Consider the following 72,089-nt stretch of genomic DNA (forward strand, 5'->3'; position numbering starts at 1 on the left):
TTGTTGCTGATTATATATTTTTTATGTTATGTTATGTAACTATGAGTTCGGCAAACAGTTTTTGAGATTTCAGGATTCCCCGATTCAATATGGCCGCCGAGTGAACAGACTTTCCTTTAAAGGGACTCTTTGAAACAACCGAGTGAATTCTCGTAGCATCAGTTGGTTTTGGTGTACCTTATAAATCACACATTTTATTTATAATGTGCTTTTCTAATACCCAAAGCGCTACAAACAATGGCAAATAAAATAAATAAAATACAGAAATAATTCAATACAAAGAAACAGTAAATCTAAAATACTAATCATTGCAATACAACTAATCAACACAATAGAATGCTAATCATCACTTTGATCTATGTAAGCGATTTTAAAAGAGAAATGCAAACTATAAAGCATGCCTGTGATGTGCAGACGTAAGAACACGTGCTTCTGAATTCTGGAGATACCGCAGCCGTTGGATTGATTTAGCAGGTAAACCAACAAATAGTGCATTGCAATCATCAATCCTGGAAGTAACGAATGCGTGAATAAGCCTGTCAGCATCAGGCAGAGGTAAGGCCTAATTCTAGCATTGTTTCTGAGATGATGGGATGCAGTTTTTGTGATTCTATTCAAATGTGAGTCTAATGTCAGATGAGCGTCACAAATCACACCAAGGTTACAAGCTTGAGTAGACGGAAATACAACACTATTATCCATAATCAAATTAAAATTGCTCCCTTTGTGAATAGCTGCTGGAACAATTCAGTTTTAAACAATTATGGTGCATCCATGCTTTTTTTTTCCTGCGAGAGGTTTGAAGAGGTGACAGTAATATCAGATTTGTAGCTATTTAATCATAAGCATAAAACTGATACCCCAAGCCATATTTCCATTATTATTTGCCCCAAAGAAAGAATATAAACGCTAAACAATATAGGACCCAAGACAGATCCCTGAGGAACACCATGGCAGACCTGTCCAACTTCAGATTTGTTGTTTCCCAAGACGATCAGTAAGGTAAGATTCAAACCATTTTACCAGTGATACCAAGCCAACTCTCTTGCCTATTTAGCACGTTGTATATATATAATGAACCCAGCCATATACATAATTATAAAAGCATGTGCACATGTATGCAGTTAGTCTTTTTTTTTTACTGAAATGTGTCACTTTGGTTGTCAGTAGCGTTTGTCATTTGTATATTTAAGATGCAAATGATCATATATAATTTCTGTTTTTTTGTACATCTCTAAAACTAGCTGTTTTATCAGAGTTTTTATATCCACTGTATTTAATAAAGTATAATAACACTCCCTTTATATAATATATTGTCAGAAAAATGAAAGCATTATTTCTAAAGGGGTAAATGTCACAGCATAGGAGGACTGAGACAGAGAGGGACATTTTCTCACAAAATAAAAAAGATGATATAATACTTATCTAAACACTCAGTATCCCTTTAATTACCTCAGTAGTAAATCACGAGGCTGTGGACATACATTTCTGCAAGACAAATGTCTGTGATTTGAGCACGAGAGGAGGAAGAACATGACTTCAGAAATCACTGTCCACATCAGAGAATGAAATTGCTCATTCCGTCCATTTTATTAGAGATATCCAAGCTTAAACAGCAAATCCCGCTAATCATTAGTGCATACTTCCCTGTTTTCCGTCTGAAGGCACGTGTCTGGTGCGTGTTTCTCCCCTCGGCCCTTATCTCTTATGACAGCACGGCCCACAGAGACACAGAGGACAGTATTATCATAGGGGTCGGCCCTGATGTGTCTATCCGACGGAAAATGTGACACTGCAGACGGAGGTCCACATTCATTTTTTTTTAGATTGGATGTGCAGCAGAACTCGTCATAGGTCAAGAGTAAATCAAAAAGAATTACACAGCTGCCAAAGCCCATTACTTCAGCAGAGCGGAGGTAAATATACTCCAGATTCAGCGCACAAACACACACAAATACACTAAAAACGCGATAAGGACTGACATTTATGATTTTTGTTTGTGTGTATTTTTCAAGAGATCTGAATGTCTCTCGGTGAGGATTAAAGGTGCTGATGTCGCAGTGTTTGACCTGTGCGCTGTTGTTATTAGCATGATAAGATCCTAAGAGCAGAAACACAGAGGATCCGGGTTGAATCAACACAATTAGCCTTCATTCCCCACAGCAAAAGACTCGAAATTGGATTCCTTTGTTCTTTGTTTCCATCCTAGAATCTGTCCATCCTCAACCAGTGAAAAACTGTTCATTACCTCAAGGTGAATCAATTTGAACAGAAGAATAATCAATATGCTCCCCCATACAATCTCAGAAAATAATTTAATGGATCAAGACCTAAATCAATGACGTGGTGCAATATCCATATCTGCATTCAATAATGCATCTTGCCATCAGGTCATGCATTATTTATGAGCATGAACAAAAGTGAAAATGATGATGATGATGATGATGATTTTTTTTAAATTAAGGTTAATGATGTTTAAGATATATAAATCAATGGGAGTCAGTAGCTGAAATTATGTAATTATACAAAAATATCACAGGGTGTTTATTACCTGAAGGAGTGACTAACATTATACCATTAATAATCTCTGTAAATATTTCCACTGTTCCAACATTAATAAACTAACAATGAAAAATACTTATGAAGAATCTCAGTTAATGTTCATTTTAAAATCACTCTAAAAAATGGTGGGTTGTTTTAACCCAATTTTAGGTCAAATATGAACAAACCTGAACGTTGGGTTAAAAATGTAATTTAAAAATGTAACCCAACGGCTGGGTTTGTCCATATTTGACCCAAAGTTGGGTTGAAACAACCCAGCATTTTTAGAGTGCATTATTAAAATCAAAAGTTGCAACTGTCTATATTATTTAATTAACTTTATTAACTAATGTTAACAAAATACTGTGACAAATGTTGTTAGTTAATGCCAGTGTTGGGTAATTAGACAACTGTGCAAATTACTCTCTTTAAAAAGTACTACATTACATGTTAAATGCTACATTAACCTCGACCAGTTGAACAACACAGGATAGACATTAAATGGCTCTTTTAATTCTTCCAAATAAATAATATAAAATTGCACAAATTATTCTTGAACTGACCAAAGTGTGTAGGGAGAGGGTTACATTAAAAACAAACATTTTAACATTAATTTTCGATGTTCAATCCACTATTGTTTAATATAGAATTGTTCTATACAGTATTTCTTAATGCAATTACACCAGCAGTAACTGTAATTAAATGGCTAAATAATCCCTTACTTTACTTCTTTAAGGGAGAAGTAATTAAATTACAGTATTTAATAAGTTATTCATGCATTTCACTGGTTAACACATCATCTAATGTTAACTAATAGGACCTTATCGTGAACTTTAAAGCTAAAGTTAGAGATAATAAAGAACTCGTCACGCTCACACATATTCACTGTTATCTATGACTTTTGTCTCAATAAACTCCTAATTTACTGCTTCGTAATAGTTAGTAGGGGTGTAACAATATATCATGTCACAATATATCGCAATATAAAAATGCAACAATAAGTATGGTGGATAGATCACAAAAAAAAATTTACTGTGTAAAAAAAAATCTAATAATGTTTAAATCTAAAATTCTTATTCTTTTTTTTTTTTAATAATGTTGAATATAATGTATAATAATGCAATGAGGGAATATGTGTGTGTCCTGATAATGGCAGATGTCTGATGTTCCCAGTAAAAGTGTCCTACATTATTATAAATATATCTAGTCAGTGACAGTGAAAGCATATTCATCTACAATAATTCAGTATTTTCATCTTCAGAATCATGAATATTGTTATTCTGGTGTCTCTATTGTACTGTGCTTTGGGTTTCAGCACCAAGTCCAAGACTATTCATTTACACACTCAATGAAATACCAAATTTAGCATTTTAATCAACAGTACTTTTTTTATAAACCTTTTATCATGTGTCTTGGAGTATCGCAATAATATCGTATTGTGAGTTCAGTGTATCGAATCGTGACATGAGGGTATCGTTACACCCCTAATAAAGCCAGTTGTGGTTATGTTTAGGTATGATCATGCAGAATAAGGCATTAATATGTGCTTGAATAAACAGAAATATAATATAGAATATAATGCAAGCTAAGCAACTGTTTGGACCCTAAACTAAAGTGTTACCCTCGTCACTCTGTTTATTATACACTGAAACATCTAAATGAAATTTGTTGTTGATTTATATGGTTCATAAACTCAAGAATGAAGAATTTAAACATTTGACCTCTTTAATATACAGTCAAACCAACATGTATTCAGACTCCTTCAATATTTCTCACATTATCACAGTTTATTCGCTAGTTTAGACAATGGTAATAAAATATGAGCAGAACTCAGTGGATATTTGACTGGTTTTGTCCGTCCTTCTGTTAGACTGTCTCACACATGAATTATGTTGAATATCTGTCAGCTGTTAAATTTAACTACACAATTAGATAATACCAGTTTAGCTCCACCAATCACCAAGCAATGCTTCATTGTGTTCAGTCTGTGTGTAAAAAGAGCATTAGCAATTAAAGACAACACACTTCAGCAAAACATGATCAGCTCAAAGTGTCCCAATCATTTTTGGCCCCAAAGTTGTACTGGTAGACGCTGTATGAAGAATATTTGGGTATAATATGTCACAGTTTACTGTATTTTGTCCTCTCCTCACTTATATAAATGAACTATAGTGTCCTGCACACACTAGTAAAAAATATATAAAAAATGATATCAGGTGTCTGAATAAATTTGGGTTTGACTGTACTTCTTAAACATGTGGTTTTCCTGATCTTTCTTACTGTACTTCAGTCTCAACTATGTCTATGTGTCTTTGTGCGACCCTTTGAAGTCGTTTGCATTCATTCGCTTATAAATAGCTCTTGAGAAAGCATGTCAGATCTGCAGATTTGTATGGAGAGGGTTAGAGTCCCTGGGGCCGCGACACCACACTTCTCACGGGAGGCTCCGGGGCCCGGGGACATTTCACCCTGATCTTCACAAACACTGAACGACCTCGAACGTCCCCATCATAACCCATAGTTCACCTGAGCTGGTATGGATTGGATGTGCGTTGACAGTCCGCTTGTAAATAATTGCACGTGTTCATCCTGGCTATAGTAAAAGCGGTCATTCTTCTGCCAGCCAATCTCTATGAACATGTGCCTTCAGGAGCACATTTGAAATCTCGAGCACATGCACAACCTTTCAGCATTTTTTCCATTATGTGGAAAATTGTCTTTTTCCCCCATTTCCCCCCCACACATTGTTCAGTTACTATAGAAACCCGAGCCGGTGAATTCACTGCAAACCGAGTGCCAGACGACCAACCTAAAGTGCCTCAAAATGGTTATTTATGTCGACTTAATGTTGCGCACACTGCACATTTGGATTTACTGATGAAAAAAATCACTGATTTTTATTTATTTATTTTTTATTCTGGAGTCTTTTTCCCCTCTTAACATTTACAAGACACTGCTAGGAAGGATTATAGCCTATATGTTTGGTTAAGCCCCTCTCCAAATTCAAGTTTGCTTTCACGTTCTGCTGTTCATCAGCATTTCATTACCTGACACACTCTCCGAGCCCTGGAGTTACTATAGCAACACTGCACCGATAGTGCTGTCCTTCACATGCATGGCTTTGAAATCCAGGAATAATTTCAGAGTTCCAGACGCGTTAAGGGAAGCTTTAATGTGAAATAAAATACTTAGGATGTCACTGGAGAAAATACTATCACGTTTATGCCTTTGATGTTGCCACTGCAGGCTTGAAGAGACTGTCGCACCAAAAAAACCCTAGCTTTTTAACAACAACATTTCTTGTGTTTGCTGCCCTCTGCTGGCTGATGTCTCTCTCTCTCTCTCTCTCTCTCTCTCTCTCTCTCTCTCTCTCTCTCTCTCTCTCAGTCTTCTAAAATGAAGAAGAACAGAGTTACAATGAATCAGAATCTGCACATTTAGAACGTTGTTGACGTTGACACGCCAATCATAAGCGGTTTTCTATTGGTCCATCCACATTTGGATAAATCTTTAGCTTTTATTATTCATTTTCTTTTCTTTTCTTTTCTTTTTTGAATCAGCATGCATTCTAAATGTTCATATATAATAATTTGTTAAGAAACAAGTATTCATTACTTCAACAAGCTCAATGAGCTCATTGTTTCTGCCTTAAATTATTACATTGTAATCATTTGTTATTACATTATAACATTTTTAGCTAACTGTGATTTTGTATATCTACATTTCTGAAATACATAACTTAGACAGTTACCTCTGATAACAGAACACTCTAAATTGTAATGTGTAATGCTTTGAAACGATGTGTGTTGTGAAAAGCGCTGTGCAAATAAATGTGAATTGACATTTTTTCCATGTAGAAATACATATTTAGTAAAAATGACCTTTTTCAAAGGTCTTTTCATCATTAAAATATCACGCTAATTTTGGTTCCCAAAGAGGAAAATTAAATCTGGACAATCCTGGAATGTTTATCAGTAGCCGTTCAGTCATAATCAACGTGACTGTCAGCAAATGTTACTGTAATTATCATAGTTTATGAAAGATAATAATGATGAGTGGATGATAATCATAGGAATAATGGCAAGTCATCGTTCTGTGAGATATTGCTAGTTAACAAAAGAGACTGAATCTTATTCTCTCAGTTTGCTGACGCAAGTCCTCCGTCTCTCTCTCTCTCTCTCTCTCTCTCTCTCTTGGCCCCGTTTCTGAGGTGAGCAGAGATATTACTGTCAGATTTGCACAGTCTTTGGTTTGCCAGCAGACATTAGCGTATGAATGAATCAAACACTGTTAACTCAGGTTCCTCATGTAATTAATTCAGCTTCAGCATCCTTACAAAATACAAATTATCTCGCCCTCCTGAGAATTTAGGTCAAGCTCTGGGAATCAAAATCTGCAAGTATTTTGTAAAAAAGTATTCAAAATAAAAAATGGAATGAAAAAGGGATATGAAAAGCGAGATCAGAGCAATGGCAGAAAGAAACATTAAAAAGTAGCTCTTGAATGTTACATTTATGGCTTAATGTTGATTATACAAAAACTTTTCACTGTACAGATTGACCAAACAGAATTGCAGAAGCCATGTGATAAATGTTTCTGTTACGGGTCTGAGGGAACAACTGGATTGCTGAATGCGAAATCAGGTGATCACTTTAAATTGTCTGAGGGAAATGTAAAAAAAAAAATCGGTTATAATTACGGTAAAAAGAAAATCTAGAAAAATACGGTACAAAATATGGTAGAAACATTTTAGGTTTTACAGACTTAACTTAAAAGTAAAAAAAAAAAAAAAAAACTTTTTCAGTATCTGATATAAAGATGTGTTACCAACCTATTGAAGTAATATCTGTATTGTATTATTGTAATACACTGATAACCACCAATCACAGCGGTGGTGAGAGTCACATGATCAATCAAAGCTCATCACAAGCAGATATTTCACAAGAAATATAATAGTAATATACAGAAGCTGCACAGTGTAATTTACACAAACACTAAACACCATTATCGTAACACACATGAAATAAAAAAAATGCTTTAAACATTAATTTAACAACATTAAATGTAACCGATTAAATGTACATAACCGAAAAAAAAAAAAAAAAAACTATAAAGAAACAGTTATTTCAACAAAAATACATCAAATGTGAAGTGTCACGCAGGGAATTGTGGGAATGTCAATTTACGTTTGAAAATTATACAATAACTTCCAAAACTGTAAATGTTAACTGTAAAACTGAAAACGGTATATTACTGTAAAATGACATTAAATGTACGGTTAGATCTATCACAGTTATTCACCGTATATAGTACTGAATCTTTCTGTTAACCAATTTAAAGTGTAGCATTTTTACAGTCTTTTACCGTAAAAATCTCAATCATTTTTTACAGCATGTTTTACTACAGCTCTGCAAAGACGCAAAAGCAGATTTTGTGACTGAACTGACTCTTCATGTCACCCTCATGTGTTTCTGAGAGCAGAACGAGTTCATTCTCGCATGATTCGCTCTCGCGTTCAAACCCAGTGCTATGGGATGGAACAGAAAGCAGCTCTCGTGTTTTTCAAAGATGAATTTCTTGACACACTAAAGTATCTTAAAGAGACAGCTTTGGTCAAGGTCACCAATGATCTGTTAATAGCTTCAGATTCTGGTTCTCTCTCCATCCTTATCCTTCTTGATCTTAGCGCCACTTTTGATACTGTCAAATTCAATCACAACCTCTTATCAACCAAGTCTTGGGTGTTTCTGAGACTGTTTGAACCTGGTTTAGATATTATCTCTCTGATCGCCGCCAGTTCGTTTTTTAGTGGATTCAGGTCTGAGATTGGCTCTGTCACTAGTACTGGTGTCCCTCAGGGTTCAATTGTAGGTCCCTTACTTTTTTAGCATTTATATATTTCATCTTGGATTGCTCTTAAAATCACTTGGGCTTAATTATCACTTTTATGCAGATGATACTCATATTTATATTCACTCTAAGCCTGGTCAAAACGTGGATGTTTCTTTTCTTTCACATTGCATTTCTGTGATATAAATATGGATGACCCAAAACTTTCTGTGTCTTAATATTGATAATACAGAGGTCTTGCTTATTGACTCAAAGACAGTCTACTAATACTCTAATGAAAGTTAGTTGACATGTAGTTGCAAAGTTACTTATAGTCAACAGAATGTTAAAAAGGGACAATCAAAATAAAGTGTTACCGAATAAAATGTGTAAAAGCACAAAGCAGAGGCTGTGCTATTTCTTTAGAAATATTGCATGGTCAGATATTCATACAACAAAATATTCTTCATAATGAAATGATCTTCAATTGAGGACCTTTTTGCAGCAAATATTGATATATGTGATTCGTTTGATATTCATGTTCTTTTACTTTTTATCCTTATTTGAGTTTAAGGAAAACCCTTACTCCATTACATTTCCTTTTCTGCATGTTTCTGTCCGTCTAACACAATTCCTGTTCTCTGTGAACTTTGCTGAGCTGAAGGGCAGCTTGTGTGAGACGCTGGGACAGACTCGTCCCGCTGACCCTCTGCCTGCTTATCATCTCTGCTGGATGTCATTTGCATTCCATTAAAGCTCACTCGTTCTCCCTTTCTCTCGCTCTTTCTGCCGCCAAAGCCTCATCACTCGCATTATGCAGCAGAATCATTTCATACGCCTCTGCATACGCCAGCCGCTCCGAATACGCAGTGCCAAATCAAGCACATGTTTCCGGAGGAAAAAAGGGAGGAAATGCTCTGATTAGCGATTATGTATGATTAGAGCCTGGATTTTGATGCATGCTTTTCAGTAAAATGTAGAGTGAGCGTCCTTCCTGAACACAAGTGACAGACATTTAAACAAAGAAACACATAGGCCTGCTGAATAAATCGAATGCAGATGCATATGAATTATTTGTTGAAAAATACAAACCTGGTTATAATATCAGATGTTAAAGATATACTGTAGTTCACCCAAAAATTCTGTTATGGTCATAGCTGACCCTTCAATCTTTTCTTTAAAAAAAGAAATCAAAGGGAAAATGTTAAGAATTGGTCTCTCTGGTCATATTGATCGCACAGGTCACTCTTTTCCATGCAATTAAAAACAAAACAAAACAAAACATGGAATCTAGAGTTTAAGCTTCAAAAGGGATGCAAAGGCACAATAGGAATAGGAAATAATTGTATTCCTTGTCTCTTGAAGCCATATAATTGCATCGTGTGAGAAACAGGCTGAAATTGGAATATTTATGAGGACGCAAATTGCCAACAACTTTAGGCAATACGTTGGGAATTGTCAGTAATCAATTGGTGAAATAGTGCGATAGTGTGTGAATGATATGTTTTAAGTCTGATGCACACTGACTGGAACAAGGAAAAAAAATGCATATTCAAAAATGTTTACATTCTCACAAAAAGGGAGACACGTATGCTTTATCGCAGAAAACCAGTATCACCAACACCCGATTGTTTAAAAGCAGACAATGATCATGGCTGACTGTACCCTGTCAATCAAAAAACGTGTCAGACTGCAACTCACACTGTGTGTGAAGAAACTGTCTCTTATGTTGAATTTAGGACTGTCAAAGTAAACGCGACAATAATGCACTGTGTATCATGTATCATGTAATCAGTGTTTCAACCGCGGAAAGATGGTGTGAACTTAACATTGCATTTATACCTTGTAATATTCAAGCCGTTTTTGCCAACTCATCTGCTATTTCATTGGTAACACTTTATTTCGATAGTCCACTTTAGACATTCTACTAACTATAAGTAACTTTGCTCTAGTAAATTTGTAGACTGTCTGCTTAATATCTGCTAACTCTTTATTTTGTTGGTCCCCCAAAATATAGTATACTTACTATAAGTAACTCCTAACAGTCTAGTGAGTCTACTAATACTCAAATGAGAGTTAGTTGACATGTAGTTAAAAAGTAGCTTATACTTAGTAGAATGTCTAATGTGGACTATCGAAATAAAGTGTAACCATTTCATTTCCCAAAATCCCCACGTGAGCAGGAATCCACAAAAAGAAGACTTTTATTCCTAGATCTGGGAACAGGGTCTGGAGGGTCTCTATGAGAATATCCTGTCTTGAGTCGGATTGTCCATTTTTAAAGCTTATAAGGCTTGATAAAGAATCAGAGTAAATATTCAAATGAACCTTTCACCCATTGAATGGCCAATTGAGTTGCATTCGATTCTGAGGAATGTGTTAATATCATGTTTCTATTTTCAGAATTAGGTGGTTTTTATTTTGTCCCATCCACCCAAACCCAATTTGGGTGATTGGGACAGTTATTAAAAGCTTTGCTAAATAAGAAAATGATTAACCTGGCAACAGATTACCATTGTGTGTGCTCTGTATGCTCTAAACTGGTGCTTCTCAACTTCTTAATCTGTGCAACCCATGACAGTTACACATTGACCATTTAATGCATTCCTAACTAATCCTGATTAAGTTAATCTATTGCAGAGTAGAATTGCACCAGTGAGACAAGAAGAGAGATGCAAGAAGACACCAAAAGGAAGAGCAATTGGAAAGAACAAACACACAGTTATAAAAAATACAAGAAGTTACATTGAGGAAAGGAGTGGCCATTGAAGGGTACAATGAGATAGTGGAGGCAGGGACCAAGGTAAGGTTCTTGGCCAGAGCCCGGAACATGCCAAAATCAACTTTGCAGGGAGTTGTAAAGGGCTATGAGCACAATGGTGGAAGTAAGTCCTGCATTCCCCAAGAGGATGGTCCAGCTAGCAGAGCTGGTCAAAGAACTGAGCAAGAGAGGGTTCCCCATGAGAAAACCAGAGACACAAGTTCTTGCAACCCAATTTGCAGAAGCCAATGGACTAAAAGGCCTTGTCCCTAGAAAGGCAGTTAACTACTGGTTTCAACACTTTCTAAGGAGAAACCCAGGCCTCAGTATGAGGAAGCTGGAGGTCCTCTCTTCTACCCGAGCACTGTTACTGTGTGAAAATAGTTTGCTTCTGATAGCGATTATTATTACTGAGCTTGGTATCCAGGACCTTCCAGGACACATCTGGAACTGGGATGAAACAGGCCTGAAGGACAACTCTGTGTCTGCAAGAGTTGTGGCTGAAGTAGGATCGCCATGTTTGGAAATCACTGCAAATGAAAGGGGAGAAACAATGACACAATGCAGCAGGAGAGTATGAGCCGCTACTTGTCATATTCCAAGGCAAAAGGCTTCGGGCTGAAGAGTTTTTTTGGGGCACCAATCAATGCCCTTGTCAGAATACCAGACAATGGATGGACCGACTCTGTAGTGTTTTTGGACTGGGGAAAATAATTCATAGCTCACTGCCCAAAGAAAATCGCTGTCCACATGTGCTTCTGCTTGACGGACACAACAGTCATGTGTTTAACATTGACTTCCTTCATCTTAATGTCAGGGTTAAAGACTTATTTTTTGCCACTAGAGGCCGGCATTGCGTCTGTTGGTGGTTTTCAGTCTCTGTCATTACGTCATATTGTTGTCACCTGTGTCTTGTTCCCTTTTTGTGTATTTAAGTCACCCTTCTCCTGCATACTGTGCACAGTGTTTCCTGTGCCATGACCATGTATACCCAGCAAACACGTTTACGTTGTGGCAACGTCTATGGCACATTGCATTTCTACTATGCTGTCCAGGTGCTCGCAACATTGTAACAATGTAGAATTGTAAGACGCGACAGGGCTGTAGCAACGTTGTTTTTATGCTAGATATAGACACCCCTCATTTAGCATGTTATGTTTTGTGGTCAGATTAGTCAGATAATTATATACTTTTAAAATATTGTTTATCCTTATTATTATTTAATGGGCCTAATAGTAAATTAATTATAATCAGCACCTGCAAGTGTACACTTTGAAGAGTAAAAATGACATAGAAGGTTGGCTAATTCAACTTTCAACTTATTAAAACTGCATATTGTAATCAAATTGCACTTCCAGAAGTCATACATTTGTGATCAGAACATTTTATGAACAGAACCGATAAAGGTCGGTAACCGGAATCAGTCCAAAAAACATCAACAAATCCAGAGGAGCACAGAAATGGATGAGACTAAATAGCAGATAAATCAAAGGAAAAAATAAACTGGTGTGCGAGTGGTTACAATATTATTTTTTTTCTATGTGCATTTCCAAAAAAGGAAAAAAAGTAACTTACGCGCTTAAAGGCCCTTTCACACTGGATGCGATTTTGACGCACGAATAATTCGCGCGATGGTTTTATTTTTCGATCAGCTGTGTGTGTAATGAGTGCTTCCACACCGAACGCGAATGTGCTGCGGCGAAAAAACGACTTTTATTTTATTCGCTTCGATGTCGATTTTTTTTTACTTTTGCGGCGACAGAATAGGCTTCAGCCAATCATACACTACAAGGACAACGATTTGAAAGACAATGTGTGGCGTAGCATTGCCAACCAACTCGGTTATCACGACTGTGAGTGTGTTGTGTGATAGTTTTAGTCATTGTATAGTCCTGTGCTGTGTAGGCTAGCAGGCTAAACTACATCTGGGAGAGAAAGCTAACACTATTAGCAGCTACGTCAAAGATAGAGACAGAGACCGTGTTTACTTTGAACATGTAACAAGATGTAGTGAGACTATGCTGCTTTTAGTATACTATACATTCTTTGTGTGATATCTACAGTTTCTAGTCGAATGATTTTAACTTGTTGCACACACACACACACACACACACACACACACACACACACTCGCTCACTCACTCGCGCACACACACACACTCGCTCACTTCGTGTGTTACATGTAATGTGTAGTGACATTACAAAACGCACTGTGTGAAGACCTATTTTTTACAGTCTATGGTGAAGACGCAAAAAACTGCACATAAGCATACTCCCCTTCAGACTCTGTTCTTTAAGATTGGTTGCACCCAAAACCTTCTTTTCTGTCTTTTAAAGAAAATGAAAAGCTCGTCTTCACTGGATGATGATGATATTGATGATGAAGTGTCCATGTTTTCTCAGCTGTCAGCGCGAAAGTTTTGGAATGTTGAAGCTCTCTGAACGTCACAGACGTCGCAAATTCGCGTCGCGGCTGATGAATGGTTTTGACGCGAACTATTCGCACACAAACTATTCGCTTTTTCGTTTCGCTTTTTCGTTACGCATCCGGTGTGAAAGGGCCTTAAGTCACTGTCTGTTTAAGGAGTGCTGAAATGTCAATTACTCATCATTAAAGTAATTTTGGCTTCATTATGGCTGATAACTTTTGACATAAAGTTAAAATATTTGTCATACCTGACCAGAAGATTTTCCTTTCCCTAAGGGTAAGGATTAAAGGATTAACGTTAGCAAGCACTAGTATTGTAATTTACACAAGATCGCAAACTCCATGAATTATCACCAGCAAACATTATTATGTCCCTTCAGGTAGACTGAACAAATAAATGTCACATTAGACAACGAAGTTGTAGGTTGTTTTTGAATAATTACGTATCTGATTTAGCTGAGGTAAATTAAACGCAATTCTCTCGTATCCATGCTCGATGAAGAATGAGACAAAACAATGAGCTCAAGTCTGATTGGCGCTTCAGGGCAGTGACGAGTGCATATGTCGTCCAGTGGTCGTCCAGACACCATAGGCACAGCCTTAAGCAATGGCCCTGAACTGGTTCAATGTCAACATTGTGACAACGCTGTAACAACCTTCACTACACAACGTAGTTATAGTAACCTTTTGGCCATGTTGTTAAAACGTTGTTAGAAGGTTGGGTACGTTGTGGTTTGCTGGGTAGGGCATTCTCTTGTGGTGCATTTTTGATTGATCTAAAATCTACTTCATGTTCCTGGAATGGTTTCTTTGTTTTGTTTTATTGACATTTGCTTTTTGAAAATGTTGGAGTTTACACACAGATCTTCTTTGTGAACTTTTTTGAATGCCTTTTGGATTGGCATTGTGAACCTTTGAGATCTGCCTGCTGGGACTATTCCTCTTAAATTTTTTGCATTGACTACTGAGAACATTTTTTGTGTACCTTCTGGATTTACTTCGTGGACTTTTGGGATTGTTGGGATTGGGATTTGGAACTGTTGTCAAACTCTTTTGGAAGTTTTTGCCGTTGACTTTTTGGATTTATTAAAGATCTGAAAACGTTTCCCCAGACCTGTCATCTTGGTTTATCTGCATTTGGGTTCAGCTTTTTGACTGTTCACGTTTTCACACTAGTCCTATCCCTGTGTTTCTGACACTTATGAGAGACCACCATGTGCATGTTGTGTGCTTCCCTTCTCATACAGCACATTCTCCAGCCAGCTGACAGGGCATTCTTCAAAAGCCTGAAGTTTCACCTGGAGGGCCAGATCTACACCAGAGAGAATAGTGGAAGGAAGCCTCAGAGACCACTTCTTGCCCCTGCTCTCAAAGGACTGGAAAAATGCAGCAAAGCCACAGAATGCACAGGCAGGCTTTAGGGGTAATTGATCTACCCACTAGATCCCATCCGCAGAGACCAAGCTCTTTTTTCTCTTATTTTGGCATCAGAACAGAATGCAGCACCTGAGGCCTCCAAAACCCCTCATCATCCTCACCCAAGCGTTCTCCAAGCCTTCGTCCAGGTAATAACAAAGTCCCTTTAAGACAAGTCATTTCACTCGGCGGCCATCTTTGAAACGCCTCTAGGGCATACAAGTGCAGCTCCTATCTTTTTGAATGGGGAACAAGTTCTCCAAGACTGTTCGCCAAGCTTAGAATTAAATTTCATATTTGAAATCACCAACGAAATTTGACAACAACTGTTTCTAAACACTCGAATCATGACAGAAAACGAACATTTTCAGGCTGGATCAAGCTAATGCGCATGCGCAGTGGACGCGCATGTTTGACTAACGCGATGACTATACCAATCTGTGATTGGCTCTTATTTAGAAGGCGGGACTTATTCCGCAGTTTTGAGCGTTGCACTTTTCCCCATTCAAAACAATATGAGTGACGCGTCTTGTGTAATTCTATAGTCTTTGGTAATAGACTACTTCATCAAGTCCTCTTCCAAACCCTTGTCAAAGCTCTGTGCAGAGGCAACACACACTTTGTCGACTTGGTTGACTGACATGTTTTTAATTTATTTTGGACCTGAATAAATTATTTTTTCATTTATACGTTTTCAATGACTTTTGGACTTCAAGTCTTCTTTTACCTCAATTATATTTTTTCAATGAAATTTGGGGGAAGAGAATTAAACATGCTTAATGACATTTGGCGTAAGAGAATTCACTGGAATGTATGTTTTGTGGACAGATTTATAAACACTGAGTAATAAAGTTGACCTGAAATAAACATCATGCTGAACAGAAAACAAAATCTTTCATATGCAATTATATCATCCTCCATGTTGTCATTGTCATGTGACCAACTTCTAAATGACATCAAAACATCTTTTAGCAGCTTTTAGCAAGTAATTGACCTGCTTTTATCATCTTCTCATGAAAATTGGTTGGCAACGGTGGATAAGATTTCCAGTGAATAAAAACTTAAATTCTGCTCTGTATCTCATACAAAACTATTATATAGCACCAGAGAGGACTGCGGATTAGGAATGGGACTAGCAGATCAAAATATATATTTTTAATGTTTTTAAAACAGTGATTTTCCTACTCATTTCTGTCCATTATGTTTTAGATATCCTTTATATATTAGTAATCCAATGACTTGATACAGTATATGGTTTAACCGACTGGTATGTGGTTTAAATCTTCATGTTTTTAAAGGCACTGGCTGGGACCTTATGGGTGAAAATAAGGTCATGTGACTATTTCTATTTTCTAGTGTTTTAGGGGTTCACTGGAGAAAGCATGTTGAGAGAAATAAATACACCACCATCTAATACACTTTCCCATACGTCACTGCAGAAACGACTGGTGTTGACTTTAACAGCAGCGGAAGTGAATGAGACACCCGAACAGATCTGTCCCTTTTTAACTTTTATTTTTAAAAATGAGTAAGCACACAATTCATATGTTCTGTGAATACCAAAATCTGTGTAAACAGTACATATAACAATTCCATCATATACCTAGAACTTGATTGTTGAATGACATATCAAAAGTCCTCAGAGAAAGGTTTTTTTTTTTTTTTTTTCATCAAGAAATAGTACACAAAAAACTAAAGAAGTGTAAAAATATACATTTATCTGAAAAGTTAACCGGATATTAAAACACTCACAAGTTTACTTGCACAAACTGATGATGTCACGATGAAACAGACCAGACCAAAGATTGCATGCATGTGCACAGGGCTCACAGTGAGTGAACTACACACACAAGTGCTCTTCACTGAGATAGTGCATCACAGATCCAGTGCAGATCGATTAAAGGACTCATGGCTGTTGAATTGCATGGGTTATTCGAACACATTTCCACTGCTTCCTAATGACTTCATAGACATGAAAGAACTACACTGCAAAACACTGATTTCTACTTAAAACAAGAACAAATATCTGCCAATGGGATCAACAAAATAATCTTGTTTTCCTTTTGGATCAAGCTGATTTTCTGACCCCACAGGCAGATATTTGTTCTTGTTTTAAGCATAAACACTTAATTTTCACAAGAAGAAAATGTGTACTACTTTGTGACTTTGTACTCTTAACGAAAGCGCTAGCATCCAATTAGTGGCCTTTTATACTTTGGATGGTATCAATCTTTCCATAGCAAATCTATTTATTACTACATTACAAGAACATTTGACTCGAATATTCTCTACATTGTCTTCATGTACTCACCCTTACGTCTAGCCCACATTTGTGTACGTTAAATAATGGGGCATCGATACCATTTTGTCATTTTTAATCTGAACGTGAACGCAGACTAGAGTATCAGTGAATATAGTGAGTTGTCTGGTTTACTTTCATGGTACCTGAAAAGAACTGTATGAACTGTTTAATACGTGCACTTTTGCGTTCCACGGCAAGCAGTACGACCCCTTTCATGTTGTCCTCACATGCAGACCATCAGACAAATACACATCACACTATTAAGACTAAATGTTCATGAACTTTAATGAGGGGTTCATGATGAGATGACTCTCTGGATCACCAGACTGAAGAAGAAAAAATCATAGTGATAAACTGTTTGGTCTGTCACCTTCAATCAAACTCAGTTTAATTGGTGTGAAATGGCCAAGAATTCGAGCCGCGTAAGACAGCGTGGAGAATGTGCTCGCTACGTCACGCTCGCCCCGCGAGTCAATGCTAGCTGAAGGACAGCGAATCACAGCGTATCTGACAACACTGAGCCTCATCTACAAACATACAGCCATCGTTTGGAGTGGTCATCAATACATCTCCTATCCATTAGAACAGAACTACAGTAATCTGCACTCAGCCGACAGGCAATGTGTAAAAACATTTCACAGCACATTATACCTCGGCTTCATTCTACACGTACAGAAATGACTAAAATGACAAAGAGTTACGCAATACGACAGTTTCATCTAGATTTAGATACACTCTTGATACAAATCATGACGTTAAATTGTGATGTGTTACCTGTTTGTGCAAAAAAAGCAACACTACAAATGTGATAATAGTTTTCTCTCTTTAAAAATAAAGGCAAAGATATTTGTTTCTTCACATTTCTGTTTGTTGTGCCGGTGATGTCCGTGTCTTGGGTTTAGAAATGTGTCTCCTTCTCTGTGATGGTGGAGATCTTGCCATCGGCCCTCATTTTGGCATCAGCATCATTGATAGCGCAAGGACCCCTGGAGGCGACGCGTCCCCTCATTTTCAGATCAGCGCTGGGTGTGGTCAGCTTCTTGATCCTCTGCAAAATTACACGCGCATTATAATAAGCAGTCTGAGTGCATTTGAGGAACATCTAATCACAGTTGGGTCACTGTCCTCTACTTACAATATACTCTAAAAAGGCATCAGTAGTTCTGTCATAAAAACTCTCTGAGTGTTTGGCATGGTAATGGATATGACAATGTTGATTCGATGTTTGGTCTTGGCGGAATAGATCTGCTACGCTTCTGCTGCAGAGCAAGAACGGGACTTGAAAACCTTCAAAGTTCAAACTTTTAAACCTACTAAACTAAAACTTAAACTAATTAAAACTGAAACCCTTCAAACTTCAAGCTTTTAAAACTACTTCAAACTTTATGGCTAGGCTTTTTCAAGCCAACTTAAAGTTTGTCTACAAACCTTTTATGTCGAGACAAACTTTAAGTTGGCTTGAGAAAGCTTGAAGTTGAAATATTTTCAGTTTGAAGTAGTTTAAAGTTTAAAGAAGTTTAATGTTTTGAAGTCAATAGATACATGACACACTGCTGCTGTACAATACAGCACACATGAATAACCCATAGCTGAGATATACAGGTGGAGCTGGGGAAGGAGGAGGGTTTCTGAAAGATGCTGCAGCAAACACTGACCAAGTATTTGAAGGTTGAGCATCGAGCTCATTGGCTACTGATACAGCAGGAACCAATCAGCTGAGCCCTATAGACAACGACGTGATTGCAATGCAAGCAGATTGAGTGAAGGACCGATCAGCCAGCGCCATCTAGAGTTTCACAACAGAACTTTGTATTTCCATGAAGAACCTTCAACATCTATTACACCTTTCCATTATGCAAAAGGTTCCATGGATTTTTCAAATGTTCTTCACACTGAAAAAACAAACAAATATGTTCTTCTAAGAACTGATTGCTGAAAGTTTCTTTGGGGAAAATGGTTCCTCTATGGCTCATGTGTCAAACTCGGCTCCTGGAGGGCCACTGGTAAACCCAGCTCCAAAACGCCAGCCTGCAAGTTTCTAGTGATCCTGAAGACTTTGATTAGCTGGTTCAGGTGTGTTTAATTAGTGCTGGAGCTGAACTCTGCAGGACAAACACCCCTGTAATATATGGCATCGCTGTGAAAACCCCTTTTTGAACCTTTATTTTTAAGAGTGTCGTAACTAACATTTGTGAGTTGTCACGAGAATATGTTATGATATAAGCAAGGGTCTAAGGCAGGGTTCCCCCAATCTGGCCACTGTCCTGAGTTTAGCTCCAACCCTAATCAAAGACACGTGAAGATAAACAAGATCTTCAGACTGTTTACACGACACCGTTTTCAACAAAAAACGTAAAACTTTTTATGCATTTTGGCCATTGGTTCACACGACAACTGCGTTTTGGGTGCCTGAAAACACAAACTTTGAAAACGGTCTTCATGTAAACAACAGAAACGTGAATCTCTGAAGACGATGATGTCATGCATATGCGTATTATGTGTTCAGTCTATAGTCATCTAATGGCCTGGCTGCAGTTTTTAGTCGTTTTCGTGGATACGTGTGAATGGGGATGGTTTTGACACTGGTGTCGTCTGTACACGGAAAGCTCAAAGGAAAAACTTCTCCGTTTTAAGCATATCGTTGTCATGTAAACGTACCCTCAGAGTCCCTGTCTCAATCCCCACACTTGTGCTCTTTGCTCTTGACAGCTTGTCTACTTGCATGCCACATTTTCGGTATTTGGCCCAAGTGTTCAAGTGGGCACAAAGACTGCAAAACCGCAACTGTTGATTACCAGATGGTACACACTTATAACATAGAGTTGTAAAAATGGAAGAGCTTTATTTACACATTTAGATTTTTAATAGGCTACTCTTTCAAATAAGCTTTATAATGTCAATTCAGTCCCTATGTAACAAACACAATTTAATTGTAGTGCTTCTAATTAAGTGATGAAAAGCAGTTGCAAATGCTTAACAAAATACACTTCCATTTTCATGTTCTTGTTTCATGTCTGTCATGTGATCTCCTGTTCTAGTCATGTGATCCTTCCATGTGTTCTGTGTTGTCATTGGTTCATTGTTTCATTGTTCACCTTGTCTAGTCATTAGTCTTGTGTATTGAAGCCCTCATGTTTGCCATGTGTCTTTTGTGTAACCACTGTTTGTAAGCGTTCTGTTCATGTTTTTGAAGTTCATGCCACGTCATGCCTTTGTTTTATGTTTGATCTTGTTTTGATTATGAAATAACTGCACTTGGGTTCTAGTGGATTAATTTAACTTACACTGGAAAGTTGGGGCATGTAAGTTCCTGAAGGCGATGAATGATGGGATATGCTCTGAAGCGCCAGTTGAGATTTAGTGGGCATCAAGTGAACTGCGCTTTGACATTTTTCAGACCTGGGAGAGTCTTGCACACTAATGCGTGCACACAGTCTTAAGTAGCCAAGACTGCAGGTGTGGGTACTGGGACAGACCATGAGTAACCGGTAAGTGAGTTTGATCAGGGTTTGAGGGCCGAATTTGAGAAACCCTCCTGGTGATGCTGTGATTCATTTTTGGGGGGAAATAATGCATTTTGCATTGACTTTGACGTCACAATTTAGGATTTTCAGGGTTTAAAACATCATGTGTCCTGTCTTTAGTTTTGTCATTCCATTTTCCTGCTACTCCAGAGTAATTCAATTACATGAAATGAATGGCTAAGGAAATGGGCCCAAAATTTTGTGGTCGTCTAAGCAAAGATGCCAGATTTATGCCGGATTCAAGCACCAGCTGAGCGACTGCCGGCAGTGAACTGGAATGCTTCTCCAGGTATTATAGACCTACTTGATTATTATTGTTTCTTTTTTTCGACAAATTTTTTTTCTTCTTGTTTTAAGAAGAAAATTGGTGAAGGACATCAAGCCGGCCGTACCTACACACATGCTGGCAAAAGTTTGTTCCCTGACAACAAGTTGGATAACGTCAAACTGTGAAGAGCTTCGCAACGCAGAGCGAGGGACTGCGTTGTCTACGATTTCACTAAGACGTGGTTAAATCAAAACATTATAGACGCCACAATACAGCTGGAGGGCTATCGCTATACAGACCGGACCGAATAACCTCGCAAGCCGGTAAGCTCAAGGTGAGGCGGTCTGGCTGTGTACGCCAACAAATCGTGATGTCAAGATGCCGTGGTGGTTTCTACTTTTTGCTCTGCGAAAGTAGAGCTAATGACTGTAAAATGCCGACCCTTCTACATGACAGCAGTCATCATAACGGCTCCCAGACAGCAACATCGTGTCGGCCCAGATACGGCTCACACGCGGCCCAGATGTGGGCCGACACCATGTTGCTGTCTTTGCTGTTTATGTCCCACTGAGCGCTAATGTGAAGGAGGCAATGCCAGAGCTCTACTATAACATCAGTGAGCAGCAGACAGACCGTCCTGACCCTTTCTTCATTGCAGCTGGAGATTTCAACCAGCCAAGTCTATTCTACTTAAATTCTATCAGCACATGAATAGGAACACACTAGATCTAGTGTAAACAAACATTAAGGTCTCATATAAAGCCCATAAAGCTCATAAATAAAGAGAAATTAGGCCTCAGGAAGCCATTTCAGCAATACAAGACTGTTTTGAAACCACACAGTGGACATTATTAGAGAGGCAGCAACACAAGGTGGCATTACTGACCTTCGGGAATATACAGAATCTGTCATTGGTTATGTCAATAAATCCATAGATGATGTGACCGGGGTCAAGCCCATCAAGAGGCGTGCCAATCAGAAACCATGGCTAACTGGAGAAGTCTGTTCACTGTTGAGCCCATAATGCTGCATTTAAATCTGCAGCATACAGACTGGCAGGGAATAATCTGTCCCGAGGGATCGGGAAGGCGAAGAGGCTGTACGCACAAACACTAAACAGCCACTTGATGAATGACAGAGACTTAGGCGGTTGTGGCAGGGTTTTCAGAACATCACCCCTGAAGGCATACCATAATGACTGCTCTCTTCCAGATGAACTAAATGTAACCTGAGCGCCGTGTCATGAGCGAGATGCTGCAGGACGTGAGCGATGGTTAAAGACGTCCGTCTAGTGCATGTTTACATCATAGACTGTAAACAAATATGGACGTGGTGTGCGTGACGTGACTCGTAGTGTTTCTGAAGAGCATTTTTGAAGCTCAAAGTGGGCGGAGCCGGCCGTCGCCATCTTGGCAGCGTCACTCCCGAAAATGAACGAAAATGTGCAGCGAGGCGGATTAGCTGAGGTGACGTGACACTAACAGACAAAGGGCTAGTAGTGACATCAGCTGCAATCCACCTGTCACTCAAGTGGCCACGCCCTTAATTATGCACAACTTTTAAGGCTTAATATAATTTAAACGGATGAGTTATATATAAAAAATCACCCCCCTCACAGTCGTCATGAAGGGCAAAATTAGCTTTATAGACCAAAACCACTTTTTGCACCAGGCTGTACACATATTTTTTCTGCTGTAAAGTTGGGTATATTAACATGCGGGTCTATGGGATTGACTCTCTCTTGGAGCCGGTCTCTAGTGGCCAGTCAATGAACTGCAGTTTAAGTCACTTCAGTGTTAGATTCAAGACAGAGACCGGAAGGTTGCCGCTTGGTTTACATAGAAAAACAATGCAAAGGTAGTGCAGTAGAATGGAAAAACGCATTCCGCGTGACCGGCCCCTTACTCAGTGTTTTGCTTGTTTCTTGTTTTAAAGCTGTTCAGATATGTTCGTGGAAAATTACTGATTAAGAAAAAAATGTCTGCAGTGTTGTACACTAACCTCATCACACAGCTCTGTATGTTTTCTGAAGCAGACACAATCAATACGACATGGCACAATGGGGTCACGTCAGGGCACACACTGTGCCATCAAGTCTGCGCTTCGCTCTCTATATCTCTACACCGCAGTGCCAGAACTACTTTCATCTTCGGCATGTCACGGCACCTCAAGACATGTGATGTTTGTTTCTCAAGTACAGGCGGAAAAATACTTTCTACCTCCTATCTAAAATCATTGGCAGAAATATGAGAGGTTGTTTATCAGCAATGTTGAATATGTGCTAAATAAACAAATTGAAGAAACCATACTCATAGCTGACAGTATAGCTTGACTTGAACATAATAATAAATAAAGAAAAACTCATTTAAAATGTAAAAATTTTAAAACCTGAAAACAAAGAAACTTTACGGAGTGTCTATTTACACCAAGGGCAAATCGGCCGCCTGGTTGGCAGAGGCTATTTATACTGACTCCGCCCACTTTTGTCTGATTGAACCAGATACAACTACAAAAGAAACCTGTCTCACACACACAAACACACACACACACACACACACACACACACAAAGACCAGGTTCACAAAAAAACTAGAAAAAATAAATAAAAATGCTTTTACCTCACGGAAAGTTCCTTTCGTTTTCCAGATCTGGACTACGATTCCCACAGGAATGCAAACCATAGAGGACATGGCCATCATCCAGCCGATCCCATAACCCCAGTCTGGATACGTGTACACATTATTATACTTCAGCGGTTTGTATTTGATCAAGAAGAACAGAAAGATGCCCTGAAAAGACAATCGTATGACCAAGAACTTAGCATTTATCGCTCGCAGACCGTACATATCTCGACTCTTGGTACATGGAGTTCAACTCACAGCACAGATGCCGGGCGTGAAATACTTCCAGCACCATTTGATGAAGAAGATGGGCTTGTATCCAATCATGTCCTCAATGTTTGAATAAAACCTGTCGGCACCTGAGGATAAAGATCAATCGTATCAAAAATATCTCTCAGCAAAAATACACTGAATGCATTTATATACTAGACATATAAAACTTATATTTAAAGGACTGTGAGATGGCTGTTTCTCTCTGCTTGAAAACATATTTCAATGATTCATTTCATGCACTGTCTGACTCTTGCCAGCAGGTGGCATTACGGTTACAGGAATCTGATGATACTGTAAACATTGACATTAATAATTCAGGCAGAAAAGCATCTGCTGGCACATCATGCATGTCTAATAATGACAGATTCTGATGGATTACAGTGGCTCTTGCTGCATCGTGTGACACTGTCTGATAGAAATTTAATGGATTTATTATCTCTATAGACCTTGTTTCTGTGGGAGGTCATTCATAAAGATATGCTACACATCACTGCAAAATTAAGTGAGTGCTAATGGCCAATTATGCCAGTTGGGTCAGAAAAAAAAAGTTATTTAAAAGATCATTTTTCTTGATCTCCTTCTCAAGTAAATGTATCTTGATTCAAGAATGTTTAGATATTCGTACTGGAAAACAAGACAAAAATACTGAGGAAGAACATTGTTTTTGCAGTGTAACACTTACCAGGACATTAAATACCAGATAACGCTTGGAAGTTAAGGAGTAAAAACTGCATTAGAAAGAGATTTTTCTTTAAGTTTTTGTTGTGTACTACAATGTGAGTTTGTACTCTTAACGAAAGCGCTAGCATCTGATAAGTGGCCTTTTTCTATGTTTGGATGGTATCAATCTTTGTTTCTGCTCTGTAACACTTAACTACCAGGACATTAAATACCAGATAACATTTGGAAGTTAAGGAGTAAAAACTGCATTAGAGAGATAAGATGCTTAGTACAGAAGATGTGAATATTAATGGCTGAATATTGTTATAGTCAGACACGAAGCAATGTCTTACCATAGATCCAGCCGATGCAGATGGACTCAAAGATGGCCACGAACAGCAGACACATGCCACTGGCTGCATACGCGTCGAAGAGCTGGAACACGTACATGCCACCCTGACAGAGCAAATACAGGACCAACATGAAACACAACAGACCACAGCGGGTGTAGCGTGATATGTTTAGCACACAACCAAATTCTGTGATGTTGCAACGGTAATGCCAAGATGTGCATAAATTATACAAATGTGGATAAAAAACATATGGCGGATAAACATTGATGCACTTAAACTACGATGGAAACACATTTACCGAATAAATCCCTTGATGCCTCAGCAGAGGCTGTGATTGGATAACTGGACTAACCAGCGGACCAATGGCATCGCAGCATCTCAAATGTTGATTTGGTGGTTCTGAAACGCCTGAGTCAAACCCTTCATCCCAATGTCCATACTATCCATCCTAAATAGTAGCTATGTGAGATTAGAGGAAGTGTGTCCCAAAGCATAGTATGTTGAATAAAGTATGCCAGAAGCTCCCGGATCGTCTACTGTTACCGGGCAATTATATTAGAGTGGTGGCATCACATCACAAACCAAAAAATTTTTAATAAAAACATACATTAAAAACAATCATATTCCACATACATATCTTCATATTACAACATTCCAATGCACCATACTTTTTAATAAAATTCACACAAGGAGAAAAGAAAAAAAAAACTCAAGAATCCTCAAGAAAATTCGCATTACAAACACGAGTAAAAAGTGTTACAAAACATGGCGGATTCGCGCGACCGACGGTGAGAGGTTTAGATAACGGTTTGAGTGACTAATCAAAGTTTAACATGATAAAAAAAAGTATTTATTTATTTTATTTTATTTTATTTTTAGTATTTATTTAATGTTATCCGTGTTATATTTCATCTGCAATAACACTGTGGTCTTTTATAAAGATCCGTTTGGCCATTAACTTTTAAATGCATCAATATGCAGTCTCCGCATGAAAGACCGGCGACTGCAGATCGACGAGCTTCTGCATTTCTGTGCGATACGGTGGAAAATGAAATGTGGAGGATTTTAACTGTGACGTGATGATTGACAGGTCAGTTTACTTGAGACTGTAGTGTGTCCCAAAGCTTGTCTACTCTTTTGCTACACACTCAGAAGTATCTACTTTACCCTCCAGAAGCGTCTCACACGAGTGTGTTCCCGAACATGACAGCGTTTACTGTGTTTCGTCTGACGCTCGAGACACACTCGTTTATGATGGAGGAAAAAGAGTCTGATTGCAGAAACTTTTGCACCAATTTCTTAATTTGTTCTCTTGAACACATGGGATGGAAACGCTGCTTTATTCACAAATGTTTTATGCGATATTCCAATCCTGCCAATTTCGCAGCTTTGGATGGAAACACAGCTAGTGACAATATCACAAAACCATCATATGCTCACTGTATTTTACAGAACACTGAGAGCACCACTGCCATACAGAAAATGGCTTTCAAAGCATCTTCATCTCCCTCTCACCCTAGTAACAGAGAATGTCACACCGGAGAGGCTTCGTTCCACATGGGATGGCTTTATTCATGAAACGCCGAGTGAAAGCGTTCACCTGACTGCACATTACTGGTGGAGAGCGTCCTCCGGTCTATTTTTACACTCACTCCAGCCATAAACGCAAGCAGAAACATGCCAGGTGCCGACCGCAATATGCAAGGACTCTGTCTCTGTCATTACAGGGAAAATCCACTACAAATCTCGCTTTTTTTACACATTAAAAACGGTTTACCAGCATCAGGGGGTTTAGGTTAACAATTAACTAAATGAACCCAAGCATGTCAAACCAACATGTAAACAGCAAATCTGCTTGTCCTTGATGAACAAGACACCTGGATTTGTCATTATCATGTATTAAGATTAATTATTGTGTCGAAGCATGCTTACAACGAATCTACGTTCATCCATCTGTGATGGAAGATTCCCAGCAAGCAATTTTGCGTTTAAAAGACGTCTAATAGCCGTCCAAACACAGCCCAGGCGTCCGGCTAAAACAAGGAAAATTTGGGCTGTCAGTGAAAATGTAATAGACGTCTAAACCATCGCCCGAGAATAGACTAGTCATCAATTAGACAACATGTCAAAGAAATGAAATCAAACAGCTTGTAATCACTGTTGACTTTGCTTTCATGATGGAATATCACACATCTCATCTCGCAAGTTATTTTGGCAAAAACGACATGTAACCAAATTCTAGGTTATTTTGTCTAGAAGTGTGTTGCTCATAGCCGGACTGTATCGGGTCTATAGTTAACCTAGACGGAGAAATGACGACTATTGCTTGCTGGGTTGTGTCGTACTAAACATCAGCACAAATCAAAGGATATACTGACACCACTGGAAAGAACATAAAGTGATGACTTTACCTCTGTCAACATTATTAGACCCAGGAAGAAGGAGACCACAGACATTCCCAGGATGAGAAGCTCTCTCCGATATCCCACACGGAAGGTTTTGGGATACATGTCGATGATCGCGGTCACAAGACTCTCCACACACACAAACTAGACAGAGAGGAATTATTATCATTAACTAAAACCAGAACATTTCTCCTTACTAACGTCACTTTCTGAAAAGTGTTTCTGTTATCTTTTTTTTTTTTTTTACAATAACCGATACTTGTTTCTGCCTTAAATTATTACATTGTTTAAATTAGTACATTTTCTGAAATACATAACTAAGACAGTTATCTCTGATAACAGTTCACTAACTTTCTGTAAAGCTGCTTTCAGACGATGTGTATTGTGAAAAGTGCAATACAAATAAATGTGAACTGAAAAATGTAATTGTTTTGATATTTTGTATAGGCCTATAATACATTGATATTAATTATGTGGGGCGACAGAGTCCAAAAATGTTGGGTCTCTGTGAACAACAACCACAGCAGTTTTACTGCAAAAATTAGAAAAAATAAATAAATAAATACTTATTAACAATATCAAATCTGAAATGTTGTAAATATTAATATTATTACCTTGTTTTCAATCAACAAGCTGATAATGGCAGCAATTTTATTCTCAAGTGAATTATTAAAGGTTAAAAATGTGTGTATTTGTGACCTGACTGTCGAGTCCGAGGAAGATGAGCATCATGAAGAAGAGGCAGGCCCACAGTGGAGACCAGGGCATCATGGTCACAGCCTTAGGGTACGCTATAAACGCCAGACCAGGACCTGGAATACACGTCACCATACAATAACTAACACTTTCTGATTTTAATTAAGTCGGAAAGATGGAAAGTTAGAACAAAGTTGGTCCTATTGAGGGGTAAAAACACTGACCTTAACCTTCACGCTCTGTTTGGGTTCTAAGAGAGCATGCGTCAAATTTAGAGAGGTCCTGTTATGCTTTTGTCTTTAGTGTGTAATGTTGCTGTTTGATCATGAAGAAGCTCCAGTTCTTCTCTATATCAGTGTCAGTGTTTCTGAACTCCTGAAACGCCTCCATTGTAGTCTTGAGTTTCTTCCTCATTTGAATAATTCATGCAGAGAATAAAGGGGCGGGGCCTGGTTGAGTTAGTTAGTAGTGTGTTAAACTGGCGGTTATGGTAAGGGGCGGGACATTTCCCAAACACACTCGCAGCGCTCGACCAATCACAACACACTGCTCCAGCCGACCAATCAGAGCACAATGTGCTTTTCAGAAGGAGGGGCTTCATAGAGACAGGAAATAAACAGGGGTGAGTTTCCAAAAACACCGTTAACCAACTATGGTAGCGAGTTCTGTCGTTATCATCATAGTTCAACGAGTCTGTGTTTATTGAAACCATCGTTCTAACGAACATTCGCAAACAGCATCGCAGAGTTGAGTGTTTGGAGCGACAGATCTCGACCTGTGGTTAGAAGAAGAGTTTCTAGTTTTCATGACATGTGGACTCAATAAATCCTGATCTTGAGCAAAATAAGCAAGCTGACATTCAGTGCAATCTATATCTTTTATTTAGAACACATACAAATGTCATTTACGTCTTTTAGTTTGTCAAGAGATTTAAAGTGTCGTTGTTGAAGAGTGCGCATGTGTGAACCAGCTCTAGTGTAAGAACGAGCCTATGATTGAATCTGGAAATAAAGCAAAATAACTGAGAAAATAAGAAATATTCCTCAGATGCCATGTTCGTAATTTATAGCAAAACATCTCGCGTTAATTCCATCTCAAACAGATTTATTAAAAGTATTATCACTCCAACAACTGCGTGACGTCATTAACCAACGTGGCTGAACGACCAATTTGCAACAATACGGTTTCGGGAAACAGTCGAGACTAGCTAGATGATTTCTTCAGCGATGCATCGTACTATAGTAGTGAAGCAGCGAGTTACAGCGTTGTACGGGAAACACAGTCAGAGCGTTACTGACAGACTGGGAAGAGAGGAGCCGCAACAATGGAGAATATGAGGAAAATAATCAACATTCAAGCAGGAAAACCTGCTCTAGTAGAGCCTGAAAGCAACTTTGTAAAAGGGCATAATAGCTCCTCTTTAATTATCTCAGTGACGGTCCTGGTGAAACAACGATGCCATGTGGCTTGGCTCTGGTTTTACAGTACAGAGACACTGTCCAAAATCAGCAGGCCAAGAGCAGAGATCACTGTGCCATAACACTAGAGTAATATGCTATAATATGAACTCAGAGCTGTTCATTATATAATGCCATGAGTGGAGCTCTAGTAAAAGCTCATTGAACAAGGTTTAGGGATTCATTTTTGAAATGATAGCGGCTGAACACTTTTGTTTATATTGTACAGGAACCGGTTTGAGAACCAATACTCTAAAGTTGTGGCTCAACAGCTGAATATATGTTTTGGAATAAATAGCAAATCAAATATTTTTCTTAATAATAATGTCAGATGATTTCTAAACCCCTTCAAAGTGTGTTTCAGTCACTTCCATAGTCAGTCTTGCTCTATTGTAGTAAATAAGTAATGCTGAATTGTTGAATAAGTCATACAATAAAAAGCTTTTCTGAGAAGTGCTTTAAATTGCATGGGTCCGAACACACTTAGCCTTAGACATCCAACTGTAGGTTACTGTATATCAAACATAAACTCAAACGAACTCATACACATATTCCTTTTCTATATAAAAGATATACGGCTAATTAGAATAAAGTCCAAACGAGAATCTTTGCTGACCTGACTCTGCCACTGCCTCGATTGGCACATTCTGTTCATATGCCATGAAGCCCAAGACGGAGAAGATGGCAAATCCCGCCACAAAACTCGTGCCACTGTTCAGACAGCACAGCATGAGGCAATCCCTGCAAACACACAGCAAATGCAAAAGTGTTCACCCCTCTTTAGACTCTCAACATTGAACCACAGTGGGCTAAAGTGATTAAAATATTAACAAATAAAAACTAAATTGATTTCATAAGCATTCAGCCCCAATAATATGACAGCTATTGAGTTTTTGGAAGTCACACAAACATTGAAATGCAGTTTACATGTGCGTTTCAATTCATTGTAGCATGAACACACCTCAGGAATATGGAACACTGTTATTTCAGTGTTATTCTCAGTATTTGTGGTATTTTTTTCCCAACACGAATATCTAAACATTCTTAAATAGATGCATTCACTGAAGAAGAAAAACTCAAAACTAAATTTTTCAGAAAACAAGACGTTATTTGGTAAGTAATTTTGCTTCTCAAGTAAATGTATCTTGATTTAAGAATGTTTAGTTCTCCATCAGACTCAGTCACGCTCGATGTTACGTCAGAACTGAACTGACGAATCGAGATCCCAATCGTATAGTAACCTAGACGATATTTGTACGGGAAAACAAGAAAAAAATACTGCGGAAGAACATCGTTTCATTGTTGTTGTTGTTGTTGTTTTTTGCAGTGGATGTCAGTTGTTGTTTTTTTCAGAACTTGAAGAAAACAGAACACAAAAAGACAATGGATGGATGGATGCAAGACAATTTCCAAATCTCCAAATCTGAATGACTGAAGAAGGTGAGGTAAGAGGCCAGAAAACCAATGAAGGAGAGACAGAACAGACAATTATGGGAAAGTTTATGAGAAGGGTTCTACACGATCCCAGCCGAGGAATAAGAGTCTTATCTAGCCAAACCATCGGCCATTTTCAAATAAAAAAAGAAACATTTATAACATTTACATACTTTTTAACCACAAATGCTCGTCTTGCGTTGCAAGGTTGAAAGGTCACGCGTGACGTAGGCGGAAGTACCGACCTAGTGTTTACAAAGCGAACGTGCAAAGACGATGTCAAACGCCATTTACAAAAATAAATAAAAGGTAAAACAATGATGTCGGACAATTTTGAAGTTGGAGGAGAAAATGAGATGGAGTTTTTCGCCCTACTCTACATTTTCTGCTTATGTCACGCCTAACCTTTCCAGCGTGATTACGTTACGCATGAAGTCGTGGACGTGCAAGATGAGCATTTGTGGTTAAAAAGTACATAAATGTTTTTTTTTTTTTAGAAAATGGCTGATGGTTTGGCTAGATAAGACTGTAGAGCCTTTGAAGCTGCACTGAAACTGACATTTGGACCTTCAACCCCCGTTGGACCCCATTGAAAAGAAAAATCTTGGAATGTTTTCCTCAAAAAGCTTCATTTCTTTTCGACCGAAGAAATATAGACACGAACATCTTGGATGACGTGGGGGTAAGTAAATTATCATGACATTTTAATTCTGAAGTGAACAAGGCCTTTAAATGTGTCATATCTCAGCAACCGGGATGTGTGGGATGAAGGTTTCTATGGTCTGATGAAAGCCAAGTTGATCAACTCCAGATCTCAGTGCAATTATGAGAGGACAAGTGAAAGATCTCCATATAACCTGAGTGAGCTTGAGCAGTTTTGCAGAGAGTATGTAGGATGATAGTAACCAGAGCAAGGCTGATCGATACACGATTGACAACAGAGGATACAGTTTAAACAGAGAGTATGTTTAGACAAAACACACTGACTTGACAGACTCTCACCTGTAGCAGTTGTTGTTGTAGCTGTTGTAGCTGCCGAGAGCCGTTAAACAACCCAGACATATAGCATACGAGAAGAAGATCTGAGTGCCGGCATCCACCCACACCTGTGTAAATTACAGATTAATTACACGACCATAACTGCTCTTATTCATCAATATACTGGCACTGAAACAAGATCCTAAGACACATGCTCTAGTGTCTTTGAGTTCATTAAGTAAGGGATAATGTACATCCAGCCGGTTGTTATCTCAGAATAAACCCTGACAGGGTGATCAGGATCAGGTTTTCATCAGCCTGAAGGGGTTTATTCTGAGATAACAACCAGCTGGATGTACATTATCCTGCTTATTACACTGCTACTTGCCACATAAGAATATAATTAGACACAAAATATTGAGCTGAGTTGAAATATTTTATTAGGTCTTTAAACGCAGAGCTTCTGCGGAGAGAGCAGTTTCAGCGGCAAGATCAAACTAGACGGACATTTAAGAGATACGGTACAGTCATACCACTTATTACACAGCATTTCAACACAAATAATTGTGTTCTGCTTGTCTCTATATAATGGCAGTGAATCGGTTGAGCAGAATCTCCACAGAATCTTTTACAGTTTACAATTTTTTACAGTAGATCTCTATCTCGTGCTTGTGATTCTGATGCACAACTCTTTCACCTTCAACGGGCTAAAATGTTCTCATAGCGCTCGAATGCTCTGAATGGAGTTATTTTGCCCCATAGAGGGAGAGAAGTGTAAAAATGTGGCCATAGGGGATCCATGTGAGTCGGAGGAAAATGAGCCAGCACCTCTTTAAAACGCTCTCACATATCCATTGAGCCACTAATCTCCTTTACTGGGAAAACAATTGACAACTGGCAGTATTTGCTTCCTCCAGCGAGTAACCGGGGAAACCCTTCTGACCTCACAACACAGAGCAACTTCCCTCCAAGAACATCCAGTCATTTACGTCTCTTCTGTTTAACATTGGGCCGGTGCGAATGCTCTGGTTTGGCATTACTCGGACACGCCGCTACATTCTTTAAAAGCTGCTCATTGATGTTGTGGCTAATTTGGAGGTTTGTTTTGTCTTGTTTTAGCCAGGAAGTGCATCTTAAAGAAACATTTTGATTGCAAACTCGCCTCTAGTCATTATTTCCAAATCTTACAAAAAACGCAACTTGTCGTTCATTATAATGAATGACAAGTTGCGGTTTTTGGAAGATTTGGAAATTTGGAAGATTTGGAAAAAAGTTGGGTTCTTTTTTTTAACCCAACCATTGGGTTACACATATTGGGTCACTCTGATGGGTCATTTTTAAAATCATTGGGTAATTTCTAGTAATAACCCGGCTGTTGGGTTAAATACGTATGTTGTATGTTCACTTGTGTATTTTGAAATTATGTACACAATTATGTGTGTTTACAGTCAATTCTAGACTCCCCAATATTTAGTTTGTAATTTAAATATATATTTGTTGTGACATATGTATTGTTTTATGCAAGTGTATTTTATTTATTAAAATAATGTCATAAATAAAAATAAATAGTTAACTTAACTGTTAGATTACTTTTAACCCAATGCATTGGATTAAAATAATGCACAGTTGGGAAGGGGCTACACCACCCCATAGTTGGGCTACTCGTTATTAACCGTTAATAATACAACTTTATTTATTAAGTAAGTGCAATTCTAATACTAGACAGTCATCAATGAGGGGGAAAAACAATGCTAAATGCATTTAATAAAAAGACTTATTAACTGTAAAAAAAGAAGGATAAAATGCCTTCCTTTTTTTTATGTCAAAGGCTTTGTGTCCAATACTATGGTACTTTGGCATAAATTCATCTCTCTCTTAGAATCAAGCCAAATCACACAGATGCCAACATGGACAGGTTGTTAGGTATTTTGCATATTACCGAGTCTTTGCAATTCGTGACAATATTAGTCAATTTCAATGATGATATTTGTCACCCACAGTACCATAGAAATCACAAAACACCAAAAAGATGATTTTGTCCAAATCAGGCATAGATTTCTGTTCTCTAAACATGCAGTTTCAAACAGAAATGTAAACTCTCTGGCACAGAAAACTGAATTGCGTGGTGAGATTGTGAAGGAAGATGGTGAATAAAACAACGGAGCATAGAGAATGTGAACAGACCTCTTATTGTGTGGCATGAAAGCTAATTAAACATTGGTGTCGGAGGAGCCCCATCACCAAACACCCTTTATCACCCTCTCTCTTTCACTGTGTTGCTTTATGTCGCTCGCTCTCTCAGGCTATCGATGCTACTTCACATACATTCCTTCAGTCCTGCTTTCTGTTCACTGGGATGATGAAACGGTGGAGCATGACACATCTGAAGTTTAGCCATCCTGTAATCCCACCAAATGACCTGAGAGTTCCCTGCTTCCGGAAAAACTTGCCACTGATTCCTTGATGTTCGTCATTCTAAATCTCTGTTAGACTAGGAAAAATATTTATTGAAAATAGCAGTATTTTTCTTTGCACAGTGTAAAATTATTTTTTATATGTATTTTTTTTATTTTATTAATTCATTAATTAAATTTTTTTTTTTTCTTATTTTGAATGATAAATCTTCACCTGAGAAGTTTTGTTTTTGGTAAACTATTCATTAGTGCATCTCATAATATAGTAAAATGAATGCCATTTAAAAGATTTATACTTGTGTTACTTATCTCCAGCTAAACTAAATCTATCGTTCCCTTTCGAGGGAACTCGGACTGCGTCGACTGTGACACTTTGGAGGGGCTGTGAAGCTTTAACAATCTGAGTGCTGCGCTCTCGTCTGGCCATTTTTGATAAGGCTCGCGAACCCCGCGGTCCTGCGTCCGTTGAGGCGGTGCGTCGGCGTTCATCATGGGGCTCGCAAATGGACTTGGCAAGGAATCTTGAGACTGCTAAGGCACTTTCTCAGGATTCCTCTGCCAGTTCCGATGTTCTCCCGCCTCGAGTGGAAGCCCGCACAGCGGCTTCTTCCCCACGAGCGGAGAACCCGATGCTCTAGTTGTTTGCTTCAGAGGAAGTGGACGTGCTCAGCATCGAAGGCGTCAAAGGCAACGAGTTGTGTAAATCGTGGAACAAGCCATATTCCACTCGTATTTCCAACCCCCCAGTATTAGATTACAGCAATATTGTGGGGGCGAGAGAGAACGGTTATGGGACGATGCCTCGGGTGGAAGAGCCATTGGCCAGTTATCTTTCCCCCGACGCTGCGTCATCCCTATAGACCCGGTGCTGCCCACCAAACCCTGCCGTGATACATCTTCTTTGGTGGGCAGGGCTTATATGGCAGCGGGTCGGGTTCTTCTAAAAGAAATCGATGAGGGCAAGGGACCAACTCCTGATGATATTGCAGAGTTAAGAAAGGCTGCAGACTTGTCTCTCTGAGATATCGGCCCGTTCCATGGCGGCTATGGTGGTCTCAGAGAGACATTTATGGTTAAATCTATCATTTATGGGCATCAAGGAGAAATACAGGGCTTCGAGAATCGTTTTCGATTAAACCCTGCCGGGAATCCGCTTCAGGGGGTTGACAATGAATCACGAACCTGGAGAGGCTGGTTCCCGTGGTAAAATATTTCGATGCATTCTCTGTGGGCCCTGCGCACCATTCAAAAGGGGTACAGACTGCAGTTCAGTTTCCGCCCACCGAAATTCAACGGGGTGGTATGGACTGCAGTCGACCCAGAGCAGGGTTGGGTATTGGAACAGGAAGTAAACTCCCTGCTGGTAAAGCAGGCCATACCACTCCGTGTGTTCCTCCACCGGACAGGGAGTTCAGGTTTTACAGCCGCTACTTCATAGTTCCCAAGAAGGATGGGGGGTTGCGTCCAATATTAGATCTGATGCACATGAATCAGTCTCTGAAGAGGTTCAGGTTTAAGATGCTAAAGGTGATGATACACAGGGCAACTTTTTGAGCAATACCAAATGCATGGATGCAGCTCTAGCTCCGCTGAGGCTTCAGGGTATCAGGATGCTAAATTACATCGACGACGGTTTATTATGGCCCAGTCACAAGAGCTGGCAGTTCAGCATCGAGATGTCGTCCTTGCCCATATCCAGAGCCTGGGGTTGAGACTACTGAGAACCACGTTCCTGGGAGTAGTGCGGGCACAATTGTCTCCTGCACGGATCGGGTCCATCCTGGCCACGGTGACCAGGATAAAGCTAGGCCAAGCCATCACTGTAAAGCACTTTCAAAAAGTGTTAGGGCTCATGGCAGCAGCATCCAACATCATTCAATTCGGCCTGCTGCACATGAGGGCCCTGCAGTGATGGTTGAAAACCAAGGGGTTTTCCCCGAGGGGGAACCCGTTCCACATGATCAGGGTTATGCGCAGATGCCCTCGTTCCCTATCTCTGTGGAAGAAAACTTGGTTTCTGTCCCAAGGTCCCGTGTTGGGAGTGTCATGTCGCCGGAAAGCCGTTTTGACAGACGCCTCCCTCACGGGCTGGGACGTGGCCACGGACGGCGGCTTTACGAGAGGTCTATGGCAGGACCATCCTCTGCCACATAAATTGCCTGGAAATGTTGGCGGTGTTCCGAGATCTGGTGAGTTTTCTGCCCGACCTCATAGGTCACCACGTCCTTGTCAGGTCAGAAAACTGCCCACTGTGGATCTCCCTCACACATCCAGCCCCGCTGGGGTAGCCTGTTGTGGCTGGCCCGAGTAACCGAGTATGTTTTTTTGACATTATATCGCTCCTAGACGGCCCTCCATGGGAGATTCCCATCAGGAGGGACCTGCTAACGCAGGCAGAGGTCTCAATATTTCACCCTCAGCCAGAGCTGTGACAACTGTGGGTCTGACAAACTTTTCACCATTTGGTGCAGAGAGCGTGAGGTGGACTCAGTTAACTGCCCTGTGGCTTCAGTGCTGGAGTTCCTCCAAGATCGCTTCTCGGCTGGTCTTACCCCGTCCACACTCAAGGTGTATGTGGCTGCCATTGCGGCTTTCCACACTCCTCTGGGTGATGGGCCCCTGGGGAGACATCAGCTGGTCGTACGTTTCCTCCGTGGGGCTTGGAGGATGAGACCTGCGGCTCGTGTCAGAGTTCCCACATGTGATCTGGCAGTGGTTCTCAAATGGCTGGTCGAGGCCCCCTTTGAACCTCTGGAGTCGGCTGAGGCCAAGAACCTTTCTTTCAAGGTAGCCTTCTCATTAGCCATTACTTCTCTGAGGAGGATAGGAGATCTTCAGGTGCTCTCTATATCTCATGGGTGCCTGGAGTTTGCTCCAGGCGACATTAGATCTATCTTGCATCCCAGGCCGGGCTATGTGCCTAAAGTACCATCTAATGTGGCACGGCCTACGGTTCTGTAGGCATTTCATCCTCCACCTCACGTGACAGTGGATCAGGAAAGGCTTCATTTGCTCTGCCCTGTCAGAGCTCTAAGAATTTATCTTCAAAAGTCTTCTTCATGGCGGAAGTTAGACCAGTTGCTGGTGTGTTTCGGGTCGCCCAAGAAGGGGCTTCCCGCGTCCAAACAAACCATCAGCAATTGGATTGTTCAGGCTATATCTATGGCATATCAGGTGTGCAGTTTGCCTTCACCTTTGGCCGTGAGGGCTCATTCTACCAGAGGCATGGCGTCCTCTAGAGCCCTCCTTTCAGGGGCCCTTATCTAAGAAGTGTGTGATGCAGCTGGATGGGCCTCCACTCACACTTTTATTAGGTTCTACAGTCTGGACATCCCTTCTATGCCAGGCACTCTAGTGCTCTCGTCCTAAGTGTGCCTGTGCGCAGCTTCACACTGGGACAGGCAGGGCTCATTGTAGCATAGTGGGTACTCGTTCCCCAAAGTGTCATAGTCGACGCAGTTCGAGTTCCCTCGAAAGGGAACGTCTCGGGTTACGACTGTAACCCTTGTTCCCTGAGAAGGGTACGAGACACTGCGTCCCTTCGCCACGCCTTCCCCTGTCTGGGAGCGACTTGCTTCATCACAGAAGCTGACGCTGTTGTGTGCTGGCGTCCCTTTGTAGCTTCTGTGTATGCCGTCACACCTTCTCAGGGAACAAGGGTTACAGTCGTAATCCGAGACGTTCACTGTCATACGCTAATGTAAATTAAGTTTTCAGGGGCTGAATTTCTCTTTCATAAATGCATTTGATAAAGGAGAGATTTGCCCCCTCCATAACCTGCTACATCTGATAATGATTGAGCACAAAGTCTGCATGTTTCTCACAGGATTTCGTGAGAGTATGATGGATGGACCTCGAAGGCGATCTAGGGGCATGTGCATCTCTAAGAAAGAAATACATTTCTATTGTAAAACAACTGCGTTGTAAAAGAAAAAAATATTTCATAATAAGTATAGTATTTTAGTTTACAGTAGTAAAACTACAATACTGATAAATTAATACTTGCCAAAAGCTTTTATTTTGGCGTAAACTTGACAAACTAAATGACAATCTGAATAAAATTGAATAAAATGTTTCATACCTGAGGATCTGACAGACGAGACATATCAGGGTACAGGTAGAATTTAATTCCATTAGCAGCTCCTGGCAGTGTGATTCCTCGAATAAGAAGGATCAACAGCATGAAATAAGGAAAAGTTGCAGTGACATACACCACCTGCAGAGGGAAAACATGTGCATGAATAAAGGTCGTCAAGCTGCACCAACCACATGTTCACATCTTTGGAGACGCTGAATCTATTCTAAATCTATTCTAGTCATCATTTATTCTTTCATGTAATTCCAAATCTGTATTACATAGTTTTTTTACATTAAAAAAAAGAATACATTTTGAAGAATCATCATGCAGCTATTTCGATTCAACAACAGTTTATAGTGACCACATGTGACATGTTCCAAAAAAGGACAAAAAAATTATAGTACTTTATATGATATAAAGTACATTAAAGTACTTTAAATCATATAAAGTGCTTTAATGTTATCACTCGATCAAGTGAAAACAACAGATGCTGATTCTATTTCATTAAAACTTTATTTATATTCGAACACACTGCGGCACTGATATATCTGCAACACTAAAAAATACAATATAGCCAGATCTGGAGGCTCATTTATAAGGATGTGCCAAAAGCCGAATACTATGATTGGAAAGGATCTATGGCTCTATCTACAGACCCCCTAATGGAAAAAATGTGAGATGGGAGGAAAAAATATATTTCAGTACTTTTACGTTTTCTCGCAATTATATAGTTGGGTAATTATATTGTATATCATTTGTGGGCATCAAGGAGCCTCAACCAAAATGCGGGGTATTGAAATCACTTTTCAATGCATGCTTGTTTTTTACTTTCACTTTCCAATTCACGATCATGCGTACAAGTCAAGTCACATTTATTTTTATAGTGCTTTATACAATACAGATTGTTTCAGATTGATCATCTGGAAAATAATGATTCAATGATGCAAACATAGTTCAATTGTAGCTCTGTAAAGAAGCTCTAAAAAAAGAAGTGTAATTGTTCAGTTTAAGTCAGTTCAGTTCTCCTCTGGCCAAACAAAACAACTTGGTGTGGTTTAATTCCAGGCTGCATTACAAGTCAGAAGTCAGATTGTGGATTGGTATCATTCAAAATATTTAATCCAGTTCCTTCTGCTTGAAAATCGGATTTATCATGTCGGTATGGAGATGAACCTGGCCATCGGGATCTGTGCAGGGGATTGGTTTGGTTCTTGTTAGTCCCTCATAGCAAGACCTTTAGACTGACGGCAGAAGGTTTGGATTCCATAGCAGTTTTCAAGGCCAAGGACCGCCCAGAGGCCGTCTGACTGACATGTAAAGCAACCAATCACAATTTGCTTTGTTCATGGTCATGTTTAGGGGTGTGAAAATGTAAAGTTAATGTTGCTACAATAACAGACCGATGTGTAAAACTTTCAGATGTATTTTAAAGAGTCTATGCTGTGAACTTCACATTCTTCAAATTGTTTCGAAAATCCAGCATTTAGTTGATCCTGATAAGCGCTAATTGTCACAGTAGTAAACACCATGGCTTTCTTCTTCCATTGGGCGTTTTGGCATCACGGCAGCTTTTTCAAGGTCGTGTCTATGTGCAGGTCCACATCTGATCTAGATATGGTCCAGATCCGGCTGACTATGGTAAGCTCGGGACTAAGGGTAGCATGTACAGGATGAAAAGAAACAGTCCTAGTACTGAGCCTTGTGGTACTCCATACTGACCAAACTGATAACGGTTAGATAAGTATGATTTGAACCATGCCAATGCAATTCCATAACATCTTTAAACTCTATGTATAGGGAGCGGTGGTACTGACCAAACATTTTACAAGATAAGATATTTGTCAATGACGCTCAGGATCAGTTGCGCACCATAATCGGAATGTGAATAGATTCACTGTAAAAGTCAGTTACATTTTGGAAAATGGCTTAAATGGCTTCAGAACAAAATGGTGCATAGTGTTCAGGTCCTTTTTTGGTCATTGGTATGGTATGGAATGGAAAATAGATGTGGAAAGATTCTTTAAAAAATTTCCTTTTGAGTTCCACAGAAAAAGTGGAAGCATACACCAACAAAATATTCATTTTTGAACTATTCCTTTAAAATTAAGTTAATGTGTCAAATTGTCTGTGATCGGAAGACCAAACACATTTTTTACCCTATTTTGTGATGGGCTATCATGTGCAAATCAGATGTCTTACTAGTATACCTTTCAAAGAAAGGGATTCGAGAGAATGAATGATCGAGTGAATGAAGCAGTGCACTTAACGTGAAGGGGTTACAGAATGCTCTGAGGGTCTGCCAGAGGGGGCAGGTACTCTCCCAAAGCCTTAATTGAGCGCTGATTGAAAGAGTTACTCTAAGGGGGAGGAAGGGATGCAGGTCTGAGCCAGAGGTTTTGATGGAGAAAACACTCCACAGTGCAACACAGCACATAAAAAAAAAAGACAAAAATAGAATAGCCAGGGCACCATCGTGTTGTGACTTGTCAACATCATCTTCAGAGTCTTGAATTATTACCAAGTCTCAACCAATCAGTGTAAGAGCTTTGTCTCCCAAGACACACAGAGGCTGGAATCCTCAGCGCAATCAGACCGAGAGTGTTATAAGATCACGGCGTGATTCTTCTCTACTATACTTTCAAGTTCGAGAACCTAAAATGCTTTTGCAAAATGGCATTCACAACCCACAGAAATGAGTTCAACATTTTGAAGCTCTTTCAATCCCGTGAACAAAACCACCCTTGGGGGCGGCACTAGGTTCTTGTTCCTCTGGCACCCGGTCAAGACCATACGAGGACAAGACAGGGTTTGGACACAAAAGCTTCTACCCTGTTTCCCTCCAGAAGGAGCCCAACTGGGTTGTGTTGGCAGTGTGGGAAAATGTGTGGCACAGAAACTTAAAATTGCAGATGACTTCAATCTGACCTGGGTAATTTACTGTACTAAACGACAACAAACGCATATTCACATTAATGAACAAATGCGTTGCCCTTTGTGACAGGAAGTTTTGGACCTTAACAAACAAATTCTTTTTCGTTTGCGCCTAAATGTATTGAACTGCAATATGATAATCGCTGTACATTTTCGTAACGTTTCTTAACCAAGTAATCCAATGGAATAAACAAACCAACTGTGTTAAGCACAGATCTGTAAGAGTATAACACAGGAGATCCTTTAATCCCAATGCACCTCACAGTATGAGCGAGGCAAAGCTCGTCCAGCTCACTAATTCACATCCTTTTCAATTAGTCTTGTAAAATGATTACATATCCACATCCAAAAACCATGGCCACTGCAATGAGCAAATCCCCCCACTAGGCTTTCAGATGCATGCGTGTGGTTTTACTCAATGAATGGACCAATGTTTAAACTCGGCATGAAACTTTAACGCACGCTGACTTTCTCCCAACTCTCCCTGGTCAAACATTTAAGCCCCACATTCACAGGTCAGCCCCATGCCATAAATCTACCGCTGGCTTATGGGAGAAGCGCAAACAGCCACAAAAGACCTGCGATGAACAGCTTAGCAAATGTCCTGAATGCTGCAATCTGTATAGCGGTCAAAGGAAAGGAAGAAAGCAGTTTGCTATCCGCCAGACATAATTCCTCACAGAAGAGAAGAGGCGAGTGGAGGAACTCTGCATGCTCCTCATGAACGCTCCACTTTCCCCCTGTGAATACAGAAATCAATCTTGGACAGGCTGCTAAAGCCTCGCCATGAAGGAGCATTCTTTCCCCTTGCTTCACGGCCAAACAAAAGCCACTTCAGGAGATATAGGCCTTGCTGCCGAGCTTTTCTCCTGGACCTGTACAATGTGAACCCATTTATTTTTCCCCACACATCCCTCTTCCTTTCTTTCCACTTTCTTTCTGGCTCATTGAGTCCGTTAGACTTTCTTAAAGGCTGCTGGAAGAATAGAATCCAGAGGAAGGCTAGTGACTGAGTTGCAGAGATTGGCAGAGGGACACAGGCCCTCATAATGCAATGGATTGTGGGTACAAGGCGAAGGTAGAGGAAGGCCAGAGCTGCATTTTGTGGTCCAGACACAGGAATAATGCAAACTGTTTGTTTTCCAAAGGCACTTTTTCACAGTAGTTTGGTTTGAGTTTACCAATAAACCATTTGGTTATTGTGAGGATGAACCTTTGTGCAACTACATTTCCGTTCGGCTTCTGGAACGTTGCCGGTTTCTGTTCAATGGCCTTTTTGATGCCTGATATGCGAGTCTGTAGTTTTGACAGCTGACATTCTCTCAATATAGGTCTAAAGCCTCAACGTGTCATTGTGCCCTCAAAGATTTACCACTTTGTGTGCAGATAATGTTTGCATTTGAGCCTTTTCAAATCACTGGATCCACATTGTTGCTGGACATTGTCACATACTGTATTTGCATACCATTCCACATGTCAGAGTTACGCTGATGACATCTCATGCTCATGTCCCACTCACCCAATTGATTCTGTGCTGAATTGACTGCATAACATTAGGGTGTTAAGTTCTCCTATTCATCCAAGTCTCTCATTGAGACATCTCCAACTCAGCCTCTCACTCTTTGGTTAACATCTACACACATTCAACACCATTTCTGGTCACTGGACCTTTTGTTTTTACCTTTCCAGTTGACTTTGGACCTTTCCAAATGCAGAAATAGCATATGATCCAAGCTAGAAGTAGACAGAAAGCGAGCTCCCAGCGAAGGCTGCCAACTTCTTCAATTCCAGAGGATATCTTGAGAACACGGCGTCTAGAAGGGAAAACATTCTGAATTCATTTCTTTTCAAGCAGGAATGCAACATATGAACACAAGTCAAGAGGACAATTACGTACTGCAAGGTTCATTTGAGCAGGTTTCTAATGTTGCTCTAGGGCTTGACATTAACTTTTTTGCTCACTTGCCACTGTGGCCAGTGGTTTTCCAAAGTTACTAGTCACTCAGCATTTTCACTGGCCACAATTGTGACATCGATACAATGGGGAAAACCTGCCATATATATCTTTTTTTATATGATCTCATAATTTAGCAGCGGGTATGATAGGCTGATATCACTTTAAGACCTAATGCACGGATCCATTATATTGTTATTATTGTTATATTGTTATATTGTTACGCATGCGTTTTCTTTCTCAACTTCTTTTTCTCAACTTCTTTCTCAACTTTCTTTACGTTCACTTGACTGTGTTTACATCAATACTCGCCATGACCGGCATTTTGACATCATTGTGTGTGTATTTGACTGTTTACGTGCTATAAGCAGTGAAAAATAACTCATTTTAGTACTTAGAGTCAGCTTTATGAAACGAATAAATGAGGGGAGGTGGGTTTGTGTGTCGACTCGCTGTCGCTGTAAAAGACTATTACTGAAAAAATGAATATATCATATATAAAATCCAACATATGTAACACCCGCATTGGACTAAACTGGATACTTTCTGATGCTCACAATGTGCAATGACCCCAAAACATTTGGTACAGGTACAATGATAACCATCAAAATTCCAAGAGCCTCTGACTTCCAGGAGAGCCAACTGCACATGCCCAACTATTTGTCCAAACTTTAAGGTGGTCTGAAGTTTTGTTTAACACTGACTGGTCGTGACGCAATGAATTGCAAGTTTGTGAGGAAAAGCCACAATTCTTTCTTGCACTGCCATTTATCATCTTTGACATGTTCTTGGGTGACATCCACTGCCTAGGCCATGCCCCCTTTGAACAAACCTTCACCATTCAACCTCAGAACTGACAGCTTCTGTGCCTCTCAGTACTAGAGTCCTGCATGCTCAATGTGTGAGGCTGAGGCCAGCAACATGCTAGAACTGTCTGACTGCTTCCTCTGTGTTTGGCCTTGAATATGAAAATGTGTTGAAAAAAACAAAGCCAACTATGGCAAAATTTGTGTCCATACCATTCCTAGCTGTGCAAGTGCCCTTTTGATGCTTGTTGACAACAGCAATGCAAAAAGAATGACAAATTATCAGGGAAAAAGATTATGGATTTCCATGGATTTCCAGTAGTCGACTGCTCTGCAGATAAACTGTGCATATTATATATATTTTTTTTTTTACAATTGCTGGTGATCCCAGAGATCCCCCTGATCTTCATAAGAATTGGCTCCAAACAGCAGCTGATGTTTCTGGGAATATGTACAGTATTATGTATGTAACGCTGCTAAACAGTCAGAATCATACTCACTCCCAAAACTCAATGACTGGTGATGTGGAATATGGGTTGGTGAAGTTGGCAATGCTTTCATTGTTAAAATCCACACAGTTTTCTAGAAGGCAATTGTTAAAACAATTTTGTCAGTTTTTCATTCATGCATTACAATGTTTTACTCAATTCTTATAAATGCTTGCTTCTATCCTCAAATATACCAACCCGTGTTCCAGTAGTGACCACACGACGCCCAGGGCAGCTCTGATGTAAAGCAGTTGAACAGGTAGAAAATGGCCCAAGCCAATATAACCACATAATAAACATTCAGGTGGGCTTCGATGACTTGGGTTGCATAACCAATGCCTATAAGAGGAAATATAACCATTGCTTAAAGACAGGAAACCATGCAGTTTTACATCCTCTTTTTTATAATCCACTGTTGATGTATGTTCAACCTAATGAGTAGGAATGTAATAATGAGACAAATGTGAACTAAGCCTTACCTTCAAAAAGCGGGCAGACTTTTCGCCAACATGTGATGCCCCCTTCACTTGTGAACTGCCCTAGTGCTGTTTCCAGGAAGAAGACTGGGATCCCACAGCAGACGAAGAAGATGACATAAGGCACAAAGAAAGCACCTAAAAAATGGACACATACAGTTACACCGCTCATCCCATGGACATAAACATAAGCCATCACATTTATTTAATAAATTCATGCAAAGTTAACCTATAGAAACAGTTGAAACCTGTAAAAAAAAAAAAGCAAACTCTGCGAATAACAAATCAAGGACAGGTGTCATATTCAATGAAGGAATATTTGAGAGGATCCATTAGTTGCTGGATGTTTCACAGGCTGTGTGGTTTAATAGTGCATTGTGCGCTAATATCTCTCTATAAATTATTTGGAGCTGCTTTTGCACTGTTGGCTCAGCTATATCAGCTGTATGCATATTCTGACTTTAGTAGTAAATCACATGGCCACAATAGCTGTCTTATAGCTGCCCTTTTAAAACACATTGCAACTAAATCTAAAAAGTACCATGGCATTACCATATAACCTATTTTCTTTTCATGTTTACTTATAATTCATTCAACACCACAGAAGTTAAACCAATGTGCTATCTAGCAAAACTTTAAAAGCATGGATGGAAATAAAGATGAAATAGTTGTGGATGGACTTTAAAAATACCTTAAGAGTTTTAAGGTTTACAAAAAGGAAATAAGAAATATCTGTTGCATAAAGAAGCATGTTCATATTAGCCATGAAGGGCAAAGAAGAAGAAAAACTCCATCAGCCTTTGACAGGAGTTGGTGAAGTGTGTCATTGAATGAGAATGAATGAATAATCTCTTACCTCCGCCGTTCTTGTAACACAGATATGGGAACCTCCAAACGTTGCCAAGACCGATAATCTCTCCAGCCACTGACAGCACAAACTCAATCTTATTATTCCACTGTCCTCTCTCATTCACCACCTTCTTATCATTGCTGCGCACTGCGCTCGGGTTGGGCGCTTCGGGGTCCATCGTTTCATCTGCTTTTCCATTTATTATGGGGATCGTCTTTTCGGCTGTCATGACGTTCTCCAGCCTGAAACATATGGATTACACCTTTAGCTGAAGCACATGTCAGCAATGGACGCGGAACCATTTCAAACAAGTTTCCGAGCATTGACGCGTATTAGGGCCCGTTCTTGTGTTCATATGGAAGAGAAAACAAGGAACGCGTTTTTATATCAGCGATGATTTATCAGGAAAAAAGCCTGGGTTATAATCTCGAGTCATCGTTAATGGTAGTGTTCTATTTTGTCTCGCCGTGTCAAGTTTAAGAAGTTAAAGTTTAAACGCGCGCCTGGACTCAGCGTTCCGTTCATTATCTATTCTAATGCACTGCATCTCGTTGTTTATGACTGCAACTTCGCGTTCTGTGTGAACAGCTTCTAAACGGATTCTAATGGACTCGTTAAATGTCACTGAAATGTATTTGTAGAGCATGCCGGGTTGTCGCGTCACGTCTTGATTGAAATGCAAGCGTTCCAGTTTGTCGCGTCGCGTTATTGTAACGGCTGCGTTATGTTCTATGTGTTTTGGCTATTGCACACGGCGTATTAATGGTTTGAATAGCAGATGTATACCGCACATTCACCGAAAGTAATTCAGCGAATTTAGGTAAACAACATGTAGTTTAATCTCAGAGCAAAGCAACCCCCACTCACTCCCAATCACAGTGAACGAGCTAAAGCTCACTTACCGGTTTAGGTGGGACAGTGAACCTCCTCAGATCACCCAAAAGCCACCTGCTTTGAGGGATGCTTCAGTCTGAACCCGTTTGATGGAAAACAAAAAAAGACAAAAAAAGAATAAAAGTGAAATCCCTGATGGATGTCACAGTGTTGTGACTGTGGCAGTGAGCTGTTCACTACTGCTGTGATCCGAGCTCAGATGATCTGATCTCCACCGCCTCTCACTGGAAAAGAGCCATGAGTCTACAGTACAGATCACACCTCCTCAAAACACTCACAGCCAAACCAGTCTATACCTACTTATTATAATATTACAGTGGTTAGTGTTTTGTTGTCTATTGTATTGTCTATATGTATGAGAAACAGAGAAAACTGAAATCTAATTTACCTACGGGTATAGAATAAAGGAACCTGAATCTGAACCTGAACTGTGTGTTTGTCAACTATGTAGGCCTATATAGACTGTTCATCAGTTGGTTGTAATATGAGTGTTTGTAATATTATATTTTGTCAATGTTCCATGAAATTCCATTTTTGAGCTCAAGATAATATTATTTATTGGTTGCGTATTAATTATTATTAAGGTTTTATTATCTTTATTTTAGTCTCAGGATGTAAATGAGAAGGATTTTGACCCATTGTTCTCATTTTTATCCCGCTTTTTAACATGACATTTACTAGGTTTAGTAGATTAACAGTAGGGTACTACGGCGCACCGGGGTAAAAGGCCTGTTTGAGTTTATTCTCTTTTAAACCACTAGATGGCACAAAAATTCAGCTCAGCGCTTTTCTTAAAGCCCCCCTGTAGTCAATAATTTTATCCCTGAAAACGTATCTTTCATCACCAAAATGACATATTTAAATGTTTCTTCCTTGAAAAAAATTTGTATTAATGCCTTAAAATATCTTGAATGTAACTCGACACCCTTGCCTCATTTAGTATACACGGGTCTCTTTAAATGCAAATGAGCCCCGCCTCCACTCACTCACTCACTCAGCTCAGAGATCCACTGGTTGACGATCACACGTTGATCTGATTGGTTACAAGGTAGTTTGTGACGTCAGAAACACCAGCGATTTCAAAGCGTGTTTTTGAGACTGTCTTTGGTTCACTGCAGTTTTAAGGAGGAAATACTCAGCAATGGTGTCGACTTATGAATTTACACATGCTTTGTCTTAAAGCAAATTAAAAACACCACATAGACACATAAACAACATTAAAAGCTGGATCTTCACCACAGGGGGACTTTAACAACTGCTTTTCAAGATGCACGTGGAAATTTGGCTGATCCTTGACACGATCGTGAACAGCAACGCAAAGTTGATCCTGTGCTAATTAAATTTTTATTCAAGGTAATTAAAGCGGTTTTTCCAATATCGGAAGAATATGTAAATGTATGGTATATTTGGGGAACAAGGCGCCCCTGCTGTTGGAGCGAAAGACACAATAATTAGATAATAAACAGCTACCTGACTTTTCCATTTGTTGACATGACATTAGATTCAGATGGTGAATATCATTTATCAAATCGGGTGTCCACCTTACATATAATCACCATATTTATAATGAAACCATCATATTTAAAAATATGATATTAATCATATCATATAATAAAAAAAAACGTCTGCAAAGTGCAAATCCCAAAACCCTTCTGCACATTTTATTAAACATATTCAAATTCAGTAAGCAAATATAATGCAAAAGCTATGGTTGTAACTAATTATGTTAGCTGCGTACGGTACCAATATAATTTGTGTATGTGCAATTACTTCCCAAACTAAGTGTTGTATAACCAACATTAGAGCAGTGATGTGTGAACTAAATTTGGTGTGTTACAGTGAAGTTATTGAATATTTTTCATGATATAAAAACGTGTAAAAGCAGTGTAGAATGACTCCATTAACGTACGGAGCTCTCTCCTGCCAGCGGGACATTAAACTGTCACTCTCACAACAGGTTCTGCGTGGGAACGCAAATATCTTTGCGCGGGAATGCAAAGTTTCTCGGGGGAACGCAAACGTTTTTCCACCACCACGTCCCTTTAGGGGCTCCGTACATTTTCATATATTATCCTACAGATATTGTGTCCCTGGTGAATTCAGAATTGCTTTGAAACATTGAAGTTAAATTGCTACACTGAAATGGTGTATTCTGTGACAAGGCCTCTGTGTTTCTCATTCACTATTACTGCCTTGACTTGGTCTGGTAATTCTGGAGAAAAACTACTAGCCTCGAGCTGCAACCGCTACAAAGGCTTTCTCCATGCAGCTTAATGAGTCTCATGGATATTTGAGCTCGGTCTCTCAACAGGAAGAACTGCTTGTATGGCGGGAGCTCTTAGTTCCCCTAGTGTTCTGAGCAGCATGGAAAAGACTGACCCACTCACTAAACACCCCTCAATTAAGGGTCAGTTGTCATTTTAACTTGAATGAAGCAGGACGCTGCATAGAGAGAGGCCACCAAAGATGCTGGCAAATGCTCTCTTGAGACGCTATTAGCTGATATTTGCATTTTTGTAATAAGTAACCTATAATTATTATTTATTTGTCTTATTTGTCTCTTAATTTTTTCCAGGAACATCTGGATTGATATTGTTGTTGTTATTATTAAATAACCATTATTGACATAATCATCCAGTAGCTTTCCAAACATCCATGTCTAAATGTGGCCCCTTGATTTTTCTAATCATAATTTATGTGCTCCTATATCTACGAACCAAGGCCAAAACTTAAGTAATATGTATCTTACTCAGACCAGTTCACAAATGCGTATATATGTAACATATTTCAAAATTTGTTTATTGATTTATTTTCTTGTATCGTATGCTGTAAGCACAGGACATAATAGAATGGACCACAAATGTGTAACATTCTGTCCAGTGGGTTAATGCAATCATTATGAATGCTTCAAATGTAAAAAGGGTCATGAAATGTCTGGCAGTGTGACATGCAATCATTAATCTAGAATTTCTAACATTTGTTCATAGTTGTCATACATACATTTTTATGAGATCATAGTAAATGAGAGTCTTCATGGAATATTTGAACTTCATGTGTCAGCGCATGACTATTTAAGTGAACTGTAAAACAAATGTGATTAAAGGCTCAAATGTGATTAAAATAGTGTCATAAAAGTGACCAATGGTGGCATCTCAAATATACACATTAACAACCTCAAATCTAGATTTTGAAAAAGAAAAGAAAAATCATATTTTTTGCTACACCCAAGTGTACACTGTAAAAACAATTCGTAATTTTAACGGTAAAAAACTGTTAAAAAGTAACGGAAAAGACATGTTAATTGCTTGACAGTATGTACCCTTACTATACACAGTGAAAAACTGTAATAGCTCTCATAGGACATTTCATGTAATTTTACAGTAAGATACTGTTAAATGTACAGATTTTGGAAGTGCACTGTAAAAAAAAAAAACCTTACCACTGCATTTACCATACCTTAATGTAAAAAATAGTAGCACTTTTTAAGTTTTACATCATTGAACTTAAATTTATGGTAAAAAACTGGTTGTCAGTACTTTAATGTAAAAAAAAAAAACGGTAGAAATATTTTTGTTTTACGGCGTTGAACTAAAGTTTACGGTAAAAAACTGGCAGCTGTGGTTGCCAGTATTTTACCGTAAAAAAATACGGTAGTAATATTTTAGGTTTTACGGCAGTGATCTAAAGCTTACTGTAAAAAAACTGGCAGCTGGTTGCAAGTAATATTTTAGGTTTATGGCATTGAACTTCGGTTTATGTTATAAAAAAAAGACAGCTGTGGTTGCCTGTAATTTAAAAATATTGTATTACAAATCAATTTTTCATAAAAGTTATTATTGAGAATTACCAGAGGTTCAGACGTTGATGTTTTATTGCAAATAATAAAGTTTGAAGTCACCATTATGGAGATTAGTGTTTGCATTAGTTGGGCTCTTGACCCTTGACTTTCTAATGTTAGATTTTCTCTGACTGCTTTAACTGTGTGTTTGTAAAACACATTTGTTATGGCATGAAAATCAGAGAGAAAGATGTGATCAGGTGTTGTTGGCTATGTATTGATGATGATATAATCGTCATGTTGTGGCCTGATTCACTGATCTCATAAATAGTATTATCTTTCATTGTTTGAGGAATATATTTCACATTTTTGAGTATAATAGCTCTGTGATGATCCTACCACATGCGAGCCAGCAGTGACAAACAGATGATCTGAAGAACTTTAAAAACACATGTTGAAAAAAAAAGGTTTTGGACTACTGAACAATTTAGACCAACACAGACATCAAGAATCAGCGTATGAATCTCAACAACGGTGACAATCAACAAAATAATCAGATAAAACTCTGAATATCACAAAGCAATCTACTGAAAAGTTGCAACAAAAACAACAGCAAAAATAAGCAGATAATAATAATAAAAGAAAATACTGAGGCAATTCAGCATAATTTATTCATTCTGCAATGCATGCTGGGAGATATTGATGAGTTTTGATAGATGACTCCCATCATGCACTGCACTTTTATCACCGTTGTTGAGATTCATATGCTGAATCTTGATGTCTGTGTCTGTCTGAAAGATACAGTAGTTCAAACCTTTATTATGAACAATGTTTTTAAAATTCTTCAGAATATCACAACACTGATGGATCACGTGCTGTATAATCATAGGGTTATTACGATCAATAATGTAAAATTAATGACCCATATAATCAAAGAAAAGACTCTATATGAGCTCAGTGAATCAGAACACTACATGATGATTATGTTCTCATCAACACATAACCAACATCACCTGATTCAATTTCTCTCTCATTTTCCTGCCATAACCAGCGTGTCGTATAAACACAGAGTTACAGCAGCCAGAGATAATCTAATGTTAGAAAGTCAAGGGTCAAGAGCCCAACTAAAGCAAACACCGATCACCATAATGGTGACTTCAAATGAAACAATAAATCATCAACATCTAAACCTCTGTTAATTCTCAAACAGAACTGTAGACGTCTGACAGAAATAAAGTCAATCTGGTTAGTAAGTGAAGCTGGTAATGATGTTTGTGGAGTTCTTGAGAGATTTGATGTTTTTATCTTCAGTTGATCTAAGGCTGTGTCTGAAGTCAGTTGTAGTTCTTGTGTTTCTGCTCGTCTCTTCTCTTTTTCTGTTCTTGTTCTTGTTGTTTCTCTAAATTGACATTCCCAGAATTCCCTGCGTGACACTTCACATTTGATGTTATTTCAATTAAACAATTATGTTTCTTCTTAGTTTTTGTTACCAGTTATGTACATTTGGGGTTTATATTACATCATATATTGTTTAATGAATGTTTATGGCATTATTTGGAGTAATGTGTGTGTCACCATGATGGTGTTTTGTATTTGTGTGTATGACTCTGTGCACCTTCATTATATTAATATGTGCCTCACATTGAGGAAAACTAATGGTGGTGAACTTTGAATCATCATGTGTTTTCATTTTTACTGCCTGTATTATTATGGTGGTTATCGGTATATTACAAAGGTATAAAGCAGACTTCAATACTTTAGTGAAAATGAGTGATAACGTTTATCGCTTAATGAATGTCTTAAACTAAATGTCCCCTGAAAACTAAAAGGTTACCACTGTATTTTTAATGGTAAAGTACTGGGAACCACAGCTGATGTTATTTTACCTCACATTTAAGTCCTGCTTTTTTTTTTGCTTTTTTTTTTTTTTTTTGCCGTAAAAGTCCAAAGTAAGGTTGCTACCATATTTTTTATGGTAAAATACTGGCAACCAAGCTGACGTTTTTTTACCGTAAATATCACAGTTTTTATTTTTTTCATTGTGTTTTTTTGTCCGTAATTTTAAGTCCCATAAAACATAAAAGGTTCCCACCATATTTTTTACGGTAAAATACTGGCAACCAAGCTGACGTTTTTTTACTGTAAATATCACCGTTTTTTTTTTTACATTGTGTTTTTTTTTTTTTTTTTTTTTTTTGTTAATTTAAGTCCCATAAAAACATAAAAGGTTCCCACCATATTTTTTACGGTAAAATACTGGCAACCACAGCTGCCATTTTTTTACCGTAAATTTCACAGGTTTTTTTAACAGTGTAAACTGTGACGTCAGATAGTGATGCTCACATTATTACAGAAATTAAAATATGGGCAATTGCATATGTATCCTATATCCTATTGTAAGCTATTTTATTATCCAAGCACAAACTAGGTGAAAATGTCCCACTTTACTGATTGCACTGTCGCAATTTACCAGAAAACAGCTATAGAATGAAAATAGCTTCTTATCTTTTTTTAATTTATAAAAGAAATACACCCATATTACTTCAAAAACCATAGTTGGAGAGACATGAGACATTGAGCATTTGTTTAAAACATTAATAGCATAGGTAGAGTAGATTTCTTTGTATTTAAAACACATTTTACAAAAAAAGTGTCCCAATTTTGCTGACTTCACCCCTATATCTGTATTGAAGTCATAGAACAAATTAACCATTCAGATGAATCTCTATTACTGGGATTCTGCCTTGTCTGTCATCAGTTATTAAATTTTTCAGCTAAATTGTCAGTTATTAAATTTTTCAGCTAAACACAATGTTTAATAGAACAGTTGATTTAATATTTTATATTGATGACTCTTAGTATAGTAATGATAACAAAAGTAATTTATACATCCATTTATCTTCCCTAGTAATAAAATAATCGTGTGCAATAAAAACTAAATAAGCAAAAGTTTTTATTTTGTAAACCTTAACACACTGACTGATGCATTATTGTCTGGCACATGCTATACATATCAAAATATATTACAATTTAAAAGTAAATGCACATTGGTCTTCCCCATCTAACTGGAAATTACTTTATATATAAACAATAATGTTTGATTTGTTTGCCTTCACTGTTTTAAAAAGCTGCTGAATTGAATGGAACAACTTGAGTTAATTACTTGATAATTTAATTACATGATTGAAATGAACAGTTTATGTACTAAAATTACTTTTACAGCAGAACCCCCATCACATACACAGTATAAAACAGGTTAATGTGAAAATGATGCATGTGGTGCTGCTATTATTTAGTTAGCTAATATATATTATATATATATATGTTTTTATCCCCAGTAACATTAACATATTTTGTTCATTGCCACCGTTGCCCTTGAAGTCCTAAATGAGGGTCTTATGGAAGTAAAGTCATTGTTACTGTAACACTGTCCTGTAAAGCTGCTCTGAAACAGTCTGTGAATAGCACAAGACTGAATAAAATCAAATTGACTTGCTTTCTTGTTGTATGTAGAGTAATGAACGTGTGTGGTGCAGTTATGATTCACAGATAAACATTTGGTAGAGAAATGCATTTAGATGGAGCAGTTCATAGCATGCATTAGCAGAATGAAATGATCCTGGATAAAGCTCCGGGAAGTGTCACATCTCTTCTTCCTCCAGGAGGCGCTGTAGTATTGTCCATCATGTAGTGTCCATGACCTGATGCAAGAAGCCCCTGTTTCCAAATAGGAACTGCTATTCCTCTCTGATGCAAGAGAGATAAAAAAAAAAAAAAAAAAAAAACCTCCTTAAAATATTCTGTTTGAAACTACACTGTAAGGTGAAGGGAATGACTTATTGCCTGTGGTTTTGGATAATTTAGTCCTTTGGAAAATGCTAATCAAATATATATTTTTTTTAATCTTTATAGTCCACATAGCCGTTATGATTAGGCTCACATAGGTTGGCTCATAGGCTCACATGGATTTAAACATTGTAAAATGTGTTTCATGGAGCTGTGAGCTGGCATTAGTAGCTGAAAGCAAAGTCAAATTAACCAACATCTGTAATAAATAAACACACCGGGGCATCGGACGTGTAAAACTTTGTGAATGACAATCAGTGTCATGTGTAAATCCACATAGCTTGATCATCTGGACACACAGCTCATTGTAGCTGTAAAATGCAATACCTTTTTCTTCTTTGGTTGCACATACACACAACGACTTTAATCAAGAGTTAATTTTGGTACTATAAAGCAGAATCCCAGATCGCATACATAATCCGGGCCTCATCTGGGCCAACTATGGCTCAGTTCTGGCATGTGGGCCGTGGACCAGATACGGCCCATATGACATTTGCCGATGTCAGAACTGAGCCATATGTGCCATTGCTGGCCCAGATGAGGCCCGGATATGTATGCTATCTGGGTTTCTGCTTCATGATTCATGAATCATGAAGCAGAAACCCAGATAGCATACATATCCGGGCCTCATCTGGGCCAGCAATGACACATATGGTAAGTAAATTTGCCATCTAGGAATCATGTGAAGCATGCCAATTATAAAATCCCAGATCTGTACGACTGATCAATAGGCTTTTTCCTTTACGCAGCACTTGCACAGATGGTTAGTGTTATGTGACTTGGATAATAATTTGTGATCTTTTCTAAAAGTCCCCGGGCCCCTAACCTGTCCACTGAGAGAGATGGACGTCATCAGCCGTAAAGTTCTGTCCCACAATCAGATGTAATTAGGGACAATTACAATTTGGACGTATCTTCCTTTCATTGTGTAACCGAGCCCATGAAAAGGATGGACGGGAAACACACATATATCACTGCGACATGATGTATAAAAGGTGGCCCCTTGCTAAGCACTCAAAAGAGCTCCTTTGAAGGCTTTGGAGAGACACAAAGCTGAAAACAAGGTTGAGCAACACAAACAGTGCGAGTCTCTATGGCAATGTTGGTTCCAGGGAGGAGAATAACTAGCCCTTGTGTTCTCTCATTCTCCCAGGCTGTTAACGGGTGGAGGAGCGAGCAGAAAAGGAAGTTAAACGTCAGGGAAATGTGTGTGTTCTCAGCGCAGAAAGCTTGAGATAATGATGTCTTCTCGCAAACAACTGGACCATAGAGCCTTAGTCAACAAAACGCACTTTAATTCTCATAAGGAAATGTCACTTTTATTCTGCCACACAAAAATATCACTCTGATGTTGTCCTGATTTTTCCATGTCTTCCCCAAACCCATATGATGTTCATGTTCACACATGCCATGCACGCATGTGAACAAGTGCAGCACACAAAGTGTCAAACTTCATTTATGATAATGACAATGGAGAGGCATATTTACGAATAATGAGAGTGAATATTTATGAATAAATATACATATATTGAGCTATCTACTTTCTGAAAGATTAAGTTTGCACGTGTAATATTCACTGCAAAAGAAGAAAAAAAAAGAGAAAAAACAAGATTATTTGTTAAAATAATAAGGCAAATATTTGTTTTTGTTTTAAGCACACTTAAAAGGTGTACTATGCAAAAATAATGAGTAAATATACCATCAATCCTTGTTCTAAAACGTGTTTTTGTCTTACCTTACTTCACTATGGTAAGGGTTTTGGCGGTAACGAGACAGAACTCGTAATAAAACAAGAATCAACATCAGCTTGGCTTTATTAAACAGATAAACTCATACGTATCTCTCTAACAGAGTTCACTGTAAAGCATTATCTGTTGTGAAGATCGTTTCATTACGGTTGCTGTGCTGGAGTTTATTAAAACTACAGTAACTCTTCAGCTTCAGCTTCAGATCTTTCATCTAAACTGGTTATATCTCTAGCAGTGAATGTTTTTCACTGAAGAATCATATTCATCCGCTCAGAGCCGAAGCACGACCACAACAATGTTCTTACGCAAAATACATGCAGTTTTGTTTTTTCACCACTAGAGGGACAAAAGTTACACGTTTGATCTGATTTTCAGTAAACAAGAGTTACCTAATATCTTATACAATGTATCTTGTAAATTTAAAAAGGTCTCGATTTAAGAATGTTTAGATATTTGTACTGGAAAACAAGAGGAAGAAAATATAATAATACTTTATTCAAAAATCAGAAAAAATCCAATCTGTTTATATGTACTCTATATTTTGCACTCCGGATCAAATATTAGTTAACAAGTGCATTGTTGAGTCAGTCACGCTGTAGCACAAAATCAATCTTAATGATTCCTAAAATTTGGCAAAAAAGTGTACAATGTGCAACCGGTTTACGCCAATGAATAAACAGTAAGGTTTTTTTTTTTTTTTGAGAATAAATTAGGAAAAAATTCTTATCTGCCATAGAATATGAACCCTCAGGAGAAATGTAGGATGATACGATCAGTGGAGATCAGTTGTTATTCTGGATGGCCATAGGACTGTCAACAGATACGCATATATTACATTTGAGCTTATATGCATAACAAGTGTTTATAAAAGGCTATTTAAGAAACTGAGCGGATAAGAGAGTTATATCTTTTTTTTCTGAACAGCTATGAACATGTTTGTGGTGTTGCGCTCACTTCAGTGGGATTGCACTATTCCATTATACAGAAGTTCATTTGTTCTGTTTGAGGGGCATTCTGTAGGTTCAGTCCTGTTAGTTCGCAAACATGTAAAATTAGAGTAGAGATTCCCATAGTAACGTCTTTATGAAAAGCTCCATCCATCCATCTGTGTATTTTGGGTCAAAATATTTACAACTGAGGTCTGATTTGCAAGAAGACAGTCAGTATCTGTGCTATTGACAAAGCAGAGCACTTTTGATGATTAGTTCAGTAAGGATTTGCCCCTGTAGTTTCATAAGGCTGTCATTAGATATCATTGTCCATGCTGTGTGTAGTGTGAGATGTGTGTGTGTGCAGTGGCAGCTTGCGTTCAGCAGGAGGTCTGGGCATCAGCTGTCGTGTTTCTCCTCCCTCGTGAGACTGACGTTCACCTGCAGATATGATCACTCATAACCCCTCAGGGGCTTTCGTCATTACTCAATAACACAAACACAGAATATATTTCAATTTCAATTTATTAATGGATAGCCCCTTGAGATGCAACATCTCATTTTCAAGAGGGTCCAAATACACATATTCATAATACAACAGAAAAAAACAAAACCAAACAAACAGACAAAAACAAATGCTCAAAACAGTTGAGTTACTAGGCAGTTTCCACCGTCACCCCAGACCAAAAACACATCCTAGCTCAGACATGTTATAGCTATCTCAATAAGCACATAACATTTACCTCATTACACAATTATTATTTCTATATTTCTAAACAATGTCTCTGTTACTTTTAAGAGCTATACTTCAACTTCAGTATGGTGTAGTGATCAGTGTCTTGGAAAGTTATTTGTAAAAGTAATGTATTACAATATTGTGTTGCTCCCAAAAAAAGTAACTAATTGCATTACTTAGTAACTTAAGAAAGTAATGTGTTTTGTTACTTTTGCTTTACTTTTTCTCACCTGGGCTGGGCTTGAATTTTTTTTTTTTTTTTTTTTTTTTTAATAACAACAAAGTTCTATTTGTGGCAAATGTAAAGGCCCTTTAACACAGAGATGAAATGAATAAGCCTCAGGCTGAAGGAAATACGACGCCGCTCAAACAAACCTTTCAGCTGTGATGGTTTTCTATTTTTGCAGTGAAGAGAGATTTATTAGGTCTGAAACAGTATTTGTTTACAATGAACTCTTATATGTCAAACGATCAAAATGTCTTAACCCTTTAAAGAGTTTTTGAGGATGAACCCAATCGCAGGGAGTTTACTGCAGGAACGAAGGATGGTACCGACCAGTCGACTGATGAACATTGCAGGGATTTTTAAAGTCAAAGACAGTGGGCTTCCCTTCTGACACCTTCTCCTGGATGCTTAATAATTGCAAACTTTGCAAATGTTGAAATCTATTGTACCTTTGTATTTATAATAGTATGCAATGCCAAAGTAACCTGTCACTATGAGAGAAGTTTGTGCTTTACATTGCAATGGAAACAAGTTTTATGCTTGACAAATGAGTGTATTTCGATCTTTTTTTGACTAATAAATCTAATCAAACCATATCATATCCACATGCAGCGGTTGGGTGTTTTGAGTCGCGGTTCAGTCTGTATGATGAGATGATGAGAAACGGCTTGAGCTGCTCTGAAACAATCACAGAAGAGGTGAGAGATGATGAAATCTCTGCATTAGGACCGTTTCAATGCATTTCATTTAATTACATTTTCTTTTACCACTCGGCATGCCTCCCCTGACACACTCTGGTGAGAAACAGAAATAGAAATGAGAAGCACCCAGAGTGTTTTGTGTGAGAGAGGTGAGTATTCATGCAGTCCTTGAGGAATGAGAGTGATTATCAGTCCTCGGACGGTGACTGGGATGTAAAACAGAATACTGTGCAATTACTTCATGTCAGTCTATAACTGTTGTATCTACGACAGCTCACCTCAAGCCCACGTAAAAACAAACAAGCTATGGTTGGTCACTCTGTGTGTCAATAAGACGTTCAGCCCCGACAGAAAGTTGCAAAACGTTTTGGTTTCCGGAAACGGTGGTGCGTTGAACACCCTGTTCTGATGACGCAAGAGCTGCAACTACGGCAGCTGGGAAGGCCATTCTTTGTGTAAGAATCTTCGGCGGTATAAATACGTGTTTAATACTGCAAAATACGCTCGATGTTACAGTCACTGCCCTCGCCGTCCAGAAGAAAAGAGAACATCCCAATCGAGTGAAGGGATTTGTGGACACTGTGGATCCTAATGATTGTGATCCAACATTTGCCTCGCATTTCAGGATGAAAAGACAAACATTTCAGGTGAAGGATAATCCACTTCTCAACTCCGAGACTGTGTTATGATCTATATGACCGTATCATTTTTATTGTGAGTATTAGGCTTATCATTATTGCTGATCACTGTTGAAATGCTATATTTTTACTATAAACTCTTACGATAAACATGTCTTCTAATATCTTCAATGGTTGCGTATACCGATCTGCAGTGGACACATTTGTAAGCGGGGTATTTACCTGGACCGATTGTGTGAGCTGTCTCTTTAATACCGTGTGGTTTATACACAAGTTGCTGCTGTTTGGGCTGACATTTTTTGACATGATTTTCTCAGCTTTTTGTTCTAAATGCCTATTCAAGTGTTGATAAATAAGATATGCATAGCTACATTTATTTTTTAAGAGGCTCTGTTCTTTCTTTTAATATACTGCATGTTAAGATATTCATAACAAAATATTCTGGGGTCCATTAAACTTTTGTGGAAATGATAAAAAATGCTAGTGCTGGGTGGGAATTTTTTTAATAATATATTATTAGATGACAAAAATATTTCAGATTTAGCTAAATCCAATGTGGAAAAAGTTAATAATATATTATTCGATGACAAATATATTTCAGATTTAGCCAAATCCTTTTGTAACCCTTATGAACTAGCTTGTAAAATCAACTCATTTGCTTGAAATCCCTCCTCACTTTCTTTTATCATTCTCGTCCTCTAGCGCAATAGCGCGCTACTGACTCTTCAGCGCAGGTTTTAACTCTACAGCCATACAAAAAAAACAGAGAAACTACAATGCAAACTGGATGCAAAATTGCAACAGGATTCTTGAAAGTGTGACTTTGTTTTTCACTCTCTCAGTTTTGGTTGGTGTAGAGCGAGCGAGCGAGCGAGGGAGGGAGAGAGTTGTTAGGGCGTTCTCTTCTTTTCCCATGTCATTCCTACAAACGGGCTTCCCTAACAGGAACCATAGGTATGCTGATCTCATTAGAACAATTACTAAAGGCCTGCATTTTCCAGCCCAGCCTTTAAAGACCCCAGGGCAGTGTAATTTCAAAATCAATCCCTTCCAAAAAAGCACCAGTGTTGGCACTTTCTAAAGGACTGTCAATTACTTCTCTCTCCATTCTGCAAAAGGAAAGCAGCATGATTCAACCAGGCCCAGATAAAGGCCCATTCTTCGGGGAAATCAGCCTGCGCATGGACTTGAATTCATTCTGCATTAATCTGCGACCGCCTGTGGGAGCTCACTAGATATTCATCAGTAGTGCCAGGCACATCACTGCATGCAAATGAAGCGTTCCTGATGTGGAGATCCTTCAGCTTTCTCCCTCTTCCTAGAGTACTCCATCTCCCTCTCTCCGTTGCACAAACTTCGCAAGTTTTTACTGCTTTGGCATTCTGAGAGTTTTACTACCACCACCTTCAATTATACAAAAACTAGATGCAGTTTGTAGGTCACCTCAAGATCCACAATAAAAGCTGTTTAACTAAGAGATCAGCAGCAAGGCATGATGGGAAAGCTAATAGTCTTCCGAGGCTAAACTTATGTAACGGTGGGCTTGTGTATTTTAGTACAACATGCCTTTAACATTTTGCCAACCGCATTGTCCTGATGAATGATAGAAAGGAAACTGCTGTGTTCAAGAACATATAACGTGCACCAGTTTTTACTGCGGTCAGTTCGAAGCATAAAATGGTTACATAACGAATCAAATTTTGTGAGAGTTCACAGTACTATTAAAACATATTATACGTTTCTGAACTCAAAATTCCCAAGCAGCCAAAATGACTCTTTTTCTACGTTCACAACACAATAAATGAGAACATCAGCGCATGACGTCCTCCACATGAACACATCAATGCATCCTTTGCCCTACACTGGCACCCACATTTTACAATCGCTAAGACACATTTCTCAATACCTACAGGTCTCCTAACCAACGTTCAGCTTGACACAACAGTTCATTTCACATTCAAAATGCACTAAAACGACCAAAACGCTTAATTCGTGTCTCAAATCAACTCATTCTTCCATAACACTAGTAAAAGGTTTCACCCGACAAACACCTGATCAGTCTTAAAACAATGGAAAACACACACCAATAGCTGTCATGCTTTGGTTGCAAATTAAAGATGAGTGAAAGAATTTAACTGCAGAAGTTTGAGATTTATTAACAAACTAAAAGGTACTCGGGAATATATAACTTCAGACACTGGAACAGAACAACCAGCTATGGCACGACGAGAACAGACGATCCACTGAGAGAAACACAGGGCTTAAATACTCAAATCAATCAACGAAATGAACAACAGGTGTGCAAGTTAATCAAACAATTTAAACCATTTCAACCGTGAAAACCCACCCAAACATACACATCCCCCCCACCCATCCAGTAGATGCTACACGGTCCATATTTACATTACAGTACGAAATTATTCCATAGTTTCCCCTTTTGTATAGATGAAATTAAATTGAAAGACGTACACATGTGTAGGCGTTCAGCTTCATCTAAGTGCATTTTTTAGATCGACAAACTATTTCAATATGGTATTAATGTAAAAATATAGTAAAGTGCTGGCTTATGCAGTTTTGTTTTTAATATTTTGAAAAGGATATGTAGCCTGTAGGTTCATTGAGTTTTACTGTTTTTTGTGTCAAAGTGAGAAAATTATTTATGTAATTTGAAAGATCGTCATTGAATGCATTTTGTGCCAAGCGATGATAAATAATCCACAGTTCATCTCACATAGACTGATGTTGTGATCACTGCACTGTAAAAAATTTGTAACACTCCCAAATCAAAAATTTCAATTGACCGATAACATCAACATTTTTCAATTGGCCCAAGTGAAATTCTGTAAATTCTAAAATTAAATGTACAGATTTTCACTTGGGCCAAATGAAAAATTTAGATGTTATCGGTCAATTGAAATTTTTGATTTGGGAGTGTTACAAATTTTTTACAGTGTGGTTTAGACAATTTAGAGAGATTCAAATCTTTAGAAGAGATCTGCTATAACACTGCAAGCGTTGTGCGGCTTTTGCTGAGGAGACTAACAATGCCTTTCACATGATTCCAACATTACCAAAGATTTGCTGAAATTTAGGAAGTTCGGATCAGGTCATTTCAGTATTTAAATTTATATAAATTGGTGTATTTATTCCTTCCAACACAGTTTGCGTCAGTGGCACAAAGGGAAAACGGTATTGCGAGCTCACACTTGACAAACGCAGAAAAAAAGGACACTAGAGAGCAGATTATTTACTGTTAATGATATTTATTACACGGCTTGGTTGAATTCTAATGTAGAGTGCGGTGTGTTACTTCTTGATAACAGACGCTGCGAAGTATAACACACCGTTGCCATGAAAAACAGAGCGTTGCTATGGACGCAGGATTCTAACCGTAGAGACGGAACGGACTATTTTCTTTAGCGGAAGCAATACAATCGTTTTTAAATCAATAAACTCCTTTTTAAATCAATATTTTGTGTCAAATTATTGATTTATTTGGTAGCCATGTAATAAGCGGGATAATGTAGAGCGAGGCGGTTGTTATAGCGAATACAACCCCTTCAGGATTCAAGCTCCGCTTCGCTCCGGGCTCCTGATCAGCCTGTCGGGGGTGTATTCGCTATAACAACCGCCTCGCTCTACATTATCCCTTACGTATATGTTTGAATAAATTTGTCATGAAGACAAGAGTTTATTTAAACTACCTTTAAGTGCAAATGAGCTGTATATAAACATTTCAGTTTCAGTTATATCTGAAAATAAACAGCAGTTGAATATAATAGTTTAGGCTCTGATGTTAATTGAACCTCTAATATTATAGTAATGTGCCGAATGAGACGGTTCCCTGTATAGTTCACAGCATTAGTTGGGAGAGATTTTCCATAAGAGCATACTGGTATCCGTAACGGCAGATATCATTCTGAATAATCAGATATTGGTATCAACAGAGAAATGTAGTATTGGTGCATCTCTATTTAGAAATGATATTTAAGGACGCTTATACATCCCAGCAAGGACAAACAGACCATAAATATAAAATTTAAATGACCAAAAATGTATGACCATGATACTCAGTAATTCCTGAGTGTGAAAATGACATTATCAGATAATCACGCTGCCGAAAAAGAAAATGGACAAGCAAACAAATATTTGAATTGCACTTTACATTCCACAGACATTCATTTGTGATGTAAATTGTTCTCAGCGTCAGGATTGCAAAGTATATGCAGTTAAAAGCTACAACAATATAGCAAAGACTTACAACATGTCACATATATGACACAAAGACATATCACGTATATGAGAGAGGGAAAGTTGGTTTTGATCACAAGATTTGTTCAATTCATTGATAAAATTCATACCCAGGCGATTGATGGATTGTCACAACTAGAATTTCTTTTCAGATCTACAGATGAGGAACAAATGATTTCCAAGAACGACGGCAAATATAAGGGTTCCTGTTTCAGCCTGAAACTAGTGATCATATAATCATGTGGTTTCATTCATTACAGAAAGAGTCAAGACATCATGCATTTCACAGAGAGACACTTACAGCCATCAGATTGTCTCAGTGCCATTCCTGAATCTTAATCATTATTTGCTGTGAAAAGTCACTGTTAGTGTCATTGTTGTTTAATACTCAACACTGCTCTCTTGTGTTCTCTCTGTGAATTCCAGCAGACATGGTCACATGATGTCAGTGAATTAAGAAATAAGTTGGTAGAGAGAAAAAAGGATTCAACTCTTTATCATGGGAACATGTCTTACACTATAGCATTTACTTTTCTAATAATTTGAGTAATAATAACATTATTATTATCCAGATTATCTAGAGATAGCACGTAATGCTCAAAGACTTGAAAGTGCACACTGAGAAAATTGTCAGATTGACAAAATGTCCGATTGGAAGAGATTTGTTTAGAGGGATCGAGACAGACTGCACAACATCAATGGACTTTATGTCGAACTGTACAATATACATCTTAGTTAAGACTAGTCATGATTGATGGTGTTGACTGGCCAATCTCTGTCTGTTTATCCTCATTTACATATGAAATACAACTGGAGGCAGACACATCAAACATTAAAGGGGTCATATAATGGTACATGCACTTTTACAAGTTGATTGTACTGAAGTGTGTGTTGGCAGTGCCTGTACACAACCATCATAAAATGATAAAAATCCATCCAGTTTTTTTTTTTAAATCTCCTTGTATGTTTTCCCCTCTCTCAAATCAAGCCGTCTGACCGTGTGACGTCACAAGATCGGACGCCCCTCCCATGATTGTTGATTGACAGCAGCGTTTCAACACAGACCCGCCCTTGCTCGTGAGCGAGCTGTCAATCATAGTCCGCATTGTTGATACGCTGGAGCACTGTCTATGAGCAGAATGGCGTCTCAGTGATTGTGGTGTTCTGTTCTTGGGTGTAATAAGGAACACAGTCATTTTGATGTTCCTAAATCCGAAGCGCTGAAGACGCAGTGGCTGAGTGTGTTTTCGAAGGGAATATTCCCCACGATCAACGTCAATGCTTTCATGTTTGCGCGAATCATTTCACACACCAGACTGCTTTACAAACGAGGGTCAGTATAAAGCTGGTTTTGCTAAGGATCGGTACCAACTATTCGTGTTCCTGCTGCACCTCCAGAAGAAGAAGTGAGTGTAACGTTTTATTAACCTTTATATTAATATTTATATTAATCTTTGCAAATCGCTTGCTGCACGCTTCACGATGAATGCGGCTGTTTACACTCAGGGTACATTACTGCATGTTTTCTATGTACGCCGTTCTCAATATAATTCATAATCCCACGTTTATAATGAACAACGCGTTATGGTTATTGTGTTATTATTACTAACGGTGTACGCACAGAACAGAGGGGCGGGGTCAGCAAAGCTCATTATCATTTAAAGACACATGCACTGAAACGGCGTGCTGAAAACAGAGCTGTTTTTGACCAGGTAAAATGAGTGTTTTCTTACAATACTAATGAGAATTTTTAATTAAAGTGTATTACAAACTTTTCATTTAGACCCTAAAGAATCATAATAACTTGTATAAAAATGCCATTATATGACCCCTTTAATGTTGGAAATTGGTCTCCAGCTCCTTTTACAGTATGAGCATACTTGAGGTCATTTTATAGTATAATCATAATGCGGTCCTACATTATATTAGGTGTCCTTAACTACTACTTACATTAAAATAAAAGTACAATGTAAAAACATGCATATACACAATACATGCATTTTATCAAATTATTAATTTAAATGTTAATATATAGTAGTTAAAGACACCTAATATAAAGTGGTACTGAGAATGCTGAATGACTACACAGTTGTGTTACATGTCATATCGACATTATTAGTAGTGTGAACATTTTGAACCGAACATCATCTCTCTCTCACACACTTTGTTCTCTTATCGATTCCTCGCTGTTGGGTTAATCAGCCGTGATGAGCTTGTCACACTGATACTGATGACAAACATCTTATGATTTATTTATTCATGAGATGCTTTTATTCAAAGCAACTCACAAATGAGGAATACAACATCTTAAGGAGGCGATGACATGAGAAGTTTCCAATCCAAATATCAATATCGTCTTCAGGCTAGAACACAGAGAAATTCACACGCATAAAAGAAGGTGTTTTCAGTCAGCAGGATGAAATGAAGAGCTCACAGAAGACACGAGTTTCCAGCGTCTCTTCAGGGATTTGTCCGTATAGGGTTGTAAAGGTCATTCCACCAGTGAGGAACAGTGAACGAGAATGCTCTTGTGTGTTCTGGTCTCTTCTGGAGGAGATGTAGACTGGTAAGAAGAGTGGTGTATGTTGTTGTTCTGTAGGTTTCTGGTTGATCTGGTTGTGAAACATGTTCTCAATCCCAACTCAACACGTGGTCAGGATCCCTCAGAGTCCATTTTGAACTCTTTTCGACGTGCAGGAACTCCATTGAGACACCTTTAGTGTCAGACAGAGACACGATGCACATAACAGATTTTATCGTCATGATAGAAATATAGAAATATTGGGGTATCATTTTGCCATGACATCTATGTTGGGGTATGATTTTCAACTGAATCAGCCACATTTAAAGAATAAACCTAAACTTAATTCATTAAGTGCATTTATCTTGATTTAAGAATGCGTAGATCTTTGCACTGGGAAAACAAGTCAACAATACGGAGGAAATGTTTTTTATTTTAGTGTCTTCAGTGGTCGAGAAGTGGTCAGGTGCTCCAAAATATCTATGGAAGTTTATAAAATCATTCCTACATTCACAAATGCATGAGAAGAATTAAAGGTTCACAGTAAGTGATTTCTGAGAAACAATGTTAATATTTGAAATCAAGCACCCCTGAAATAATGAATAATGCATATAATGGATGGAAACGGCAAGATTCTCATCAATTCAAAAAATGCTCACAAAAAAAACGCATGCACTCATTTGAGGCAAATAGTTATATCTAGTCTGATAAAGTTCAGTAAACAGTGCCTATATTGGCCTGAACAAGCTCAATAGCTGAACCATTGAGTGATGATATTTGCTATTTGAGGCTGTTATTAGTCATTTTTACAGTGACCCTTTTCAATTATAATGGTTTATGACGAGGTACACTGAAACTCACTTCATTATTCAAATGATATGGATGAGGTAGGGTTGAAAAAACATTGTGCTTTATGGTTAGGCTTAGTGTTAGTAACAGTACATGTCACATGCCTGTCCTGTCTTGTCATGCACATGGGTGTTTTATTGTTTTGAGCCATGTGCTCGTGTCTGTCGTTTAGCCCCTCCCATCTTGTTATCCAGTTATTGGTTAATTTGCCCCACCTGTTGTGTTCGTTACCCTCCTTTGTTTGTTCCCCTATTTAGCCTCCTTGTGTTTGTAGTCTTGTGCTGGTTCGTTGTCTTGTAATGTTCTCCTGTTCTCCCGTGACCCGTTTGGTATGTTCCTTTTTGAAGTTGTTGTTTTGTATTTAGTTATGTTTTCCCCTTTGTGGGTTTTGTTTTGTGTTTTGTTTTCTCTTTTGTAAATAAACATTATTTTCATTTTTGCAATTGAGTCCTCCCTGAGTTTCTTTAGTCGCTACGTGACAGAACGAACCAGCCATTTCGAGGACTCAGCAAAAAGTATGTTTAGATCCAGCAGTACGGGTTTCCGAATCTGTTCCCCTACCACCAATGAAGAGAGGAGGGGACGACTCAGTAATCTAACATCATTACGCCAACAGGGACAGTCGGTGGGTGGACTAGCTCAATTTTTTTGGACTCTATCAAGAGGTATGGGATACAATGAGGCAGCATTAAAAGAAATTTTTAATTCCTGTCTTGATGACCCATTGCCGGGGTGGGAAATGAAGGGTCTGGAAATCCTGGACTTTTGGGGTTTTTCCAGATACCTTGAGCATCGGAGTCAGTGGGATACAGCAGTCACGTCTGGGTCTCCTGAGAAGATTACCAACACACCTGAGCTGGTGAGTGGAACTTCCCCTAAGGCGGTGGGCTCGGTGCTACCGCCTTGCCATCGTAGGCGGAGAAGGAGGAAGGTCAAGTCTGCCCAGCCAGAGCCTGTTCACGTCACGTCTGCCCAGCCAGAGCCTGTTCACGTCACGTCTGCCCAGCCAGAGCCTGTTCACGTCACGTCTGCCCAGCCAGAGCCTGTTCACGTCACGTCTGCCCAGCCAGAGACTGTTCACGTCACGTCTGCCCAGCCAGAGCCTGTTCACGTCACGTCTGCCCAGCCAGAGCCTGTTCACGTCACGTCTGCCCAGCCAGAGCCTGTTCACGTCACGTCTGCCCAGCCAGAGACTGTTCACGTCACGTCTGCCCAGCCAGAGACTGTTCACGTCACGTCTGCCCAGCCAGAGACTGTTCACGTCACGTCTGCCCAGCCAGAGACTGTTCACGTCACGTCTGCCCAGCCAGAGACTGTTCCTGAGCCTATGTCTTCGGACAAGATGGTCGTCGCTGCCGCCGAGCCTGTTCAAGTCACATCTGCCGAGCCTGGGTCTTCGGACAAGATGGCCGCCGCCGAGCCTGTTCACATCACGCCTGCCGAGCCTGTGTCCCCTGACAAGATGGCCGCCGTCGAGCCTGTGTCTGAGCCGGTGGTGTCTATTCCTGAGCCTGAGCCCTCAGTGACCGCGACACTGGCCATTATGGCCACAGCCATGTGGTGTGTGTGGGCTACGCACACACTTGAGCCGGTGGTGTCTGTTCCTGAGCCGGAGCCAGTGTCTGTTCCTGAGCCGGAGCCAGTGTCTGTTCCTGAGCCGGAGCCAGTGTCTGTTCCTGAGCCGGAGCCAGTGTCTGTTCCTGAGCCGGAGCCAGTGTCTGTTCCTGAGCCGGAGCCAGTGTCTGTTCCTGAGCCGGAGCCAGTGTCTGTTCCTGAGCCGGAGCCAGTGTCTGTTCCTGAGCCGGAGCCAGTGTCTGTTCCTGAGCCGGAGCCGGTGGTGCCAGTTCCAGTGCCGGAGCCGGTGGTGCCAGTTCCAGTGCCGGAGCCGGTGGTGCCAGTTCCAGTGCCGGAGCCGGTGGTGCCAGTTCCAGTGCCGGAGCCGGTGGTGCCAGTTCCAGTGCCCGAGCCGGTGGTGCCAGTTCCAGTGCCCGAGCCGGTGGTGCCAGTTCCAGTGCCCGAGCCGGTGGTGCCAGTTCCAGTGCCCGAGCCGGTGGTGCCAGTTCCAGTGCCCGAGCCGGTGGTGCCAGTTCCAGTGCCCGAGCCGGTGGTGCCAGTTCCAGTGCCCGAGCCGGTGGTGCCAGTTCCAGTGCCCGAGCCGGTGGTGCCAGTTCCAGTGCCCGAGCCGGTGGTGCCAGTTCCAGTGCCCGAGCCGGTGGTGCCAGTTCCAGTGCCCGAGCCGGTGGTGCCAGTTCCAGTGCCCGAGCCGGTGGTGCCAGTTCCAGTGCCCGAGCCGGTGGTGCCAGTTCCAGTGCCCGAGCCGGTGGTGCCAGTTCCAGTGCCCGAGCCGGTGGTGCCAGTTCCAGTGCCCGAGCCGGTGGTGCCAGTTCCAGTGCCAGTTCCAGTGCCTGAGTTGGTGGTGCCAGTTCCAGGGCCAGTTCCAGTGCCCGAGCCGTTGGTGCCAGTTCCAGTGCCCGAGCCGTTGGTGCCAGTTCCAGTGCCCGAGCCGGTGGTGCCAGTTCCAGTGCCCGAGCCGGTGGTGCCAGTTCCAGTGCCAGTTCCAGTGCCTGAGTTGGTGGTGCCAGTTCCAGGGCCAGTTCCAGTGCCCGAGCCGTTGGTGCCAGTTCCAGTGCCCGAGCCGGTGGTGCCAGTTCCAGTGCCCGAGCCGGTGGTTCCAGTTCCAGTGCCTGAGTTGGTGGTGCCAGTTCTAGTGCCAGTTCTAGTGCCTGAGCCGGTGGTGCCAGTTCCAGTGCCAGTTCCAGTGCCTGAGTTGGTGGTGCCAGTTCCAGGGCCAGTTCCAGTGCCCGAGCCGTTGGTGCCAGTTCCAGTCCCCAAGCCGGTGGTGCCAGTTCCAGTTCCTGAACCCTGGCCGCCCGAGGGAAAGTCTCCGCCCTGGCCGCCCGAGGGAAAGTCTCCGCCCTGGCCGCCCGAGGGAAAGTCTCCGCCCTGGCCGCCCGAGGGAAAGTCTCCGCCCTGGCCGCCCGAGGGAAAGTCTCCGCCCTGGCCGCCCGAGGGAAAGTCTCCGCCCTGGCCGCCCGAGGGAAAGTCTCCGCCCTGGCCGCCCGAGGGAAAGTCTCCGCCCTGGCCGCCCGAGGGAAAGTCTCCGCCCTGGCCGCCCGAGGGAAAGTCTCCGCCCTGGCCGCCCGAGGGAAAGTCTCCGCCCTGGCCGCCCGAGGGAAAGTCTCCGCCCTGGCCGCCCGAGGGAAAGTCTCCGCCCTGGCCGCCCGAGGGAAAGTCTCCGCCCTGGCCGCCCGAGGGAAAGTCTCCGCCCTGGCCGCCCGATGGACGGTCTGTTCCGCCCTGGCCGCCCGATGGACGGTCTGTTCCTCCCTGGCCCGCCCGATGGACAGTCTGTTCCTCCCGTCCCGCCCTGGTCTGTCCCTCCCGTCCCGCCCTGGTCTGTCCCTCCCGTCCTACTCTGGTCTGTCCCTCCCGTCCTACTCTGGTCTGTCCCTCCCGTCCCGCCCTGGTCTGTCCCTCCCGTCCCGCCCTGGTCTGTCCCTCCCGTCCTACTCTGGTCTGTCCCTCCCGTCCTACTCTGGTCTGTCCCTCCCGTCCTACTCTGGTCTGTCCCTCTCGTCCCACCCTGGTCTGTCTCTCCCGTCCTACTCTGGTCTGTCCCTCCCGTCCCACCCTGGTCTGTCCCTCCCGTCCCGCCCTGGTCCGTCCCTCCCGTCCTAGTGGAGCGTCTGGTAGCCGCTCCTTAAGGAGGGGGTTATGTCACATGCCTGTCCTGTCTTGTCATGCACATGGGTGTTTTATTGTTTTGAGCCATGTGCTCGTGTCTGTCGTTTAGCCCCTCCCATCTTGTTATCCAGTTATTGGTTAATTTGCCCCACCTGTTGTGTTCGTTACCCTCCTTTGTTTGTTCCCCTATTTAGCCTCCTTGTGTTTGTAGTCTTGTGCTGGTTCGTTGTCTTGTAATGTTCTCCTGTTCTCCCGTGACCCGTTTGGTATGTTCCTTTTTGAAGTTGTTGTTTTGTATTTAGTTATGTTTTCCCCTTTGTGGGTTTTGTTTTGTGTTTTGTTTTCTCTTTTGTAAATAAACATTATTTTCATTTTTGCAATTGAGTCCTCCCTGAGTTTCTTTAGTCGCTACGTGACAGTACATGTCTATGGGGAATTTGGGTAAGGTGCAAGCGAACAGTACAATCTGTTTGTGTCTGAATCTGTTTACTTATTATTATTATTATATATATATATATATATATATATATATATATATATATATATATATATATATATATATATATATACATAAGTAGTTTTTATTTATTCATTCTTTATTTATTTTTTTACTTTATTTATTTATTCTCTTTTTGAGCATAGACCTGAAAATGAAATTTCCATCTTAAACTGTCATAAATATTAAATGCTTAAAAGCACAGACTGCAGTTTGCTCTCTTTTTAAAGAAGACACTTGTTAGATTATTGCTGAAGGGAAGAGAAGTGAACTTTAAAAAAAAAAAAGTCATAGAAGTGTGTTTTAATAGCAGAAATACTATTATTAATAACAGAAATACTATTATTTATTGTTTATATGAAATATATATTTCCCAAAGCGTTTTACTCTAAAACTGCAAGGTTTTACACTCATGGTTTCCCAATGTAATTGTAATTTTCATATTCATCTGTTCAAACATGATTTCTTTATATGTCTCATTGAGTAATTTGTTCTTTATGTTTTTAATTTATTGTTGTAAGTAGAAGTACCCAAAATACCTTAGCTTATCCAAAATAAAAGTGTGTGTTTACATAATATGTGTGTGCTGTGTATAATTATTTTGTATATATAAATACACACATATGCATGTATACATTTAAGAAATATTTGCATTTATATACTGTATTTATATATTTATATATCATTTATATTATATATAAATATTTTATATATAAATAAATAAAAATTCTTAAATGTATACATGCGTGTGTGTGTTTATATATACAAAATAATTATACACAGCACACACACATATATATTATAAAAACACAAACTTTTATTTTGGATGCAATTAATTGTTGCCAATGCA

General features: G+C 39.5%; 1 protein-coding gene across 1 annotated transcript; it reads right to left on the reverse strand.

Moving 5' to 3' along the window:
• Nucleotides 1-16,495: 16,495 nt before the first annotated feature.
• Nucleotides 16,496-47,042, reverse strand: slc6a11b (solute carrier family 6 member 11b). The gene is made up of 15 exons (XM_084395241.1): nt 46,845-47,042; nt 45,949-46,184; nt 45,096-45,230; nt 44,815-44,955; nt 44,629-44,710; nt 43,050-43,182; nt 38,441-38,575; nt 31,970-32,073; nt 30,150-30,274; nt 28,080-28,192; nt 27,387-27,524; nt 24,976-25,078; nt 23,948-24,048; nt 23,687-23,857; nt 16,496-18,325 (listed from the first exon to the last, which is right to left on the reverse strand). Exons 2-15 carry the CDS (start codon nt 46,169-46,171, stop codon nt 18,176-18,178), a joined length of 1,854 nt encoding a protein of 617 aa, XP_084251367.1. The 5' UTR covers nt 46,172-46,184; nt 46,845-47,042; the 3' UTR covers nt 16,496-18,175.
• Between the last annotated feature and the right edge of the window lie 25,047 nt (nt 47,043-72,089).

Source organism: Rutilus rutilus (assembly GCF_951802725.1).
Source record: "Rutilus rutilus genome assembly, chromosome: 22".
Lineage (NCBI taxonomy): Eukaryota > Metazoa > Chordata > Actinopteri > Cypriniformes > Leuciscidae > Rutilus > Rutilus rutilus.

Bases quoted from the DNA above. Each gene is read 5' to 3' on its own strand.
- slc6a11b (XM_084395241.1), bottom strand. From the start codon at position 46,171: ATGACAGCCGAAAAGACGATCCCCATAATAAATGGAAAAGCAGATGAA. The intron at 38,576-43,049 runs GTAAAAACAAAA...TTCCCTCTGCAG, and splicing joins GTCCAAAGTCAACTGGAAAG to GTGGTGTATGTCACTGCAAC. The intron at 24,049-24,975 runs GTAAGACATTGC...CTTTATCCTCAG, and splicing joins CTGCATCGGCTGGATCTATG to GTGCCGACAGGTTTTATTCA.